General features: G+C 40.2%; 3 protein-coding genes across 5 annotated transcripts; 2 read left to right on the top strand and 1 right to left on the bottom strand.

Annotated features, from left to right (window-relative positions):
• The first annotated feature begins 9,279 nt into the window (after window positions 1–9,279).
• On the top strand, window positions 9,280–13,906 carry LOC122662636 (probable cinnamyl alcohol dehydrogenase 6). Its single transcript, XM_043858329.1, has 6 exons — window positions 9,280–9,439; window positions 9,546–9,659; window positions 9,767–9,994; window positions 13,041–13,329; window positions 13,410–13,563; window positions 13,658–13,906. The coding sequence occupies exons 1-6, from the start codon at window positions 9,345–9,347 to the stop codon at window positions 13,861–13,863; spliced, it is 1,086 nt and encodes a 361-aa protein (XP_043714264.1). The 5' UTR covers window positions 9,280–9,344; the 3' UTR covers window positions 13,864–13,906.
• Window positions 13,907–18,302: 4,396 nt separating this feature from the next.
• On the top strand, window positions 18,303–22,701 carry LOC122662830 (UPF0496 protein At1g20180-like; the record flags this gene model as incomplete). The annotated part of the gene is made up of 2 exons (XM_043858540.1): window positions 18,303–18,354; window positions 21,575–22,701. Coding segments are annotated over 2 exons (1,116 nt in total), but the record flags the coding sequence as incomplete, so codon positions are not given.
• Window positions 22,702–25,248: 2,547 nt separating this feature from the next.
• LOC122662635 (protein downstream neighbor of Son-like) lies at window positions 25,249–65,441 on the bottom strand. 3 transcript variants are annotated; one of them, XM_043858328.1, is made up of 15 exons: window positions 65,249–65,441; window positions 63,717–63,790; window positions 63,491–63,635; window positions 63,255–63,343; window positions 63,019–63,172; window positions 62,727–62,929; window positions 53,998–54,212; window positions 53,806–53,901; window positions 52,114–52,235; window positions 33,824–33,925; window positions 27,613–27,722; window positions 27,368–27,455; window positions 26,203–26,291; window positions 26,092–26,144; window positions 25,484–25,645 (listed from the first exon to the last, which is right to left on the bottom strand). In XM_043858328.1, the coding sequence occupies exons 1-15, from the start codon at window positions 65,363–65,365 to the stop codon at window positions 25,614–25,616; spliced, it is 1,689 nt and encodes a 562-aa protein (XP_043714263.1). In that variant the 5' UTR covers window positions 65,366–65,441; the 3' UTR covers window positions 25,484–25,613. The 3 variants fall into 3 exon arrangements, with proteins under 3 accessions (XP_043714261.1, XP_043714262.1, XP_043714263.1); XM_043858326.1 differs by having other exon boundaries at window positions 25,249–25,645; window positions 26,092–26,291; window positions 65,249–65,439; XM_043858327.1 differs by having other exon boundaries at window positions 25,249–25,645; window positions 26,092–26,291; window positions 63,491–63,605; window positions 65,249–65,439.
• Between the last annotated feature and the right edge of the window lie 6,648 nt (window positions 65,442–72,089).

The following is a 72,089-nucleotide window of genomic DNA, read 5'->3' as shown; positions in this document are numbered from 1 at the left end:
CACTCCATTTTTGGTCTGTCTCCAACCTTTTAAGTTTCAGATTCAACCAGCTCTGCCCACAAGAGATTGATTGAGAAGAGGATAATAATGATCAAGAAACCATAACACCTAATTAAAACCATTGGTTCTTGTTCCTTCCATAGCTCTGAATGAGATGAGATTATGGGAAGGGGAGAGGAGGGAACCAAAGGAATTGAGGAAACCAAATCCAGTCCGTTTGTTGGTATTATGATTACTGTGGTCCATTCAATTTCAGAGAAGAAACTCTCATGGAAAAAAAAATTCATAGAAGAAACAAATGATCTGAGTTGGAATTACATAAAATAGATGAAGGGCACTCTCAAATTAGCTACTGTGGAAGTTTACCAAATTGTTCCTGTTGACATTCCCTTTAGGCATAAAGGTGGATTGGGTTCTTTTACGGCGCAGGGGTGTGGCACACATCTTGTGGCACGGCACCACAGCTTACCACGTGGACGAGCTCCCCTTTGGACGGCCTAGATCGAGCTGGAAATCCTGATTTCAAAATCCAGAAATCCTTCTATACATTGCATGTGCATCACGCTCAGCTTTCCCAGCTTTCTGTTGTACGTTGTGACCCGACTCAATGGATCAGCTCGTTTGCATGAGTATTTATATGTTGGGAAGTAGTTCTCTGTCCGTGAGTGTGGTCTACGCCAGCACTCCCATGTGTCTATCTCTCTCCTCAAAACAAGGGGGCAGAGGTGTCTTTTCATATGGAGAGGAGAGAGATAGACTCATGGGAATGCTGGCATAGGCCACACTCCTGGATAGAGAACTTTCTCCCTTATATGTTTTACCTATATTGTTATAAAGACAGTGAAATTTGGGGATTATCGAGTTATGGTTTCTGGGTGCTTGAGGATTAGCAGCACCGTTTTGGGTGTTCTTGAGAGATCTCCATTATAACTTTCTTCCATTATGTAGTGAAACATTTCCAACTTCACCCGTGGACGTAACATATCGTATTGGTGTGTAAACCACGTTAAATCTCTGTGTCATCTTGTTCTGTTTATGTTTCTGTTTGTGCTGCTTTGGTGTTTGTTTTAACATAATATTCCCTCATCAAATTGAATTGTTATTTAAACTGTTGGTTTTGCTATGACGGGTTTCCTTGAGGAGTATTTCAGTCCTGATTGTGGGGGGTTTTGGGTAATTAGGATTTTTTTAATCTTTTGATTGTTAGTCAATCTCATAATCATGGTTAGAATAGTATCTATCAGTTCTTTTTCAGTTAGATTTTTCTTTTGATTAATAAATTTTACTAGTCTATCTTCACATTCTTAGAAATTTGGCCATTACAACGGAGTGAAATATAATATTGAGCATTTTGAAACCCCAAGTCCCCAATTAGGGGCATAATGGTTAAGAAAAGGATTTTTTTGTCAATTTTGAAAGTCCCAGTTTAACGATATAACAATTAAAAAGGGGATATCTTACAGAACTATTTTGGACATTTTGTTGGATGGACCATGGTGCAACGGTAAAGTTCCTCTATTGTGGCCAAGTGTGGTCATGGGTTCGAGTCTCTAGAAATAGCCTTTCCGCGAAGCGGGGGTAAAGCTGCGTACATTATGACCCTCCAGACCCCGCAGTGACGAGAGCCTCGTGCATGCACTGGTACGTCCTTTTTTTCTTCTTCTTCTTATTCTCCCTAATAACAATGTAGTTTATTCTAGTTCTAGTACACCGGCTGCGCCCCTGTTTTCAATCAAGCTCTTTGGTTGCGTGCTTTCTTCTAGAATATCTCCCGGAATACTAATCAAGGGTCAAATTTTGCATGTTAATTAGCTTTTTTATATCAACACAGATCTTCTATGGCGCGCTGCCCTGTCCTGCCTGTGCTGTGCAGACACAAGGTAGCGTGCATTGACTGCCTTACCCATGCTCGGGCAGGGGTAAGGCGGTCAATGCGCACCGCTTTGTGTCTACGCAACACGACAGGACGGGCAGCCTGCGCCGTAGAAGATCTGGATCCTTTTTATAATCTACTCTCCGGATTTATGACTTGTTCTACTAAGTATGAATCGTTGCACTACTAAATTTATAAACTACTCTATTTCTCTGATTTGGTGATCCAGGTTCTATTAGTTGGACATATAAAAAGAAAAGGTCCATATTGGCGTTACTATGCATGTGTTAGTCCATGTGATAGACGACCCCTCATACATCTCAATGACCAAAATTTAGTCCAAAGTAAGCAAGAAAAGTTGCTCAAACTCTAATGCTTGATTTGGTATGATTTCTACTTCAATTACAGAGGGTGATTTCTATTTCGGAAATTGTTTGATCTGAATTTTTACACCTTATTTCAATGAAATAGAAATCAAGTGGAATAGAAATTCTGAAATTGCTGAAGAGCCGTTTCAGAATTTCTATTTCATTTGATTTCACTCTTACTCTTAAATGAGAATATGGTAGAGTAGTGATTTCATGTTAAAGATAAAACATCACCCTTCTTCTCGTAATGATCCCACCACCACCATTGCTACCACCACCTCGCCACCACCACCGCCGCCACCACCCCACCACCGCCATCACCTTCCGCCACCCCTCCACCACTACCACCACCACCATTGCCATCACCGCCACCACCCCACCACCAGCACCACTAGTACCACCACCCTTCCCAAAGAAATATAAACAATCTATTCTCAAAAATTGAACTATCACATGGACTAATCCATGTATTGCCATATGGCAAATAGTGAAGCGTTATACTTCACTAAGCACACTAAGCATAGTAATGAGAAAGGAAATTTTTTTGTTTTTTTTCGGATATTATAATGCACACTATCATAGCTAAGCCCCAGTCTCCATGTGTGTGGGTGGGACTGTGGGAGTGTAGGACATAGTTTACATAACTAAAAGTCCAGAGGCCCAAGCTCGAAGGCCACCACATTGATCTACATTACAGGCAGAAACCTAGCTTCTCGGTTGGATAGCCCATAAGCCCATATGTATGGTCCAGCCCACTTACAACCCTACTTGCCCCAATCTGAATCTATTCTAGATCCAGAACTATGTGATAGAAACCATGCTTTTCGGTTTTTGATTCCTCTCTTAAACCACTGCTTGAGATCTGCGGGCAATCCATGAGATGTGAACCAACCAATGTTGCGTTTTCCATCAATTGGAGTCTTGAGACATTGCAAATCGAACATATGGAAAGCTGTCTTCTCTCCTTTGTCAATTTCATAAGGTTGGAATTTTGGTCACGCAAGATAGAGGGTGGTGAAGGGTAGTTTGATTGTAGGTGTTGCGTCTGGAAACCTTCGTCGTCCGGTCCGCTTACAGATGAGTTTGCAAAAATCGAATAAACACAAGAGAGCTGGTGTGATTCCAGCCGAGGACTCTCTGATGCCTAAATCAAGTCTCAAAAATAGCAGCAGTTTAACTTTGCAAAAAGTGGGCTTGTGTTTTAGCTTCATACCAGAGTATTTATATGGCAATAAAGGACGGTGGAGAAGAGTCCTCGTATGACAAGAGTCTTATTTTTGGTAGGAGTCTTCTAAGCGGAGTGATAGTAGGAGGATGACTCTACGTTTGGTAAGAGTCCTTATTTGAATGTGACACAATCTCGCTAACGGATAACGGTCTGATTCGGTTGACTCAGTTGATCCCGAGAATGTCGGGATGTGCTGACGTGGTTCCACGATTTAGGCGGGCTACGGTTATCGCTTTAGTTCATGGCTTAACTCGGTGTGTCCTCAGATGTCTCAGTGATCCTTCGGCGCGACTGTGGCTGGTGCCGTAGGATGGAGTTGTGAGGACTCACCTTTACTCCGAGTGTGAGGGGCCCACCCATACGTCTGAGCGTACACGACTCGACCAGACTGCCGACCGTAGTGGATTCGGCCAGGCTGCCGACCGTGGTGGGCTCGGCCATGCTACAGACCGTGGTGGGCTCGGCCTTGTTGCCGACCTTGACAGACTCGGCCTCTTGCCAACTCCGAAGGGCTCGTCTTTTTATTAGATTCACCGTCCGAGATGGGTCAGTGTCTGGTTCTTCCGCTCGGTTTCAGACCGGCCACATGTCACTCATTGATTGGTTGTTATTTTTATGGTCCATCAGTAGGAATCAAGGAAACAAAGGAAATGCCAGATCTATGTGGGAAGCATAACATCACTTGTGATGCAGACGTGATTAACCCAGATCAAATTAATGAGACCATGAACTGTTGGACAAGTGTGTGTCCATCAAACCCGGTTCGGTCCGGTTCAACCCGGTTCACCTTTGTATTGAACATTTATACATTTTAGTTTAATATTGTCACATGCGATATAAACTTTTTGAGCATTATGTGTCCGTAAAGTTATACTTAAAATGGTAGTCACGACTAGGGTTTGGGTGGGCACCCTTATCATATGGTCGTCGCATTGGGTATGCCTAGACATATGATGTCGGGTACGAATGCGAGTGCTCACATGTTTGATGTGTGCATTGGCGAAGAATCTATTTTGTCGATTCCCTCATGTATTCGCCGATGTAGGAAGGGATAGACATGTGTCACCGACACCTGACTGAGGGAACCACTGTCACCTGCAAAGTGTGATCGCATTCTTTGGTTCATCAATGACCGAGACTCAAGCGAGTCAAAGCCGTGTTCCGGGAATGCGTGAACACTTTGTGAGTGAAGGAGTTATCCAACACGGTCACCACGCCCGATTGGGGAACACCAAGATAGAGACTGCTGTACATGGTGGATCGAATCACGGATCCATCACGCTTTTGGAAATGGTTTTGCAAAATTTATTTTACATAAAATGATACATTATTTATAGTTATTTCAAATAAAGTGTTTTATCGAGTTTTGCGGGACCCGATCGGATGCACAGACGGTCTTATATGGACATGTACTATGGATTGGGGTTTGGCGTACATGTGTACATGCCCTAGATTCCATAATGATGGTGTTGATTAGTGGGGGGTTGTATATGATAAATTGTTATCATATAGGGAGTTATTTGGAATTTGCTAATTTAATTGGCTCTTTATTTAATTAATGGATTTGGTGCTAATTGTAATTATCCATTAATAATTAAATAAAGAATCTAATTAATACTTTCCCTATTAGATTCTCTTCTTTACCTGAGCACTTTGAGTTTAAACAGAATCGCAGAGTGAGAGAGAGAGTCGGACTCTACTAGGGCTCTATTAAATCTATCTAGGATTTAATTAAACCCTATTATTATAAATAGGGGACCAAAAATACGCAAGAAGAAGCTCTCCACGTTTTTGGAGCGGACACTCTCTCTCCTACGTTTTTGGTTTCTCTCTCTCCCTCTTGTGATCTCTCTTCTTCTTCTTGCTTCTCTCACTGTGTTTGAGAGTTAGGGTTTGTGAAACCCTAGATCTCGTTGAGGAGTTTGAGGGCATCCGGATTGGCGTGTAGAACCTTGGTAGCACCATTGGAGGTTCGACTGTTTGCTTGGAGCGCTCATTGGAGGAAGAACCACTTGTCTATTGGAGGAGCAACACTTGAGGCTCACCAGGTTAGCGATTCTTTATTAATTCCTTCATTGATTATTAATATTTATGGGATGCGAAAGAAACTCGAATCGATTATTTTTTGCTGCGCATTCGAGTATGGGATGGATCCCTCTTGCCATGTGATGGACTAGAGATGAGTTTCTCCGTCCTTATTGTGATAATTAATTTTATGGAATGCAATAGGGAAGGAGAAACCCTAATAGGGATGCACCAGGGTTCCCATGGGCGACCATGGGAAACCCTAAAATTAAAATGGGGCACCCATGGGACACCATGGGCTAACCCAGGGCGTGCAAAACCCTAAAGATAAATATCTTGGTCTCCCTAGAGAACCATGGTTTGATCCCTGGACCGTTGTTTGACCAACATGAACCGGCTCGCTCGTTTTTGAATCAACATCAGTGGTATGGGAAAGTCCTTACAGACTAAGGCTACATTTGGAATGTACTCTCAAAATGCATTCTAGGTCGATTTCGGATTCTCGGATGATAAACATAGTTGTTTTTATCACCCGAGAATGTGAAATCGACCTAGAATACCTTCCAAGAATGCATTCAAACTCACAGCCTAAGGCTACATATGGAATGCATTCTCAGAATACATTCTAGGTCAATGATGCATTCCAAGAAATCGTACCAAATGTATCCTCAGTTGGTCCATATAACTTGGTGGATTTTACCCTATCTTAATCAAAGAAATTACTAGTGTATTGAGTCTTATATTATCCTTAAACATAGGTCACTAGGAGTTGGCGCCCCAATTCAGGGAAGGACTATTAAGGCATGGTTTTTATATGTTTTTTTTTTTTTTTTAAGGTGGGGGAGTGGGGGGAATAACAAGATATATTCATCCGATGGAGGGAGAATTGAACATGCGACTTCTCCCTAGACTTAGACCAGTAGTTTACTGCACTCAACCACCATCACGCCAAGAGGCACTTATAGGTATTGGATCAGAAACTTCCAAAAGCAGAGTGGTTGATTGGTATTTTCAGACTACTAGAAGTAGTCGCTTGGATGTTATGTTATCTTTTTAAATGTGTCATCATATTGAGATTTTTATACTGGTTGAGAGAGAAAGTATAAGAATTAAGAGCAAAATGGTCCACATGAATGGCTAGGAGAGTTCATACCGGAAAATGGCTGGGAAATTGCCCAACAACCCCCACCTTGGAATCTATTAATAGGCGTTCAGATCAGAGTCTGAACACAACTTAGATGGGCTCTGCTTAGAATTGGCCTGGAACCTGTTGGAAACCTTCATTTGCCTAGTACAACATATAATATATATATATATATCACGCGGTTAACTAGGAGGATTCAAAGAAAAAAAAAAAATGTACCAAAAATAAAATAAATAAATAAAGAAAGAGAGAGAGACCGCTGCTTGGTCGTGTGGCCTCTGTCCCAGTGTGAGGACCAATGGGAGCACATGCCCAAACATCCAATATGGGGGGTAGGGTGGTCATTTCACCACCCATGTGTCTGGGCATACGAGGTGCGACTAAGCAATCTTTTTTTTCCCATAAAGAAAATAAAAGGTCCAAACAATTTCTCGAAGCATTAGTCATCTTTCTAGAAACGATTTAATTGGTGTTCAAATTTTGTAAACAAGTTGTCTACAATTTTTTTTAGGGGAAATTTCTTAGATCTACGAGATAAAAATAATAATTACAAGAGAAGTATATTTAAAATATGTTTTACATTCACAAATATAAATTTTGAAAAGATTTACCTAATCCCCAGATTAGTTAGTTTTCATCCCGCCCAACAAGAAAATAGAATCAAACTTCTTAAAATACCCTTTGATATCAAATTTTTTCATAATTTAAGCCTAAAGATAAGGATTATTAGTTCTTAATTTCTTCTTTCCCTATTCGTTGGATTGGGTTCCCTCCTCGTCGGGATCCCAACGAATAGCTGTTCTGAGATCAATGATGACCTGAAACAGAAAGTCCACAACAGTCCCGATCATCATTCATAATGGATTAAAACCTGTTTATAATCATTGTTTTAACTTGAATAAAAATGTATTACCAAAAAAACTTGAATTAAAATGTGAGACGATTATAAGGAACTTAACATTTTCTTCCACGATTAATGATTTTACAGACAAACAACACTCTTTCTAACTTTGAAGGTGACGCATGAATAGGGTGTCTTGCAACCGTTATGTTCTCTCTCCTCATTGGTCTCCCCTCCCATGGCTCACAGATCATACATGAATGTAGTCAAGAGTTTATATTTTAAGGGATTTTCCTGAGATTTCAATAAAAACAAGTGTAGTTATCTAGTATTAATTGTTGTTGTTGCTTATCTCATAGTGACTTTGCAAGAAATAGCAAAATCATTGGGGGAAGACAAATTGGGATTTCAGTATGGATCCATGTAGCGGCCAATCGAAATGGGTAACGTCTAATCTAATGAAAGGATCGGAGAATGCCATCACCTACAACTGAGGGAAAGAAGAAGGAATGAAGGAGAGATTGTGCAAGTAATATGAGTTTATCGGTTAAGTTAATAATCCTTATCTTTAGGCTTAAATTATGGAAAAAAAGTGATGTCAAAGGGTATTTTAAGAAATTTAATTCTATTTTCTAGTTGGGCGGGATAAAAACTAAATAATTTGGGGATTAGGTAAATCTATTCAAAATTTATATAAATTATGGAAAAAAATGATGTCAAAGGGTATTTTAAGAAATTTAATTCAATTTTCTAGTTGGGCAGGATGTAATTTGGGTATTAGGTAAATCTATTTAAAATTTATATAAATTATGGAAAAAAGTGATGTCAAAAGGTATTTTAAGAAATTTAATTCTATTTTCTAGTTGGGCGGGACGAAAACTAACTAATTTGGGGATTAGGTAAATTTCATTTATAGAAAAAAATAATGTCAAAGGGTATTTTAAGAAATTTAATTCTATTTTCTAGTTGGGCGGGACGAAAACTAACTAATTTGTGGATTAGGTAAATCTTTTCAAAATTTATATTTGTGGATGTAAAATAAATTTTAAATATACTTATCTAGTAATTATTATTTTTATCTCGTGGATCTAAGAAATTTCCCCCTTTTTTTTTTATTGGGCCCTTACCCAATCCTCCTCCTTAGGGGTTACACAAAGGGGAAGTTGGGTGATGACATGCATAGATACCTTAGAAATAGATGTTAAAAAAATAAAAAAAAAGACTTGAGTAGAGATGGTTCCATTGTTTAAAATGTCGGAAGAGAACACCACCCGGTCATGCAATGCACATCGCCCGTGTGCCCAGACAAGGGCATGCATAATGACCACCCCCCCAAAAAAAAAAAAAAAAAAAAAAAATTTCAATCCAATTTCTGTAATCCAAAATATCATAATAAAGTTTGGAATGAAATTTCTTGGATACTAATTTATAGTCAAACCAAAATGAAATTTCATCGTAATTTAAGACCAATGGACGAAAAAATCCTGAATATAAGGACGACGATTCATTAAATAAACAAATATTTGTCAACTATTAGTATTCCCTCAACTATCAGGATCCTCTGCAATACCGGCGGAGCGACAGTGCACATCCGATGGCACAGTAGAGGTCAGGTGACACACATGGCCAAAATGGCCTTTGCTGTGCCATCGGATGTGTACTGCCGCCTAACCGTTCAGACTACAGAGGATTTTTATCCAAGATTCCCACTCCCTTTTTTGTTTTTTTGGTAGAAAGCAGATTCCCACTTCCTACTTCGCCTATAAAACGTGTTATCGTGAACCAAAAAATTCAAAGAAGCCTAAACACCTCTCTGTCTCTCTCTCTCTCTTTCTCTTTCTGAGACTGGAAATTTTGGGCACGAGATGACACAGACAACTCCAAATCACACTCAGACCGTCGCCGGTTGGGCGGCCCACGACTCCTCCGGAAAGATCACCCCTTTTATCTTCAAAAGAAGGTAAAGTAGCTCTCCCTCTCTCTCTCTCTCTCTCTCTCTATCTGTAGATCTTAGGTTTAAGTATGTTCTAACTTCTAACAAATCTTAGTATCCATGGAAATGACAGAGAAAACGGGGAGAACGATGTGACAATAAAGATACTCTATTGTGGGATGTGCCACACCGATCTCCATTATATTAGAAACGACTGGGGAATCACCATGTACCCTGTTGTCCCTGGGTATATATATGAAACTTTCTCTCTCTCTCTCTCTTTAATTTTGTTCTGGTTTCCTAACAATATTAATTTTTTTTCTGTGTGGTTGTTCTGAAATTGGGGTGATCAAGGCATGAAATAACGGGAGTGATAACAGAGGTAGGAGAGAAAGTGAAAGGGTTCAAGATGGGAGACAGAGTTGGAGTGGGATGCCTTGCAGCTTCGTGTCTGGAATGCGAACTCTGCACTGATTCGCAGGAGAATTACTGCTCAAACCTTCAATTCACTTACAATGGCATCTTCTGGGACGGAAGCATTACCTACGGTGGCTACTCTCAAATACTCGTTGCTGACCACAGGTCTTATCTCTGATCATCCTCTCTCCCTTTCTACTTTCATATAAATAGTTGTCTTTATCTTCATTTGGTCCTTTGTCCCCACCTGACTGGACTCCTCCAGTCAGTCCTGAGTCATTCATTTATTATTGGGGCCACGCCCCCAATACAATGAATGGTTATCCTCTCGTGTTATAGGACGGTGCCGTAATGCATAACGCATCTTTCCGCTGTGCCACATGGCGTCGCACAATGAGTTACAGCACAGGAGAGGATAAAAATTCCCAATACAATACATGGATGGGACAGGGGCAGGGAAATTTTTTCCTCTCAGGTATGCTGTTTGATGCGGTTGTCTGGTTCCTCTCATAGGAGGTGGAAATGACCGACTTAACCTCACTCGCGCAATATGTTCAGGCACGGGTTAGGTCATCATTTCTAGCCCCCTGTGAGAGGAACCGTACTACTATACCAGGGAACCTGAGAAGATAATGATCTGAAGGGTGGGGTTTGGGTCATTTAGGGAGTTGGGTCGATCATTTTGCCCACCCCTATGTGTCTGACGCACTTTGAAAACTTTATCCCTTATTATTGTTAGGGAGAATCTTTTCTATGCGGGGGGCATAGGCTGTGCTCAGACACATGGAGGTGGACAAAATGGCCACCTTGCCCCCTAAATGACAAGCCCATGTGTCTGGGTGTAAGCTTGTGGCACAAAGAACATCAGTCCTTATTATTATTTCCTTTCCTATTCCTATTACGACTTGAAAGACCGAAAGACTAAGGGACTCATTGCTTTCTTTGTTGGTAGATCGGTCAAATGTCAATAGAAAGCATACTTCTTCTTCAAAACTAAGATTTTGTTTATCTTTCTAGATCTAAATCTGATTTGCCATGATTTAATTTTGAAAGATTGCATTTTCAAAGAAGGTAGGCCAAGATTTTTTGTTTTGGAAGGGAACAGAGATTTCATATTACATACGATTCCACCATAAATTACATCAGCCCAAATTATAGAAGATCCAGGTCAAACCAGTGGGGTATATAGCTGAAAATCTGAGTACTATGAATTGACAAATAAGTGGTTGGCAAGGTGTGAAAAAAAGAGTATTAGAATAATGGTGGTGGGATCGCCACGGTGTTAAGAGTGCAATTTCCCATTGATGAGCGAGATGAGAAATCAGATCCTCAAATAGAGAGTTTTAAAGAAGAAGAACAAAAAAAGTTTTGATCCGTAATTACGGTGAATTTTCGAGAACACACCTTGGTGCAATGGAAAGGTTGCTCCATTATGACCAAGTGGTCAAGACTTCGAATTTAGAAATAGTTTCTCTGTGAAAGCAGTGGTAAGGTTATGCCCTATTTTTTAATCAAGTTGAATTTTCGTTCCTTGATATAGTATGGAGTAGGGGTGTCAATCGGTCGGGTTCGATTGGTCTCGATCGGGTCTAGACGGGCCTCACCAATTTTATAGGCTGCACTGTGTCCAACCGTTTAGGTGTTCGGACTTGCATTGGGCGGACATGGTACTGTTTAATTTCGGTCGGTCGGTGTTCGGTCTTTAATCGGGGCAGCCGTATTCAAGGTAAACGGGTCTTAAACGGGCCTCGGTCAGACTAATGGCCTATTTAACTCTAAACGGACACTAAACGGGTACTAAACGGTGTGGACAGAATTTTTCAATTTCAAAGAAAGGATCGCAGTAATAATATCTGATTTTACTTTGTTATAACCACGAGTCCGTGAGTGAAAAAGTACCCAGGAAGCAAGTTTTGTATTTCTTACGAGATTTTATTAATCTGCAATGCTGTATTGCTGTGGACTGGCTTACCAAAAGCACCCCTCAAAAACGGAAAAACCCTTTAAAGAATTAGATAACCCCAAGCCAACCTGATTTATACTCTCTTATACAGATCATAGATGTAGGCACTAGGCAGTGGAGCACCTTGTGAAAAGCAAAACAGATAAAAGTATACAACCATGAGGGAGAGAGTCAGAGAGATGAAGATAAAAACAAATGCCAAAAAGTAAAACAACTAGATGACAAAACTATCTTATAAAATAATAGATTCATTATTAGTTTATTACCTTTCTCTGTTTTTCTTCTTCTTCTTCTTCTTCTCTCCCTTCTTTCCTTCTTATTCTTCTTCTCTCCCTTTGCCGTGTGACGGTGTGAGTCTCAGAGACTATCTTGACTTTGCGAGACTGAATACAAAAAAGAAAAAAAAAGATGGAATTTAGAAGGTAATTAGGGTTAATGGTTACTCAGTCATTTAGGAGGGTTAGGCCGTTAGGGAGTTGGAGCGTTTGGGCCTTTTGGAGTCTTTGGACATAGTCGCGCCTTGGGTTTGGGGGTAGAATAGGTAATATATGTCGGGCTTAGGGGGTCGGGCTCGGTCGGGGTTTTAATTGGGCGGGGTCGGTTGGGCACCCGACAGTGCCACCTCCGGCACCGGGAATGATCGTTTATAACCGGGCAGGCTAAAGCCCGACAAGTTTATTAATCGGGTCGATTCGATTCGGTCTTTAAACGATCGGGTACGATTGGGTCAACCGGTGCGGCCTGGCATTGACACCCCTAGTATGGAGTAATGTTTTTTTGTATGTAGGGGATATAAATGGTAATACAAATATTCATGTACAGTACAATGATGTCAGCATCATAACTATGTATGTGGGGAAAATAACCTTAAATGAAAATTATACTTATGTACCATATAATAATATTAGTATTATAATTATGTCTTGTCTTATATGATCTACAAAGGACAGTAATTTCTTTATCTAATAAAAAAAATATAAAAAAATATCAATACTCTCTATCAATAAATTAAAATTTTTCCTCCACCCATATACTATAAAAATATCTTTTTAACTGGTGCGATGTTCATGCGATTGAACTTTTGGATCATCATCATACTCTCATCTCTATTCGTGAAATTGAAAATACCCATTCTAACGCAATACAATGATATCAATAGGAATAGATGTAGAGGTTCCCTTCACATTCACAGTGTAGAGAAACTCATTCCCCGATGATTAGTTATCTATTGCTGACAAATTACAATAGGTATGTGGTGCACGTGCCGGACAACCTTCCGATGGACGCCGCAGCACCTCTATTGTGCGCAGGGATAACGGTGTTCAGTCCCATGAAGGAGCATAACTTGTTACAGTCCCCTGGGAAGAAACTCGGAGTGGTAGGCCTCGGTGGTCTTGGTCACGTGGCCGTTAAGTTCGGTAAGGCGTTTGGTCTCCACGTCACCGTCATCAGCACCTCCCCCTCTAAGGAGACTGAGGCTAAATTGCGCCTTGGTGCTGATGCCTTCCTCGTTAGCACTGATCCCATACAAATGCAGGTAAATAGTATACATACATACATACATACATACATATGGAAACGACTTTGGATCTAATGTCTCCAAATTGTTGAATTTAGAGTGGAGCGAGGACTTTGGATTTCATCATTAACACGGTAGCAGGGAAGCATTCACTCGGACCTATTTTAGAACTGCTAAAAGTGAAGGGAACTATGGTGCTCGTGGGTGCACCGGATAAGCCCCTGGACTTACCCTCATTCCCCTTAATATTTGGTGAGTTTATAAGTTGTGAAACTAATTTGATAATTAAGAAAAAATTATCATTAAAAAGATTTCTTAATGAGGGTTATTGATGCTGGATTTACAGGTAAAAGGGTAGTGAAGGGCAGCATAATTGGAGGCATGAAAGATACACAGGAGATGATGGATCTGTGTGGAAAGCATAACATCACATGCGATGTGGAGGTTATTAAGCCGGACTACATTGATCAGGCTCTCTCCCGTCTTGACAAGAACGACGTTCGCTACCGATTCGTCATCGACATTGCCGGAAAACTGTCCTCCAATCTCTAGCAGTACCTTAGACATTGTGGTCATGGGCTCTGGGCCCAATTTTTCTTCAGTGTTCTGCCAAGTCTGGTGTAGATTTTGTGGTAGGCCTTTTTGATGGGCTCACTTGGGTTCTGACCTTGAGTCATGACATAATAACTTAGTTGAATTACTTGCTCAATTAGGGTATTTGTTTCATCTTCACCTTTTCTTTTCTATTTTAAGATAATTGTTCTTGTTACAATGGTTTCCAACTTCTAAGCAAAGTTTTGAAAATCAGATCGGAATGGTAGAGTTAACTAATTCGATTTAGAATTGCCTAATTCGACTCATAATCGACTAATTAATGTCAATCCCATACACAATAGCACCCAAGAAAAACTATCGATTACATTCCAAGCTGATCCAATCAAATATTGTTGGGTTCATGTCAGATTGTGGTCCGAGAAAGGTGTTAGGCACCTTGGTCAATCGGTTTATACTAAGGTAGGAACATGCTATAAATTATGAAAATGCAACTATATATGTGAATATGACATATGGACATCTAAAACATAAAGGTTAATTACACATAAAACACATGTTGAAAGTATACAACTTGATATATAGGTTAAAAAACATGATAAAAATTATAATAAAAAAAAAAATTTTGAGAAATTTGTGCACATTCCACAAGAACAAGATACCCTCTAGGCATAAAAAAAAAAACTTAGGGAAGGAAAAAAATCAAGAAAACGGAGGGGGAAGACCCTATATAGAAAATAACTAGGAAAATATGATAAAACATTAACCCAAAAAAAAAAAAAAAAAACATGAAAGGTTTAAAAAATCAAATTGAATAGCTAAACAAAGAATATATAATATGAAATCTATCGGCATCGGGTGTGTGAGTGTGGTGTGTGTTGTGTATATCTGCTATTTTATGGTCCTAAAAGTCGGTTAACTTTTTGGGATTGGTGTGTGGTTTGTGTGATTACACTTTCATCAAAAAAAAAAAAATGAAATCTATCAACTATTCAGAGAAATTAAAATAACAATAGTAAAAGGTTTTAGAAAAAAAAAAAATCAAGGATAAAAGATGAGATTGATCTAAAAGATGATATAAGAATATATAAAAGAAACTAAGGGGGCATGTTCTGAAACATGATATGTTCGCACTGCCCTACTAGGGTAGTAGAGGATATTTAACCGTATAGTCAATAGAATTGAATGAAACCAAAAGGAAAAGAAAGAAAACTCACAGGTCTACAACCTTTGTGAAGGGTATGAAAAAGTATGCAATTGGAGCATTCTAGAATCATGTTTGGAGAAGCTCAAGATGGGAATACTCCAAAAGATTTTTAGAAAATCAAAATATCTCTCTTTCTATTTCTATCAGGATTCTTAAGGTAGTATATGAAAATGTTTTGTATCCTCAAAAACATGTGAGGGATCTCTTATTTATAACCTCTAGGGTGGTATCCACGTTCAAGGTAAAAATTTTTTATTGGAAAAATATCATCCCCTTCTCCTTCAAGTTTTCATAATATCAATCCATTCCCCAAGTTTTGAAAAATGATAATACTCTCCCCGACCTTTTAAAGATTCTATCAACCAGGTACTTTAACCGTTAAAAAACATCACTAAATGATGATGTGGCAAATATAAATTTTTAAAGCCCCAAAATACCCTTACTTGCCCTTTTACTTCTTCTCCCATCTCCTCTTCTTCCTCCGTACGATTTCTTCTTCTTCTTCACCACCAGCATCGTCACTGCTCTCACCGGTGATGTTGTCGTCTGGGATTTGGGTTTGAGTGGAAGAAAGCAGTAAATTGCAAATTACTTGGTGTTAAAATCCTATCTACTGTTATCGTTTTTTCTCTCGGAATCCATGTCTTCTCTTTTTCTTCTGTCTCTATATTCTATTAGATAATCTGGGGTTGTCCAACAGGACCCATCTGAGTAGTTAATTGACCCATATTAATGATTGCCAAAATGGGTTTCATAATTGTTATGGGAAGCAGGAACAGCACATGGCAGGATTGCCAAGTGTGGGCGTTGATTGCCTCTTCTCCGCTACCAACCAAAAAGAGATGAGGACTGAGTTGCAGAACTGATGGTTCTTCTCTGGCAGTAGCAGACCTGCAATAAGGCATTAAAACCCATGCCATGCTCACCAGTGGAGGAGGAGAATAGATCCTCAGGTCATTTCAGCTGTAATTCTCGTTCCTCAATCGGTGATAAGAATAGATTTCGTTTTAAGATCAGTGTTTCGAAAATACAAATTGGAATTTTTTGGGCGGGCGATCCTTTTCTAGCCGTTGGGTTTGGAATTTTTCTGGTAGGTAGTCCTCAAGCTCAACTACTCAAATCTGAATTGCTTTGGTGTTTCTTCTGTAACTGAAACCTGTCTATTAAATGAATGCCTGGTCATATTTGTATCCTCCATTCCTCCTTGCAGAAGATAAATAGAAAGAAACATGAAACATACAGACTAGTTTGACGTATTTGAATCTCTCATACAACTCTCTAAATGCTTTGGAGCAACCTCTCCTAAGAGGGGTTTCGGTGGTGGTGAGTGTTCTGAAGGTGGAAGAGGATCGGAGGCGGCAATGGGGGCGATGATAGTGGTGAGAAGAAGAAATGGGAGAAGAAGTAAAAGGGTAAGTAAAGGAGGGCAAAGTTGGAATAAAATGATATTAAGGGTATTTTGGAATTTTAAAATTTTATACATGCCATATCATCATTTAACGGTGTTTTTTAACAATTAGGGCACAGTTGATAGAATCTTCAAAAAATAGGGACGGGTATTATTATTTTTCAAAACTTGAAGATTAGGTTGATATTATGGAGACTTAGAGGGGAGGGATATGATATTTCTCCTTTTTTATTCAAACTCTTAGAGAACTCCATGGCTCTAAGGGGATTGACTGGTTTTTGGCTAGAGATGGATTCGAACTTGATCGAGCAACTTGGGCAAAGATTGTGGTAGATTCCAACACTCATAGAAAACTCTACCATATCTTCCAAGGTCTCCAAGAGTGTTTAGGTGAGTTTTAAGGTCGGCAAAAACAAGATATAGTTGATTTTGGAAATAGCCAAAATCTGGAACAAAAAGCTTTCTGGACGACAATCAATTAGGCATGGTTGGTGCTTATCTTAGTCAGATAAAAAACTGGCTGAGACTGGCACAAGGAGATGGGTTTGGTTCATGTCAAAATCTGAAGCAGAGGAGGTCTTGGTCTTTCATATTTAGGTTAGGTCTTTCTATGTGTGAGAAACCCTAAACCTTAACAAGGATTTGGAATGTTGCTATGGGCCAGGGAAACCTCGTGAGCTATAAATAATGGGTCCCATATTATCTCGAAACATATCAAATCATCATTGCTTAGACTATTCCACGGTGACTAAATGAGGAGTTTACACATGATCTTCAAAGTTGAGATTGATTTTGAGCTAATTTTCAAATTAAAGGAGGGATTTTTCTTTGAAAAGTCTATGGATTGAGTGACAAAAAGGGACGGATAAAAATGTCCTTCAAGAGCATGTTAGCAGAGCTGCCTTTTAAGAGCGTCATGTCTCGGACATGGACCTTTTTGTTTTGTGTTGGCAACGTTTTTGTTCAAATGCCCTTCACTAGCAGAGAAAGGTAAAGGGACATCAACGAAGGCTAAAGGGCTGGGGTTGTATAAGGAAGGGGATCACAGTGCGGAAGTGAGAGGGAGGCAGGGATGGGGTGGGGACAGGGACTGGCAAGCGCAGGGGTGGGGCGAGTGGGGGTGCGGGGGTGGACCGTGGATGTGCTGGGTTTTTTTAAAAAATAATTATTTTTACTGACGATAAAATAACCATTCCCAAAAGTAATTTTTCTTAAAAAATAAATATTTTAGTGGCAGAAAATAAACGGCCACTGCCCACGGATCTAGCTCTCCTCCGGCCATGGCGGGAGCTGGAGGGTCCAGTCCAGCAAAAACACTAAAAAATAGGCAGAGTTATGGTTATTTCATAGGGGGCCCATTTGGATCCCGCCTGTGAAGTGACTAAAGCCACCCTTGTTTTGCTGGGCTGGACCCTCCAGCTCTCGCCACGACTAGAGGAGAGCCAAATTGCATTGCCCACTAGATGCTATTCCTTTATAGAGTTTATTAATAAACACATTAGTGCCTTAGTGGTGATTAAAAACTAGGGGTGTCAAAAAAACCCGGCCATCCCAATCCGGCCCTAACCCACCCTGAGCCCGGACAGGGCTGGGCCGGGCCTGTGTTCTAGACAAGGTCGGGCTGGGTTTAGTATTTTGTTGGCCCTGGTAGGGCCAGGCCTTGGTTGAGGCCGTGGCCCTGGTAGGGCCAGCCTGACCCGTAGACACAATATATTATCTGTATAATGGACTTTGTTAAGTGGGTTGGGGCTATGTATTCATATATATTATATACACAATGGGCTTTGTGAAGTGGGCTGGGGTTATGTGTATACATAATATATATACGTTCACCTGTTGGTACGTGCAGAGAAACCGAACTCCATAACAGTAGCTTGTAGCAGTGGCACATCTAGTGGCTGATTTCCAGCGATTAAAAAATCGACCTTTTAGTGGCAGTAAAACTGCCGCTAAAGCCCTTATTTCTTGTATTGCATTTTATGAAATAATACTAATACATTGAACCTTACTTGATGGTTAAATTTTCTGTCCATATCAAATAATCAAGAATCATATTCACAAAAAATAAAAATAAAAATCAAAGAGGTAAATAGGTACCACATTCTAAACTCAGCTTTTGAAATATCCATTACATTATTAATTTGGGAACATGTTATCTATTCAGGAGCTATGCTCCTGTATCAACGTGGGAGCCAATAAAATTGCATGCAAAAGCATCAACAAGAGTAGAATTTCCACTTTTTATGAGGGCGGGATGGTCATTTTGCCCCATGGTGTGCCTGGGCGCATGAGCTATACTCCCGAATAATAAGAGTTTTTTTTTTTTTCTCTATACAATTTTAGCTGAAATACCTTGGATCGAGTTTTCCTCCACAAACCGTGGTGAATGGGCTCTCATTCACCGAGGGGCAGGAGAGGGTGGGCATGGGTATCAGAAGAGTATTTTGAAACATACTAACCCCAAGTGGGGTTTGTGAACCCTAAGATGGTGGGTGAACCGTCCTCTATGGATGGAGAAAAACTTGTCCAAATATTTAATACACAAATGAGTGTCTTTACTCTTTAGATATGCAGTTAGAGAGGGGGAAAAAAATCCTCTGCAGTGCCTTAATCTGGCGGTGCACTGCAGTGCGGACCTGAGAGCTCGACATATGGAAGATGCAACACCCAACAGTATCGAACTCGAGAAGAAAAAAAAGAAAAAAAGAAAAAAAACTGTCTTGCATCAAACTCGCATTGTTGGATGAAGCTTATTCCATCACGTGTCGAGCTCTCATGACTGCACTGTAGTACACCATTAGATGCCTGCACTGCAAAAGATTTTAATCCATTAGAGAGAGAGGGGGGTAGGTGGATGGGTGGATTCCTAGGTTGATTTGCTGGGCCCAAAACTATAATGTCCTTTATGCTTGTTTTTTTGGTAAACATGTCCTTTATGCTTGGCAATCAATAAAAGCATTAAAAGCTACTTGATTCGCCCGGAATATCTTCTTTGTCCTAATCTTGCTACGTTGCATTGGCCGTCATTGATCCATGCAAGCCAGTGACGTGGCTCCATGAGCTTATATAAATCGCATGGAAAATTGGAAAACCTTGAAATTGAAATCCAAATAAAAGCTTCATCTTTGTCCCCATCTCTAACCGTTACCGTGCACGCTTTTGCGCTAAATAGTAGCTATGCCCTCACGATTTACATTTCAAAGAAAGATGATACCCATTTTAACGTGTTAATCAAGCATACATTCTCGGATTAGGCTCCTCTGTGGCCTGGGGTTGTGCTGCCATCTTGCTACGCACAATTCACAAGTTGCCATCTCAGCATAGATGTCCGTTCAATGGTTGAACATCAAGCTTTTTAAAAATATCGTTCAAAATTCAAATTTGAATCCTGATTCATGTGTGTTGGGGGGTCCGAGTCTTGAGGGAATTAATCGGCCAAAGACCCAACACCTCCAATTCCAAAAAAAAAAAAAAAAATAAAAATTGAAACGAGCTCAATGTCCAATCATTAGATGGATATTTGTGCTGAGGTGGTGACTTAGGAATTGTTCGTAGCACGATGGCAACATCACCCGAGACCGCAGAGGATCCAAATTGTACATTTTATATCTTCTTTCTCCACCCTCCACCCTCCACCCTCCACGTGAGGCTCATGAACTAGACCAACATTCATTGAAAGATCATTTAGTTTTGGAAGTCTAAAGATCAAGGACGCCTCGTTGATAGGCCTTTTCTAGGGAGTTTGTTTGGATCCTCTAATCCAAATTCCACCCATTTAATCCTTTTTGACCTTTGTGTCAAATGGGATGGAGATTCCATTTCATTGGCCCTCACAGGGATATCACCTCTCATGAGTAGAGAATTCGAACTCTTTTTGGGGTTTCTGAGATAAACTTTTTTCGACACGACATGGACAGATAAGCTTTAGAAGACTTACAGGAGTCTCATCCCACAAGAAAACTCCAATGTGGGATTCCCGTGAAAGAATATGACGTGGCTGCAACATAGAAGAGCCACTTGGATTGGCTACCAACCACAATAGGTGGGACCCCATTTCACAAGGATATGAATAGTCCAATGCAATGCAATGCAATGCCAACTGTGTATGTTGAGTTCCCAAATTTCACGGAATAGATGGTCCATTGAATTTGATTTATGAGCTTCGAGTAAACTTCCACCCTTCAACTTCAAATGACCAATTTTGGACCGTTACTCGTGTTGTGAAGTTTATATATGTATATATATCTCGATTCCTCCTTTTTCTCTTCATTAGTTTTGATATTCTTTTTCTTTCTCCTTCATGTTCTTTTAAATGTCTCAGCACAGGAGTATGTGGACCAAGTTGAAATCTTCCGTAACAGGTACAGGTGAAATTTTGCTACAAATTTGTTTTGATTCCATCTTTCATTCCTTTCTAAGAGTTCTCATCTTGGTTTTCATATTTCTAGCTAGATATGATCCATTCTTTTAATCATAGAAGATCCTCATGGTTTCTTCTTCTTTTTCTATTTTCTTTAATTTGAATTTAAGGATAGCTTCTTGTGTTTTATCCTACTCTATCAGTGTTTCTTTGTCGGACGAAAGTTTGCTGTTAAACTTGTAGCAGGAATGTTCCTGCTACAAGGCTGGCAGCCGGACCTGGCTCTCCTCCAGCCATGGCGGGAGCTAGAGGATCTAGCGTAACAAAAAAACCGGAGGTTTTTGATCGTGTCATACGCACTTCTATTTTTGCTGGGCTGGATCCTCTAGCTCGTACCATGATTGGAGGAGAGCCGAATACCTAGCAACCAAGGAAATGGGATTTTAGAAAATACTAAAACCTAGAAGGGTATTTATGAACCCAAAAGGGATCGAAATGAATTATTCTATTTTCTTGACAGCCAACCTTGTAGCAGGAACATTTCTGCTACAAATGTAACAGCAAAAATTTTTCCCAAATAAAAGAGGAAGGTTGGTGCGTCAGGTTGGTGATGGGGCGCCAAAATAAAACCCTAGAGCCAAATCCTTGTAAATGGATTCTCTTTACGTAAATAGATTTTATCCATGAAAACTTTAGGGTTAAATTTTGTTATGGACTTATATATTTGTTTCCTCAGGTGGAAGTGGATCTTCCAAGGAACACAAGAGTAACGTGCACAGCAAGTTAAATGTAAATGAGGAATACATGGAAGCCTTTAGAACGAAGTCTTACGTAGAACTATGTAGCCAAGTTCAAGACCAGCTAAGAACAACATCAACATCTTCAATCTCTTCATTTCCTTCCTACACAAATCTTTGTGATCAACTGCTAGAACCACCACCACAAGAGATTCTAATCAACTTGATCGAAAGCTGCTCTACTGATCATCGCCTCCGCCGTCTCCTCATAGAATACTTCGAGTGCAGCTTGGAAGCATGCAAGATTTGTGGATTCCTTCTCCAAAATTTAGACCTAATAAGAGCACATTATTGCAAGCTTCACAGTTTCATCAATTTGTCAAGACTCACCGACGATCAATGTGATCTCATATTCCATGAGCTAGCTTCGTTTGCCAAGCTTGCCAATCCTTTCTCTGGTTCGATTTTGGGGCAATTCCATCTAATCCATGATAGGTATGAATTGTTGCTCTACAAATTAAGACAGACACGTAAAAAGATTGAGAAGAGAGCGAAATTGATTCGGTTGTGCAAGAAGGCTGCAAAAATTAGCCTCATTGTAACTTGCACTACGCTTGCGGTGGTGACCCTCATCTTGGTGGCGACTCACACTTTTGTTGGCATTGCAGTATCACCAGCTTTATTCAGTGCTTCATTAGGGTTTTTGAAGCGAAAAATCAAGTCCACTCGAATGGGGCTCAGTTCGAGTGTTCTTTCTAGAGTAAGAGCACAACTTGATGCAGCGGCGAAGGGGATTTTTATACTGAACAATGATTTCGACACGGTGGATCGATTGGTGATGAGGTTGCATGATGAGATAGAACATAGAAAGGATATTGCCAAGATGTGTGTGAGGAACCAGAATAAGGAGTTGTTGATGGAGGTTGTGAGGGAGTTTAAGACAAATGAGTCTTGTTTTATGGAGAAATTAGAGGAGTTGGAGGAGCATATCTATTTGTGTTTTCTTACCATTAAGAGAGCTAGAAGACTTGTTTTACAAGAAATAATGGTGGGAAATGCTTGATTCTTGCATTCTCACAAGGGAACAACAACAATAGTTTTGTTTTAATTTGTTTTATGCAACTAAATAAGGTGAACTCTTTCCCAATAGTGGATTGAGATTTTGGTGTTTTGGGATTGTAATTATGATTAATTTGGATGATATGATGTAGTTTAAAACATTAAATAATTTGTGTAGAAATATGTATTGAGAATAATTCTACATTGGAAAAAAATAAATTTGGGACCTTAGATGCATTAATCACATACCAGTTGGCTCCTCCACCTAGTAGGTTAAAGTATATTTATCTATGTATGTTCACCCAAATGAAGGGTCACACATCACTTATGCTGTCACCTAAAAGAGGAGCAATATGTGAGGGTGAGTGTTGAATAAACCCAAATTAGAATACTTTTGGGACCTTGGATGCCTTCATCTTAGTTAGGCTTCTTCATTTACTAACATAAGTTTTACTTTGAATGATACATTATGACCTACAAGGACATGGTTGACGATTGACTGAATTGTAGATGTCATAAACCATATCCAAGTAGTCATACCTGTCTAGGTCAACATATGAGTTTGGTTCCTCTGCACGTACCAATGGGTGAATGTACATGTGCGAACCAACCATTTGTCATATTTTTGCCATTTACAATGGGAGTATGGGTTTTTATGGAAACGAAATTAAAATGTGATTGGTTCTGAAATGTACGTTCCACCTGTTGGTATGTGTAGATGATCCATTCTCGATTTACATGTTCAAAACCACAGAACTCCATCCCAATCAATCTGATTAGAGATCCAATTGAAAAACTTCTACATTTATTTTTACCAACTCGATATTACTAATCTGAGAACAAGAAAAAACAGCAACCATATCTCCATATTCCACATGTGTGAGGTAAGCCTTCTTTAACACTCTTCAATGGCTGAAAAAAAAGAATCCTAGAGAAAGCTCAAGCACACAAGAAGAACCAACAATGCTATGATGATCAAAGTTCTTCAATATAACAGCATGAGTGCTCTTATATCATAAACTCATTTTTTTTAGGTAATCCTTCTAAGGTTTCAAAAGGAAGGAAGCAGTAGTTACCAAATTTGTTTCTAGGTTGAATGAGCTCAAAGTAATTGCAAAGGCAATGTATTTGCAAAGGTTGAATTAGTTCAGTGTGTCTTCCCTATAACAGAAAACTCCAATTTCATTATACAATCATGAAAGTATGCCTAACCTTGACATAAACTTAGCATTTTTTCTTCAATATGACATCATAAATTCAATTTTCAGAAGGTAATCGTTGGAGAAAGAGATTCAGTAAGAGGTGAAAACGTAAACTCTGGTATTCTCTTGTTTCAATAAAGGGTACAAACGTAAACTCACCTCTCCATTAGGGTATTTTCGTCATTAAAGAAATAAGTTCCATATGACATCATCACTTAACTGACAGGGGCTACTTGTAAGAATCTTTAAAATGTAAGGGAGGTTCTAGTTAAGTTTTGAATCTGATAGGAAGAGGATGCAATCGGGACAAAGTACAAGGGAGGGCTAACTAATTTACTCTAGATTGCACACCAATTTTCTTACCTAAAAAACAGGAAAATTATCAGCGCCATCCCCTAAGGTTTGTCAATATTTTAAGGCACCAACACTAAGTATCAAAATGCCAACCGTTACCCATTTTTAATTATATGGTATGATCAAGTTCATCCCATACATCACCCCCGTCACCAAGGGACCCCAGGATTCTCCAGATCCCACCAGCAAGGTGAGCTCGAAACCGCATCCGGAGGCCGCGGTACCCATAGATGGTAACTTTGATCCCTCCACGAGATGGGACGGCTTTGTTTTTATTTTTCAATCATTTTGTTTTGACAAATATGGATTTTGGCTTTTCAGTATATTCTCAAGAGGCAAAAGTCAAAGGATTGCAACAAGAAACACTAGACTTGGAATGGAAATTTTTGAAAGTTTTGACAAACGGTCAATATGTTGTTGATTGGATAAAGACCAAGGAACTCGGGCTAGTTAGCCTTGGAAGTGTTTACCAAAAAAAATATTTGGCCTTGGAAGTTGTTTTCTCTTCTTGAGTATCTATTATTATTGAAGAAGGATAGGTTATTGGTTTTGGTTGCCCATCCACTCGCCTCAAAAGATAGAACAGCGAAACTGGTAAAGTGGTAAAGTGGTAAACTGTCTGATGACATGCATACTATTCTTTTTCTTAGTTTCATGACACCTTCCTTTCCATCAGAAAAAACAAAAAAAAAAAGCATTTGTTGATATAATTTATAAATGTTTATATGAATTTATCAAAATATACATTTAATATATATACATTACACTGAAAAGTTAGAGAATGAAATTTCTGAACGAAATGCCCTATTTATCCAAAAAATAATAGACAAAATAACCACTGAAACAAAATATACAACAAAGGCTGTGTTTGGTATGCATTCAAGGTCGATTTCGCATTCTCAGAGGATAAAAACTACTTTTATCATCTGAGAATGCAAAATCGACCTAAAATGCATACCAAACACTGCCCTAGATTTTATTAGATAATAGTTTTACTTCCAAAATGTGAATGTCGTCACACTTTTCTTCGGTTATTCTGTGAACAAACCTTGGTAATATCATATGAAATCAATTGTTCAATGATTAATTTATTCTCTCAAACTTGTATTTTTACATTTAGAAAATTTAAATAAACCATTACAGTACCCTCTGTAGGAAATAGCAATTGAACAAGGCAACAAAATTTACCCCAATACAGCAGCTCAATACAACATCTGTGACACATGCTCTCTGAGAACAAGTCATATAGGTAAAAGAGAAGCAGTGTAAGATCCATCACTATACTTGAGGCCGCGTAATGAGGCAGAGTGCAAACAAGGATTAACCACTGCTTCTGGGACACCAAAAGCATTGGTGCATTCCAGCAAGCCTTCACCTTCTGTTTGAGGATCAGATTTGCAGGTAACAGATTCAAGAGCAACATTTAAGCCAATAGAGAGAGGTTCAGTTGTAAAGCTGCATGATCACAAGAAACAAAAATATATAAGCCACTGCAAATGAAAGCAGGTGGGAGACCAATATGAATGCATACTGATGCTTCTCAGACTTAAATAATAAATCCTGAACCACCTGGGAAATGACAGGTCAAAGCACCTCCAATCACACAATCCAATGTTACAACATGCTGCCATAAGCATTATAGTTTCTGGCTCTTACCGCACAAAGTATGAACCCAATGGATCGTTGGATAAGAGTTGGAACCAACGAGGACAATATACACTTTCCAGCAATTATTCTAGAAAGAATTCAAGCCTCCTTTCCCATAATCTTTAAACCACATCTATCCTTCTTGTTGTGACTACATAACAACTAAAAAAACTTCCCAATTTCTAAAGATTTATGTGATGTGATCTATACACATCAAATTCTACAATACCAGAAGGTAAGAGAATTTACAGTACCTTGCCTCAAAGCTTCTCCCTTCAGAACCCATAGCTGCACATACTCCACTGATAATCCATGGGGGAAGGAATGTATCTTTGATTTCAATACTATAGCTGATCCCAACTGATGAGCCTTGATTGGATTCACCATCATCAGTATGGGAAGCTCTTACAGGGAAAACAACAGTGTCGGCTCTCTTCATCTCCCGGCATTTCACCTACGAAACAAAGCTAATAATAGGCTATTCCAAGCAGGTCTATCAATGGAAATAGGAAGGAAAGAGTCTCAATTCATAAATCTAAAAGTTTTAACTTTTCTAAATCTCTAGGTAATTGCTCAAGTTAGTGGCACAACCGCAGGAGTTAACTAGGAACACTAACATTTTTTTTTTAGAAGGGAAAAAAAACAAGGGGCCCTTAAGAGGGGAATATACAGCAAGAAAGCAAAGCAAGGCTAGACCCTCAGGAGGAGGGAGGGGCCTGCAAAAGGGAGGAGGGAAGGTCCCAGGAGACAACAATATGGCCTGTTCCTTGGGATATCGATACAACGGGAGACAGGAAAATTTGTTCCTAATGTCAAAAGAGATGGTGTCCCAAATCTGCTGAAAGGATCTAGAGTTGGAAGACCATTTCCTGATATTTCGCTTCATCCAAATCTGGTTGATGGCAGCACTTTAACATTAAATATGCATCAAAGTTAAAAAAAAATAAAAATGAATGTTTTCTTCAGCCTGCAGCAATGTCTACATAACAGAAGTTTATATTGCAATTTGTACAGCACTAGCTGGATTAGTTATTTGAAGGAACAACAAATAGAACAAAGATAAAGGGTCTCCATTGAAATTGAGAGTAAAAGAATGTCTTTGAAGATATATTGCCCTTTTGCCAATTTCTGAAGCCTGCTGCTTCTCATAGTTTTTATAATCACTAAATCAATTCCAACCTACTAATGCCGCATTTAGATGAATTATTAATTACAGACAACACTAAGTTTCTCAAGCACCACTTTCCTTTTGCTTTCCCCTTTCATTTTTATTTTTTATTTCTTGGGAGGGAGCACCAGGGGGGGATAAGATCAATGAATCAACTCTTTCTCCTTGATGGGTAAAATAAATCAAACAACTTCATCAAGGTTGGTCCAACAGTTGCAGTCATAATTCATACAACCAAGAAGGGACCGATCAAATTGCTCATTACATTTGGCATAGTAGTGGTTTCAATTTTCAGAGGAAAAGGAAGAGAAAACAACCAGCTCATTTTTTCTACTTTAGCAACATATTAAAAATATACTAACCTCCGGAGCACAAAGTGATGCATTTTGGAATGGCACTGGTCCATACAGCAGCGGAACATCAATTCCAGTCAAAGAACTTACGATAGACCTGGTAACACCCACAGGTTTAGTAGATTGATATCTAATGGGGCAGGTCATTAAGATACACACGTCACACTTAGATAAATGGTATTTTCTCCACAGTCAACTACTAATAATGGAACAGATACCTGAGGTCCAAGTTCATTTTACGAACTGTCATTTACCTATAATTTAAAAGAAAATCATATAATCCCTGTACATTCTCATTTCCCCTGAAAGCCAAAAGAGACTGAGGACAATTATCCACGCCAGGCATGGAAACCAGGCGACCTATCTGCATTAAATGAGAAAGAAAAAAGTTAATGAATAGAAAAGATCCATTAGAACCAAAGAATGAACAATTTCCAATATCTTGGATACATCCGTCATTAAGATGAACAAATAACAAGCAAGAAATACCAAAGTCAGGTTTGGAGCATAAGCCTGGCTGTCCCAAAAATATGCATGCATTTAAGGGGAGAAGACAACAGTGCCTCAATGGAGAACACAAGGGTTATTCTATGTCAAATATTGACATAATCCAACTGAAACAGTTTTATGCTTCGCCCCCAATCTCTCAATGCTCATATGGCCATGAAAAGTTCCATGGTTAGTGTTAACAGCCTTGGGAATGAATGCTTAGATGATCTAGATCGATCACCCAGCCTCTTATTTATAATAAAATCAAATTACAGCTAAAGTATGAATCCCCCCCCCCCCCCAATCCTATTCCTATTAGGAATTCCCACTATAACTAGGAATCCCAAATAGAGATCGGATAGAAGGGAAAAACAGGAAAAAAACAATTAAAACATAAACTAAATAAAACAAATAACTAAAACCAACAAGGACTAAGTTACCCCTATCGGGTAAAGTAGCCAATCTCAACACTCCCCCTCAAGTTGGAGCAAAGATGTCGATCATGCCCAACTTGACTAGATTGGGATGAAACAACTTCCCGGACAATCCCTTGGTGAAGATATCTGCAAGTTGATCAGTAGATGTCACAAAGGGAATGCAAATCAGCCCTTCTTCTAACTTCTCTTTGATGAAATGTCTATCCACCTCAACATGCTTGGTACGATCATGTTGTACAAGGTTGTGTGTTATGCTGATTGCAGCCTTGTTGTCACAGTACAACATCATAGGAAGACGAATAGGAACACCAAGATCTTGTAGCAACCCTTTAAGCCAGAGTAACTCACAAATACCCTGTGCCATAGCTCGAAACTCAGCTTCGGCACTAGAACGAGCAACAACATTTTGCTTCTTGCTACGTCAAGTGACAAGATTTCCACCTACAAAAGAGCAATACCTAGAAATAGACTTGCGATCTGCAGAACCAGCCCAATCAGCATCAGTGTATGTTTCTATCCGTAGATGACCATGCGTAAACAAAATAATTCCTTTTCCAGGAGCTGACTTCAAATAGTGCAAGATACGAAGAACAGCCTCCATATGAGAAGAGTAGGGATCATGCATAAACTGGCTCACAATACTCACGGCGACAGCAATGTCAGGACGAGTTTGTGAAAGATAAATCAGCTTCCCTACAAGCCTTTGGTACCAGTCTTTATCAACAGGCTCACCCTCTTTCTCCTTGAGTCGAACAGTAGGGTCCATAGGAGTATCTGAAGGACGACAGCCTAGTAACCCGGTCTCAGCCAATAAGTCTAGGACATACTTCCTCTGGGAGAGAAAAATGCCTTTAGAAGATCTGGCTACTTCAATCCCAAGAAAGTATCGCAGTTTCCCTAGATCTTTAATCTCAAATTCTTGTCCAAGGAAGGTCTTCAGCCGTCTGATCTCATCATCATCACTGCCAGTAACCACTATATCATCAACGTAGACTATAAGAACAGTGAGTTTTTCACCAGCCCTCTTTATAAAGAGTGTGTGATCAGCATTACTCTGCTTATAGCCCACAAAAATCATGGCCTTGTGAAACCGGCCAAACCATGCTCGAGGTGACTGCTTCAGCCCATAAAGTGCACGCTTCAGTCTACACACTTTTCCTTGGTTTTTGTCACAAGAGAACCCTGGTGGAATGTCCATATACACCTCCTCATCCAGTGTTTCATTTAGGAATGCATTTTTTACATCTAGCTGTTGCAAATCCCATCCAAGGTTAACTGCACAAGATAATAACACACGAACAGTATTTAACTTTGCAACAGGTGCAAAAGTTTCCTGGTAATCAATGTCGTATGTTTGAGTGAACCCCTTGGCCACGAGTCGTGCCTTATACCTATCCACAGTGCCATCCACCTTCTGTTTCACCACAAACACCCATTTACATCCAACGGTTTTCTTCCCAGGTGGAAGAACCACAAGCTCCCATGTGTTATTTTTCTTTAAAGCTTCCATTTCTTCCATCATAGCTGCCTTCCACTTTCCGTCTGATAAAGTTTCCTGCCAATTGTTAGGAATACGAACAGAAGAAAGAGAGGAAACAAAGGCACGAAAGGATTGGGAAAGGGAATCATAAGAAACAACATGAGATATGGGATGCTGAGTGCAAGTTCTGACACCTTTGCGAAGAGCAATAGGTAAGTCAGGAATTTACCAAGTGGAGAGACAGGTTCTGGATCCGGGTTCGGCAATTGGATGGGTACTGGAGCAACAGTTGATTGAACCTGCTTATGTTTCCTTGCATAGGTCTTCACATTACTGTCATCAATCCTCTTCTGAAATTCACTAATAGTCCTCTGGATAGGAGTCTGGACCGGGGTAGATTGCTCCCCCTAAATAGAAATGGTCTCCCCCTGACTCAGGGGGAGTACTAGGGGCAGGCCGAACTGGTTCAGACTCGTGGTAAACAGACTGAAGTGGGGGTGGAGAGTCATTAGTTAGCACATCTTCACTAACACTCTCCCCCTGAAGAGGTGGGGACACATAATAAGGAACACTTTCGTGAAAGACAACATCCATGCTGACAAAAGTCCTACGGGATGGGGGTAATAACATTTGTACCCCTTCTGCGTTGCAGAGTAACCCAAGAAAATGCAACGGAGACTATGTGGGTTAAGTTTACCAGGGGACCTTGTATCCCTGGCATAACAAACGCAGCCAAACACCTTAGGTGGAACGATTAAGGAAGAAGAGCCAAGTAATAGCTCATTAGGAGCTTTGGAAAGAAGAACCCGACTGGGCAGCCTTTTAATTAAATAGGTTGCAGTAAGGACAGCATCCCCCCCAATAAAGGGAAGGGACATTGTGAGCAAACATAAGAGCCCTAGCCACCTCCAAGAGGTGGCGTTTTTTCTCTCAGCCACACCATTTTGGGCTGGAGTGTCGACACAGCTGGTCTGATGGAGGATTCCATGGGCAGTAAGGTATTTTTGAAACTGACCTTCCATATACTCTTTCCCATTGTCACTCCTCAAAATTTTAAGAGTGGCAGTAAATTGGGTCTTAATCAATTGATGAAAGTGCCGAAAACATGAAAAAACTTCATTTTTTGTGTGCATAAGGTATACCCAAGTGAACCTAGAATAGCAGTCAATGAAAGTGACATACCACCGATGGCCAGTCAGGGAAGCTTTCCTACTAGGCCCCCATACATCAGTATGAACAATATGAAATAAGGAAGAGGATCTTTTATTCGAAATAGGATAAGTTGAACGTATCTGTTTAGCCAAGACACAAGGCTCACAAAAAAAGTCTTCCTTATTACAATTTTTAACTAATGCTGGAAATAAATTTGATAAAGTACCTAAGAGAAGATGGCCTAGTCTAGAGTGCCATTTATGTATTTCAGAAGAGAAAGATGCCGCAAGTAAAGCCTGAGTAGGTGTAGGATCGCCATCAAGCAGGTACAATCCGCCATGCACCTTACCCGAGCCAATCGTCTTCCCCGAGTCCAGTTCCTGAAAAACACAGTGAGTGGGAAAAAAGGTCACTTTACAATTCAGGGATTTAGTGATATTGCTAATGGAAAGAAGGTTAGTTGTAAATTTGGGAATATACAACACAGATGACAGTGTAAGGGAAGGAGAACAACCAATGGATCCTTTCCCTGAGATGGAGGAGAGGGACCCATCAACAATTTTGACTTTATCCTTACCAGAAGTAGGAGAATATGTATTAAAAAAACTAGAAGAACTTGTCATGTGATCAGTAGCACCGGAGTCTATGATCCATGGAGTGGATACTACTGATGCACAATGACCAGCAAAAGAAATACCTATACGGGCAAAGAAGGAACCTGAATTGGCAGCAGACGTAGTAGAGGCAGCAGATGTGTTCAACATATGACGCAAAGCCTGGAGTTATTCCTGGGAGAAACCAATGTCAGCAGTGGGAGTTGGAGCTACACTTTCAGTGTGATTGGCTTTGTTTTTAGACTTAGCACGACCACGTTTGGCCTCAAAATCAGCCGACTTCCCAAGTAATTTCCAACACTGAGCCTTAGTGTGATATGGTTTGTGACAATGCTCACACTTAACAGGCTCTTTGGTAGTAGTAGTAGAAGCAGCAACACTGTCAGGAGAAGCAACAGGAGTGAGGCCAGCAGTCTGTAAGGCTGATCTCTCAACTTTGAGAGTAATCATCATGGCAGCCCTTCGTGTCTCTTCACTGTGAACATAAGAAAAGGTCTCCTCTAGAGTGGGGAAAGGAACCCGACCAAGGACTTGCACTCGAATAGGGTCATAGTCATCATTGAGGCCGGCCAGGAAATCATAGACACGGAATTGGTCTACATAGGTGTGATAGGCAGTAATATCAACAGTAATAGTAGGCTGAAACCGAGCATAGTGATCCAATTGCTGCCATAAATACTTGAGGGCAGCATAGTATTTGGAGACAGACATCTCCTTCTGAGTAGTGGTTTGGAGTGTCTTCCTGATTTCATAAACCTGAGCACCACTACCTGCACGACCATAAGTGCCCTTGACAGCTGTCCATATTTGTTTAGCAGTGTCAAGGAGAAGATACTGACTAGAGAGGTCAGTGGTCATAGAGTTCAGAACAAAGGACATTACCATTGCATCATTGGCAGCCCATTTAGTACGAGCAACACCTTCTTCAGTAGGCTGTTTGGTGGTGCCAGTAAGATGGCCAGTGAGTCCCCTACCAACCACTGTTAGGGATAATGATCTGACCCAAATTAAGTAGTTTGTACCATCAAGCTCAATGGCAGCAGCATAGGGAAGAAAATCAGACCTAGTTTGATCTCCTCCAGAAGTAGCAGTAGTCATCTCTGAGTCACCCATGATTCAGCCAGGCAGCAAAAATCAGATCTTCAAAAAGAACCTAATTCGAATGTGACTGATGGGTTTTGAAATTGCAGAATTTTCAACCGTCAGAATGGGCGGAAACCTTTGTCGAGTTTCCTTCTAATAGTAGGGAAGATAGCTTCCAAAAATTAGCTCTTTCTGATGAGCCAATAAAAAGTCCTAAATTTTGACAAATTTAGGAAGAAAATCTGATCGCAGAAACCTGATTGCAGAACTTGATTGCAGAAAAAATTGCAGGACTGGTTCTAAACCAATGCTGCAGTCTTCAAACAAGGACTGGTGTAGACCAATAAGAGCAGGAACCAATCTACATAAGTGCAGAAATCAAACTTCAGTTGAAAGAATAGCTCGATCTCCAAGGATGGAAAATCCTGCCGGCAGATTTAGGTCACACCACTGTTCTTCGATCTTCAATGAGGTGACATTGAGGGCAGCAACTGAATTTGCATTAGATCACCTCATAGTTGCTGCCCTGATGGAGAGAAAGAGGCCAAGAGTGGTGGAGAGAAAAGAAAAAAGAAAAAAACAGAAACCGAGAAGGGGGAAGACCAGAAAACAGAGAAAACTGAGAAAGGAGAGAGGGGAGAGAACCAGAAATCGAGAAAAGCTGTTCTTAGATCAGAGTTGGCTCTGATACCATGTTAACAGCCTTGGGAATGAATGCTTAGATGGTCTAGATCGATCACCCAGCCTCTTATTTATAATAAAATCAAATTACAGCTAAAGTATGAATCCCCCCCCTAATCCTATTCCTATTAGGAATTCCCACTATAACTAGGAATCCAAAATAGAGATCGGATAGAAGGGAAAAACAGGAAAAAAACAATTAAAACATAAACTAAATAAAACAAATAACTGAAACCAACAAGGACTAAGTTACCCCTATCGGGTAAAGTAGCCAATCTCAACAGTTAGAATCAGCACAAAGGTCAACCCTTAGAAGATAGGGCCTCCTAGCTGGGAACAAGGATGACAAGTCCCTGACAAACCTGGATGTGCCACATAAACGGCAGTCATGCAGGGAGGTTGGATTCGTCCAGTTCTACTGTCCTAGTATTATTAAAATGTCAATTGAACTGCAATATGGACGACCAATGCCACCTCCCCTAGTGCCATATTGCAAAATTTTGTAGGGTTGAAGAATATAAAATTTAACCTGGCCTTGGCTGTGTTTCTCAATCTCAGAAAGCTCAACTAGGTCTTCAGCATCAACTTGTTCCATTTCAGAGTGTCGCAGAGGCATGGTAAAACAAACATCCTGATTTTCATAATTAACAAAAGAAAGGCAACATTAGAAAAAGATGTAAAGGTACTCATAAAAGAGAATAGAGCTAACAGACGTGATGCAATAGAACAGAATATATCACTTTTAAAGAAAAAAAATTATCACTTGGAACAGTGTGAATCAAGTCCAGAACTGAGAGGAAACTGCATGCACAAGAACCATCTATTTAACCCAATTCAATTTTTTTTTTGAACTTTGTACTACTACGTAAGTATGTCTAACATAAACAAAGTTATATGTTGGTCAGTCAATCAGAACATGAGGATAGCTGCCACTTCATCAAATGAATCAAGCTGTAAGAAACACACAAGAAACTACTAATAAATTATATTATGATTGCAGCGAAACCAAGTCTACTCAGGGAGTGGTTTTTCTGGACAGTCATCCACTATGATATCTATGGACAAACAACTAATTCCGCCCATAGCAGGCCAGATGGGCCTAAAATTGTGGACAGGTAGACCACAAAGTCCCCTGCTCACATAATGTTTCAGCCCAAACGGATCTGTCCAAGTGGCATGATAAAGCACTGAAAAATCCTGGACTACCAAAATGATGCATGCAGCGCACCAACACCTGGATTACCGGAGGGTGCTTGCCAATACATGGGAGGGTATATGATTGAATTTGACCCTGAAATTTGACACATGGCCAACTCAAAGTCCAAACCATTCCCTATAATATCCAATTGTCAGAATGGCTACATCACCCATCCATTTGACCCAACTAGGTATGTGGCCCATTGATTCCATAGTGGACTGTGAAGTGAATAAAAGGGAATTAACCAAGTTTAACCAAATACACAAAAATAAATAAATTTAAAGACCACTACCATTTCCTACTCTTTATATTTGCATCGTATTGAAACCATACTATAGTAAGGGACAGTTTACTAATCAACGATAAATGAAATGTTCCGTGGTCATCAACTTTCTCATGATACAATAGTCTTGACATGATAGTTAACATTATTTAGAACTGCTACAAAGATTTATAGTAACATGAGAATAGGTTTCCAACATGCCTTTACCAGGAAGCCTTTCGCTTAGCCACATGAACTGATGAATTGGCAATCTGACCTTCAGATGTATATAAATATCCTGATGTAACAATCATTATAACATAATTTAGAGGAGAATACTAAGATGGGCTATCTGTCAAATTGGATGGTCTCTAAGTAAAAGATCTGCCTTGAGAGAGGCTTTCTTCCTAGGATTTTCAACAGTCCCTGTTCACAAATTCATGGGGTTAAATGTTTCATGGTTCTTCATGGGTTCGATGTTTCAGTTTCAGGATTCATAGTTTATGGGTTTTAGGGCACATGGTTTCTAATTCAAGGTTCAAGGGTTCCATGTTTCAGTTTCAGGATTCATAGTTTATGGGTTTTAGGGCACATGGTTTCTAATTCAAGGTTCAAGTTTCAGACATTAGCTGGGTTGAATTTGAAATTTCATGGTTGCAAGCACCTACCACCTTAATGGTGCTTTCTGGACCCCACCCCCTCTTCTTCTCCCTGTCTGAGTTTTTCTGGCCATTACCTATCAGCATAGGAGAATGGGTTCTAGGCAATGGCAGTGTAGAACCCTTTTATATTATTGATTATCTTTGAAAAAAGATTAAACTTCTATACATAGTTGTCACGGCGTCACGGCAATCCAAGTCGGTGGAGGGGTGTCTGATCGATATATCGACACGTCGCCCGCCATGGCGATCATGTCAACCATGGCAGAATTGTAATTAAATCCAAAGTTGAATGGCAAAGTTGAAGGGCAAACTAGTAGATAAATCAAGATTTATAAGAGCAATGGTAGAATTGTAATTAAATCCAAAGTTGAATGGCAAACTATTAGATAAATCAAGATTTATAAGAGCAATGGCAGAATTGTAATTAATCTGAAGTTGTAAAGGACTGGCAGAACTGTAATTTAATGGAGTTAAAGAGAAAAGTGACTGGGCTAAACAGAATAGCAATAGAGAATATAGAGGGTTTTATATAAATAATATAAGTTGTCCTTACTTGCAATTTTAAAGACTTAATGTCTTCCTCAACCTTGCAATAACACGATAGAAAGAGAGGCAGAGAGGCGGTAAACTGGAGTAGTTCCAGCAGAGGAAACTCCTTATGAAGACGATTCTCCCTGCAATTTCTGGAACAAAATTGCAGCACCAAGGTCTGCTGATCCCAACAAGAAAAAGCCCCAAAATTCTGCTAGCAACCGAATGGTGAGATCTGAAATCAGATCTGGTGGATGTCTTAGTTGCAGGTTACTTCGAAAAATTGAATCTCACAGAAAGAGAGACTTCTGGATATGAAACTTCCAGGTATGGATCGCCCAAGAGAAAAGAACTTATGGATCAAATCTCAGAACCAGTCGATGTTTGTGTAAGGAAACCTATGATGTTTTTCCAGAATCTGGTAGTACCGCCCAGAAAGAAAAAATTCAGAAACCAAGGCTAAAATAGGAGATTAGAGGAAACAGGGAGTGGGTCTAAGGTTGAAGAAGAAACAAAAAATTAAAGAAGAAGAAATCGAAGAGGGAAAGAGAGACAGGACGCCATGGCGTAGGTCGATATGCACATTTCTCCAGCGCCAGGACGCCATGGCGACGCCATGACAACTATGATTCTATATACCCCCCCCCCAATGGCATGGTACTGGTGTCAGATATGTGCTAGAGTTCCAAATCCATGCCCCTAATCCCATTTTTGGAATATGTGTCAATATCTGGGTGTGCTCAAGATTGATATACAATGACAGATTATAACTTTCTTCCCAAACTATTGCGCTCTTGTTCTTAATGACATGTAGCCAAGTTCATAATTCCACACGTTTGCTGTTAAAGTGTTTTCATTTTTTATATCTAAAATGAAATGCACAAACCAAGATATCAACTACTCTGCTCACCTGGGAGCTGCATATAATTTCTTAGCTGTGATATGCACATGTTACCCTACCCAGATGGCACATTCAGAGTTCACAATAGGCAAGTCCACGTATCCTTAGATTCCATAGCAAGATGTATCTGGATCCTAGACACATACCTGCACTTGACAATGACACCCAAACCCATCCAATAAGCAACTTTTTATTGGTTGCCATTCTTTCCGCAACAAGCTGTACTGCATTTCAATATTATAGGTATTCAGAAAGATGATTTCAGGCTTGAATGTGGAGGTTGCCGTTTCCCATCACCTTTTATTCATCTAACTATTTTCAGTCCTCAACTCACAAACCAGTTAGTCCTGCTGACCCCAGACCAGGCTTTTAAGTTCTTTGACCTTATTCCTGATTTGGGCATGTATAGATCCAGTTTAATAAAGGAAAACAAAGACAAAACAATACATGATTAATAACAAACTCCAATAATCATCTGAAGGAAAAAAACCAGGGATAAATGTGGGTGAGAGGAGAGGGAGAGAGGAGCCCAGGATTCATTGAGACCTTAAAATTAGGTGGCCAGTGGATAAAACTATTCCTATGGACAGGACACCAAGTTCATTTCCCCCCAATCGAGAACTCAAAATGTTCCATTTTCTAGGGTGAATTCACCAAGAAAGAACAGATCTGCAACTTAGGCTCTTCATCCTTCTTCACTAGGCAACCCTCATGCCTCAAAGTAGAAACCATTTTAGGTAGCAATTAAATAAAAAGAACATAAATTTTCATAACTTTGCAGGTTCAGATTACAGAACCAAACATTCTGCTTTTTAGACATACACACTTGGAATTTCTTCAGCTCATTAATCACAATGTTTGGTTAATCTAAAGCTTCTCTTTTAGTTATATTAACGCGTGATTTAAAATCTGCATCACAAAGTTTTCACAACAAAATCAAAGCCTTTGATAGCATTATAAAGTGCCACCCACAATTACCTTAGCTACAACTTAGTGGCACCACAAGACAAAGCTATTAAACAGAAATTAGTTGTTTCGAAGCAATTTAAGGAAAAATAAATCTAATTTAGGATTATAAGACCAGCATCAAATATATATATATATATATATATATATGTATGTGTGTGTGCATGTATGATCGATACAGTACGATCCAGTCAATACTTAAGAGACAGCATCAATACTTCACTACAGAACTCAAACAGAGCCAGGCAGTGGTAGAACTCAAAACCAAGGCACTCTATCACCCTGTAATACCTGATTTTTTCAAAGATTTGCATTGGGACTTTAAACCATATATCAAAAACAATTCTAACCCAGCAATCACGTTTCTGTTTCGATCACTGAAGCACCATCAATCTTGGATTTAAGGCTATACAATGCACAAGTGAGGAAACTTCAGGATCAATACAATAAAAGGAAAAAAAATTAAATAACTAAAACTCTTTTTTCTATTGCTATTTTCTGTTTACATATGAAGAACATCAAAGGATACGAAAGAAGAAGAAAGGGATATAGAAGGGGGGATAGGATCAGTTATCTCAGCCCATCATCCTCTCACCCAGGGCTTCTCACTCACGGTATCTCACCGTTGTCGCATCTCACAGCTTCATCAATAGCTCTTTTCTCTTCAATCTCTGTCTCTTTTTCTGTTCAGCTACATACATGTATTTATAATAAAACAACCTAATCCTAAAGTAAGAAACTAATTAATAAAACCTATAAAATAGAAACTCGACTCTAACTAGGATTCCCAATTAGAATTACAACTCAAATAGGAAACTAAATAAGTGTCTAATAATAAAAATAACACAAAAAATAAACTCCCTAAGCCAGCAGTCCATATCAGTCCCTAAATCACTGGTCTCGTGAACAGTAACTTTTTTTTCCCTCTTTGGTCTTCTTCATGTTTCAATCTATATCACATTCCAATGGCTGAATATAGCTGGGTAGGCATTTGAAGGGAAGAAGAAGAGAACTAGGGTTTCAATTCCAGACTTATTGAAGGTAAGAACTTGATATCAGACTTCTAGGGCAGTAGAACAGTCAGCAGTAGATGACGTGGAGAACAATCAACACGAACCACCCGGGCTTCCCACCACAAGGTGTCAATCCGCTGAAACACCGATTTCGTCGAACCCTGATCAGACACAAGGTTTTCTTCATGAAGAAGAAAAGTTGCAGAGCTGCAGCTTCAAGTTTCTTTTTCTAAAATTCGGTGAGGTAAAGAGGAGCTCCACAAATTGCTTTATTTATAAGGCATAAAGGCCAAGATTACAAATCAGAATAGGAGACTGAGAAGTCCACCTAGCTGCACCAAAATTAGAAACACCAACTCCTTTATGCGTGGAGAATAGCTGGACCCAATTTTTAAAACATAAAAACTAAACAAATCAGTTAAATTGAACCATTGGTTGGACCAACTTGGACCCGGTTCAATTTAAAAACAAAAGTGTTAGCTGAACCGAGAATGAGAGAATGGCTTGAGTGAATTGTTCTTTCACTCACAGCCCCTTCATTTATATCTTTTACTTATGAGCATAATTACAATACTGCCCCTATATAGCCGACTATGCTCATATCAGGGGAATAAACAAAGAAAAAAGGACAAAACACCCAAAATACCCTTATCGGGTTACATAACTCAACACTCCCCCTCAAGTTGGTGCATAAATATCATACATGCCCAACTTGACTAGACTAGGGTGAAATAACTATCCACTTAATCCTTTAGTGAATACATCTGCAAGTTGATCGTCGGATTTCACAAAAGGTATACAAATCTGCCCACTTTCTAACTTCACCTTGATGAAGTGTCTGTCGATCTCCACATGCTTGGTACGGTCATGTTGCACTAGATTGTGAGCAATGCTGATTGCTGCTTTGTTGTCACAATACAACATCATCGGACGATGAACAGAACAACCAATATCCTAGAGTAAACTCTGAAGCCACAATAGTTCACATATGCCCTGGGCCATGGCACGGAATTCCGCTTCAGTGCTAGACCTAGCCACCACATTTTGCTTTTTACTTCGCCATGTGACAAGGTTACCTCCTACAAAGGTACAATAGCCTGAAGTGGATTTTCTGTCTGGGTTACCATCCCAGTCAGCATCTGTGTACGCCTCAATGCGAAGGTGATCATGTGGAGACAGGAGAATCCCTTTCCTTGGAGCTGACTTCAAATAGTGGAGAATACAAAGAACAGCAACCATTTGGGTGGAGTAGGGATCATGTATGAACTGACTGACCAGACTAACAGCAAATGAATGTCTAATCTGGTGTGAGAGAGATAGATTAGTTTTTCCACCAACCTTTGATAGCGCCCCTTATCAACAGGATCACCATCCTTCTCTTGTAGACGAGTAGTAGCCTCCAAAGGGATGTCACATGGGTGACATCCTAACAAACCAGTCTCTGAAAGTAAATCTAGAACATATTTCCTTTGGGAGAGAAAGATGCCTTTGGGAGAACGAGCAACTTCAATCCCAAGAAAATACCAGAGCTGTCCTAGATCTTTGATTCCAAATTCTCGTCCCAAGAAAGTCTTTAGGTGAGAGACTTCATCTACATCATTGCCAGTCACCACTATGTCGTTGACATAGACTATGAGAAGAGTAACCTTATCTCCATTCCGCTTAATGAACAAGGTGTGATCAACATTGTTCTGTTTGTACCCCACAGAGATCATTGCCTTATGGAACCTGCCAAACCAAGCCCGAGGAGATTGCTTCAGCCCATATAAAAAAACCTGGAGGGATCTCCATATAGACTTCCTCCTCCAGCTCTCCATGAAGGAAAGCATTTTTAACATCCAATTGCCGCAAATCCAGCCAAGATTGACAACATATGATAGCAAGACCCGAACGGGGTTCAACTTTGCCACCGGGGCAAATGTTTCCTGATAATCAATCCCATAGGTCTGGGTAAATCCCTTAGCCACCAGTCTAGCCTTATATCTGTCCACCGTTCCATCAGGCTTTTGCTTGACAACAAACACCCATTTGTAGCCCACTGTTTTCTTGCCTGAAGGAAGAGCTACCAGTTCCCATGTCTCATTCTTGGATTTCCACTTTGGATCTTCCATTGCCTCCTACCATTTCTGAGGAATAGAAACAGAGGAAAGAGAGGACACAAATGCACGATAGGAGGGAGACAAAGCATCATAAGAAACAAAATTGGTAATGGGATGTTGGGTGCAAGATCTAATGCCTTTATGGACGGCAATAGGTAAATCAAGAGAGGGATCCTTACCAAGTAACGTAGCGGAATTTGAATCTGGATCAAGTTCTGACGACTGAAGAGGTGGTACAGTAGTGGTAGTCTCAACCTGCTCTTTGTGCTTCCTGGTGTAGATTTGATCAATAGGAATTTGACTCACAGGTCTACGCTTCCCCTGAGTAGGAAGTGACCGAGAGGCTGAAGTTGGCTTATCCTGAATAGGAGCCGGAAGGGTAGAAGAAGGCTCCCCCTGAATAGAAGTTGGTAAAAGATCAGGTAAAAGATCAGGCACATCTTCAAATACTAGGTCATGCTACCCCTGAAGAGGTAGCTAAGAGTAGTATGCCAGGGATTCATGGAAGACAACATCCATGGTAACAAAATGTACGCCGAGAAGGTGGATAATAACATTTGTATCCTTTCTAGGTAGGAGAGTAGCCCAAAAAGATACATTGAATGCTCCGAGGATCAAGCTTACCATGAAGATGATGATTACGAGCATAACGAACACAACCAAAGATTTTTGGGGGAACCACAAAAGAGGAAGAACTTTGAAGGAGGTCAACAGGGATACGACCATCAAGGACAAGGGTAAGCATACGGTTGATGAGGTAGGCAGCAATGAGAATAGCATCACTCCAATATTGAGGAGGAACCTGCCGGGCAAACATACTGGCCCAAGCCACTTCTAAAAGGTGCTGATTTTTTCTTTTGGCGACTCCATTCTGGGTAGGGGTGTCCACAAAGCTGGTTTGATGGAGGATGTCATTCTCAACCAGATAGGACTGGAACTGACCTTCCATGTATTCTTTGCCATTATCACTCCGTAGTATTTTTAATGTGGTATTGAATTGGGTCCGAATCATACGATGGAAGAGCTGGAAACATCGAAACACCTCACTTTTGTGTTGCATCATGTACACCTAAGTGGTCCTAGTAAAGCAATCAATGAAGGAAAAAAACCATCTATGACTAGAAATAGAAACACAACGGGCGGGGGCCCACACATCAGTATGAACTAAAGCAAGAGGAGAAGTGCTTCTTTTATTAATTGAAGAGTAAGTAGAACGAGTCTGCTTAGCCAAGACACAAGCTTCACATAAAAACTCATCCTTGTTACAACTTTGAACTATTTAAGGAAACAAGAAAGCTAAAGTTCGAAGAGGAGTGACCAAGCCGACAATGCCATAGATGGAGATCCGTAGAGGTTACTGAATGTAACTGATAAGCCGGAGAGGAAGCTGATGGTGGAGTAGGCGGACTCGTGTCGAGCATGTAGAGACCACCATGTACCTTACCACCCCCAATTGTGTGGCCTTACACAAGATCCTGTATGACACAATGAGAGGGAAAAAAAGTTATTTTGCAGTTCAAATCTCAAGTTAAACTACTAATGGAAAGAAGATTAGTAGGAAATGAAGGAACATGCAAAACAGAATTTAGGGTAATGGTAGGAGTGAATGGAACCCTTTCCATGAATGCGAGAAAATGAACCATAGGCTGCTCGAACAGTATCTTTTCCAGAGCAAGGGAAATAATGATGAAATACATGAGAGGAACCAGTCATGTGGTCAGTGGCACCGGAGTCGATTATCCAAGGACTAGAGACAACCAATGCACACTAACTACCGACTGGAATACCTAAGGCAACGTAAGAACCAGATGATGCAGCAAGCGTAGGTGCAGTAGAAGGTGCAGCGGAAGATGGTTGGAGCATGCGACGGAGGGCTAGTAGCTCATCCTGAGTAAAACCAGTGTCAGCAGAGGGGATTGTAGCAGTAGAAGCAGCAGCTTTAGTCAGGTTTGCCTTAGGTTTGGGCTTCCCCCGGCCTCGTTTCACCTCAAAATCAGCAGGTTTCCCATGTAACTTCCAACACTGAGCCTTAATGTGATAGGGCTTATGGCAATGCTCACACTTGACAAGCTCTTTGGAGGTAGCATTATCACTGTCAGTAGTAGCAATAGAAGCAGGGTTGGAAGTGGTCTGTAGGGCAGACCTAGTAACAGTAGGAGCATGCTCAGTATGAATCATGGCAAAGGCCTGCTCCAATGTAGGAAAGGGAGACTGGTTCAACACTTGCATACGAATAGGATCATACTCCACATTCAGACCAACCAGGAAATCGTACACACAGATACTGTTGACCTGTGTACGGTAGGTAGCAACATCAGTAGATGTAGAGGGCTGATAAGTGGAGTAATGATCCAATAGCTGCCACAAGCTTTTGAGGGCAGCATAGTATGTAGAAACAGACAAGTCCTTCTGAGTGAGATCATGAGCCTTCTTGTGAATCTCATACACTTGGGCAGCATTCCTAACACGCCCATAAGTCTCCTTGGTGGCACTCCAAATCTGATGGGCTTGTTAGAGTTGTTAGAATATCTTGTATAGGGGTAGTTCTGTCATTGTCTAGTTATAAGACATGACTAAGTTGTATTTTTATTTTATTGTCTTATATCTCCTTACCTCCCTAGGGAGGCTTGTGTAATTTGGAAGACTTAATGAATGAAGCTAATATGTGTGTTGAGAATCACTCTCAACACACATAATCGATTCTCCCATTCTCTTCTCTTCTTCTTATCTCTTCTCTCCTTCTTCTTCTTCTTCTTCTTCTTCTTGTAAACTTCTTCTCTTACCGATTCGATCTACCTTTGAGTTTCAACTTGGTATCGAGCCAACATCTCTGGTTTGAGAGTCGGTGAGCTCGATCCTCATCTTCTCCTCTCTTTGGAACCCTATAAATGTAAAGGGGTTCCATTGGAGGCTGTATATGTGAAACCTATACTCCTTACAGTCTTGGGAGTGGTATTCCCTAAGTTGGAGAGAGTTTCGAGCTGCTGAAGGTGACTTGAAGCTATGGAGGAAGGCGGCAAGTTACCGCTGACTTGTGAAGCTTCTTCTTGGTTCTCCTTCTCTTCTCCACATCTTGGCATGAGACCTATTGGAGTTGCATCGCCTAGGGGTGTTGTTTCAGACCCCAAAGCTCTTGTTTGTTGAAAAGAAATGCTGCCTTTTGCTAGATGTTTTGAAGACTTGAAACGAGGCTCTGTTTTCCGCCCGACCTAGGAGTGTCTCGGTTTGATTACGCCTTTGGCAGCTTGGATGACCTTGGAACTTGTCCCATTTGTGTCGTATGGGAGTGCTTTTTGAAGCCCTAAGAGCCTGCCCTTGAAGGTGGAGAGTCCGAGGACTGCTACTCTTTTTTTTCTCTTGCTACGGGGTATCGGCTACTCTGTTTTTGTCTTCTCGAGGTCTGCTTGTATTGGATGGCTGAATGTGATAGTATTACATCTTGATACACTTATTGGGTGTTATGGACTAAAGGTTCTTGGCTACTAGCAGAATTTGGTTTGAGTTATACAAGTTTTTGCTCTTCATATGCTTGCTGTTTTTTAGGCTTGGCCTCAGCCTTGTGGTTTGGTTGATTTGGGACCTTCTTTTTTTTTTGTATTGGTCTGTCTCCTTGTTTTGGGTTGAGTATACTCCCCACTTGCGCAAACAATTTATATTGATTGTTAAAGTATTTGCCTATTATGTCCACTTGTGTCGGACATGATTAAGAGTCGATGGACCATTACGCCCGGCAGCCCAGTGGTGGTTTCCCAACCATGGCTTCCTTTGATAACCCCAACACCCAGGATCTCGGTTGTGAAGTTGGACAATACCAACTATTTGGATTGGTCCCGTTCGTGAAGTTGTCCCTACGTAGTAGGGGAAGTTGGGGTACATTCGGGTCTATCACGCTCCTGCTACTGCTAGATGCGAGGCTATCTCAAGTGGGAGGCCGAAAACTCCTTGTCATGACTTGGCTGATCTTTTCCATGAAACTGAGATAGGTCGGAGATTTATGAGTAAGGAGACTGCTAAAGATATTTGGGACGGTGTATCCAGAATTTTTGATAGAGTTGGAGATTCCACGAAAGTGTATCAAAATTCTCCAAAAATCATTCATATGAAACAGGGTGATAGGAGTATATCCGAGTACTACAACTCTGTTATTAGCTTGTGGGAGGAGTATGATCATTATACCAATCTCCAGTTGTCCAATGCTGAGGATCGAGGCAAAAGTCTACAGGAGCCAAGAAAAGGAAAGGATCCTTATTTTGCTTGGTGGTCTTAACTCTGAATATGAACCCCTTCGCCTGCAAATCTTAGGGAGGTCTCCATTTCCATCTCGGATGATGTGTGCGATTATTTGCAAAGTGAGGAAACCCGGAGGACCACTATGGATATTGTACCATCAATAGAAGTGCTCTTGTTTCCAGTTCCCAAAAAGACTGGAAAAGTGGGGGGAAAGGCCGTGAGAGATACAAATGTGACCATTGTGGCAAGCTTGGACATACCAAGGACCGGTGCTGGGATCTTCATGGGCAGCCCCCTGGGATGCGTGGTAGTTCATCTCATGCCCGTGGAGGCAAGCGAGGGGGAGCTAAGGCTCATTCTGTGACATCTGAGTCCGAGCCACCTGGACCGCAGCCTGCTCCTGATTCCCTCTCACAGGAAGATATTGCAGCCCTACGTCGGTTGATGTCTCACCTTGGAGGGTCAGCTACTGGTTCTAGCTCTGGAGGGTTGACTACTTCTGCCTCAGCTCTGCAGGTCTCATCTGCTACCCCTACTGCATCCACTTGGATCATTGACTCTGGAGCCTCCGATCACATGACTGGTATGTCCCAGTACTATGATTCCTATTCCATTTGTTCTGGCCGGGACAAGGTAAGGGTTGCTGATGGTTCCCTTTCCTCTGTCTCTGGTAAGGGTAATGTGCGGGTTACTCCTTCTATTTCCCTTGAGTCTGTCCTTCATGTTCCCGACTTTGCTACTAACCTATTATCAGTGAGTCACCTAACCAAATCCTTACATTGTTGTGTCACTTTCTTTCCTTCTTATTGTGTCTTTCAGGATTTGGAGACAAAGAGGGTTATTGGCAGTGGGACTGAGAAAGGAGGACTCTATCTTCTTGAGCCACAGTCACCTGCTCAATCTACTGCTGCAGCTTATGTTTGTGGTCGGCATGACCGGAGTGCTTTGGAGTCTGTTATGCTTTGGCATCAACGTTTGGGTCATCCCTCTTTTGTTGTTATGAGGAGACACTTACCCCACTTGTTTACTTCCTTTCCTGCATCTTATGTTTTTCAGTGTGAATCTTGTATTTTTGCTAAACATTGTCGCACATCTTATCCTTATCGTGGTAATAGATCTACTGCACCTTTTTCCCTTGTTCATACTGATGTTTGGGGACCTTCTCCTACTACTTCCTTATCTGGTTTTCGTTATTTTGTTTCATTTGTGGATGACTATTCTCGGTCTACTTGGACTGTTTTGTTAAAACAAAAGAGTGATGTTTGTGATGCTTTTAAGGAGTTTTATCACTTTATCAGTACTCAATTTGGTACTCACATCAAAATTGTTAGATCTGATAAGGGGGGTGAGTACATGTATGGGGGGCTCCAACATTTCTTTTCTGATAAGGGCATCATCCATCAACTGGCTTGTGTTGACACCCCACAGCAAAATGGGGTGGCTGAAGCAAAAACCGCCATTTGCTTGGAAATCACCAGAGTCTTCTCTTTGGTATGCACGTGCAAGACCTTCGTCGATGCCCTTCTTACCGCTGCCTTTCTTATTAACCGGATGCCAAGTCCACTCCTTGGCTCCAAATCCCCTGCTCTTCTTTCTCTTCAATCCTCGTTTTTTCCTTGTCTCCACGCGTCTTTGGTTGTGTTTGTTATGTACATGTCAACAAATCAGCCCGCACCAAGCTTGATCCCAAAGCTCTCAAGTGCATCTTCTTAGGCTACTCTGATTCCACTAAAGGGTATAAGTGCTACCATCCTTCTTCCCGAAGGCGATTTCTCTCCAAAGATGTCACCTTCTTTGAGTCTATTCCTTTTTTTTCTTCTTCCCCTCGCCATTCTGTTCAGGGGGAGAGTATTAGCAGTGAACAGAATGCGGATGTCATTCCCTTCCTATCCCCTTTGCCTACCTCTACTTCCCCATTTCTATTTGATATTGGAAAGTACAAAGAAGTGGATGTTGTGGATGATGTTGATGTTGATGGTATTGGTGATGGTGATGCTAGCAGACAAAAGGAATACAAGGGGATAAGATTCAAAGAAGATGGTGTATTCACAAGAGGTGAATGCTTGTTGAAGGAAAAAGGGAAGCAACCATGGTATAAGCGACCCTGCCAAAACCCCTCTTTGGATCCACATCCTCAGCCTCATCCTCTTCAGTCAGGTAATCCCTCTCCTTCTGAATTAGATCTTCCCATTGCTATTAGAAAGGGGAAGAGAACCTGTACTAATCCCATAGCCCAGTTTGTTTCCTATGACTCCATTTCTCCTACAGGTGTTGCTTTTTCCACTGCCCTTGAGTCTTCTTCTATTCCCAAAAATGTCACAGAGGCCTTATCCAATCCAAAATGGATGCAAGCAATGACTGAGGAAATGGTGGCTCTAGAGAAGAACAATACTTGGACACTTGTTGATCTTCCCAGGGGGAGAACTCCAGTTGGATGTAGATGGGTTTATACAATCAAGTATAGATCCGATGGTACAGTGGAAAGGTACAAAGCTCGGTTGGTTGCAAAAGGGTATAGTCAGGTGTATGGCATTGACTACCAGGAGACTTTTGCCCCTGTAGCCAAGCATAACTCCATCAGGGTTCTTCTTTCAGTAGCAGCCAATAAAGATTGGCTTGTGTACCAATTAGATGTGAAGAATGCATTTCTTCATGGAGATTTAGCAGAAGTTGTGTACATGCAGCCTCCACCTGGTTTTAAGTGTCCCTCAGCTGAAGGGAAAGTGTGTTTGTTGAAGAAAGCTCTTTATGGCCTAAAGCAGTCTCCTAAGGCCTGGTTTGAGAGATTTAGACAAGCCATTCTGAAGAATGGGTATTCCCAGAGTCACGCTGACCACACCTTGTTTATCAGGAGAGGTAATGGTACAGTTACAGCTCTCATTGTCTATGTTGATGACATTGTGGTGACTGGGAATGATGTTGCTGAGATAGATAGATTGAAGTCTTATCTGGCTAAACAGTTTGAGATCAAAGACCTTGGAATCTTAAAATACTTCTTGGGTATTGAGGTATCTAGATCAAGGAAAGGGATCAACATTTGCCAAAGGAAATTTGTCTTGGATCTTCTGAAAGAGACAGGGATGATGGGGTGCAAACCAGCCACTTCCCCCATTGATCCGAATCATAAACTTGGTGATGAATGTGGTTCTTCTCTTATAGATGCAAGCAAGTACCAGAGGTTAGTTGGGAAACTAATCTATCTCTCCCTAACTCGACCAGACATATCTTATGCAGTTGGAGTGGTGAGTCAATTCATGCATGCTCCCAGGGGTGGACATCAGGATGCAGATATCGCATCATCAAATACTTGAAATCCTGTCCAGGAAAGGGCCTTCTATTTGCCAGGCATGACCATTTGCAGATTGAAGGCTACACAGATGCTGATTGGGCTGGTTCAGTCTCTGACAGGAGATCTACTTCTGGGTATTGTACCTTCTTGGGTGGTAATCTAGTTACCTGGAGGAGCAAGAAACAACCAGTTGTTGCTCGATCTAGTGCTGAGGCCGAGTTTAGGGCCATGGCCCATGGAGTATGTGAGCTTATATGGCTAAAACGACTTCTTCACGATTTGAGCTTTGAAACTGAAGGGCCAATGAGACTTTATTGTGACAACAAAGTTGCCATAAGCATTGCCCATAATCCGGTTCAACATGATCGAACCAAGCATATTGAGGTCGATCGTCACTTCATCAAAGAAAAGTTGGATTAAGGTGCATTTGTACTCCCTTTGTGAAAACAGTGATCAAGTAGCAGATATCTTCACCAAGGGTCTCTCTTCTAGTCTATTTAGTACTCTATTGTACAAGCTGGGAATGTATGACATTTATTCTCCAGCTTGAGGGGGAGTGTTAGAGTTGTTAGAATATCTTGTATAGGGGTAGTTCTGTCATTGTCTAGTTATAAGACATGACTAAGTTGTATTTTTATTTTATTGTCTTATTTCTCCTTACCTCCCTAGGGAGGCTTGTGTAATTTGGAAGACTTAATGAATGAAGCTAATATGTGTGTTGAGAATCACTCTCAACACACATAATCGATTCTCCCATTCTCTTCTCTTCTTCTTATCTCTTCTCTCCTTCTTCTTCTTCTTCTTCTTCTTGCTGTAAACTTCTTCTCTTACCAGATTCGATCTACCTTTGAGTTTCAACTGGGCTGTCTCCAGAAGCATGAAATTGTCGAATAGATCTGGTCGTATAGATTGCAACAAGACATGACCATGGCATCATTGGACAGCCACTTCTCTTGTGGACGAGGCCCAATTGTAGTTGGCATGGGGATAGTCCAAAGTATGAGACCAGTCAGTTGGAGCCATCGAGCTTGATTGAAGCTGAAAGTGGAAGAAGGTCTGTCCGGGGCTGTCCATCTTGCCCAGAGGGCGCAAAAGATGCATCTGAGTCTGGCATTGGAGCAGTCCAACAAGGAAGGAAGACCCTATGCAATCAGCCAAGAGAAACCAGAAACCTTAAGATTGATAAGAGAGACAATCGATCTCAAGAGAGGGAAAAGGGAATCTCCAATAAAACTCAGAATCTGAGGCTGAAACTATTGTCGAAGGAGACTCTTGATGGTAGAAATCAACTCTGAAAATATCAACACCAATCTAAGAAGGAGAGCTATAAGAGGCAATTTATCAAACACCTGTTGGGCACTCTTGTATGCTGAAATTGATTTAGAGAAGGGAAATCTGAAAGAGACTCAAACAAAAGGTTGGTAGAAATGGAGACTGATTCTCTATGGTAAAACACACTCCTCCAAAAAGAAAACCAGCAGCTGAAAGGAAGAAAGAAACCTCCCAAACCAGAAAATTGATAAGTTTCAGGTTTTTAGAAAACCCTGAAATAAAGAGATCAATTGGACTAAGAAGCTGTTCAGAGGAGTTCAATCTCAAGAAAGATGCTGCAAAGGAGGTACAGGTGAAGTTCCGAAAAAGGGAAGAAGGGCCTACAAGAAAAAAGGGCTAAATCTTCAAGAATCTAGAAGTCTTCAATATCGCAGGGAAGGAGCAGCATCTATTGAGCAGAAAAAATTTTCAAATCATAAGAAAGAAGGAAGGTAGGATAGAGGGCAGCAACTAGATTGAAAGATCACCTCATTAGTGCTGCCCTAAGGTGAAGAAGAGAAACCAAGAGAAGAAGGAGAGAAGAGGTCGAAGGTAGAAGAAAGAGAAAGGAGAAGAGATGCAGGTTGTGGAAGCTAGGATCAGAATAGGGTTAGCTCTAGCTCTGATACCATGTTAGCTGAACCGAGAATGAGAGAATGGCTTGATTGAATTATTCCTTCGCTCACAGCCCCTTCATTATCTTTTACTTATGAGCATAATTACAATACTGCCCCTGTATAGCCGACTATGCTCATATCAGGGGAATAAACAAAGGAAAAAAAAAAAAAAAAAGGGGACAAAACACCCAAAATACCCTTATCGGGTTACATAACTCAACAAAAACACATCAAAATAAAACTAAGTATTGAATTATTCCTTCACTCACAGCCCCTTCATTATCTTTTACTTATGAGCATAATTACAATACTGCCCCTGTATAGCCGACTATGCTCATATCAGGGGAATAAACAAAGAAAGAAAAAAAAAAAAAAAGGGGACAAAAACACTCAAAATACCCTTATCGGGTTACATAACTCAACAAAAACACATCAAAATAAAACTAAGTATGGAAGCTAAAACAGTAAACTAAAAGACTAAACAGCAACTACTTGGACTTCTTCTTCTTCCCACAGATGTAGTCTTCAGATCTGCATCACAACCACATCCTGGATGAAGAAGATCCAGTTAGAGCATGGATAGAGGACATTGATAAGGTGTTGGTGATGGAACAATTGACTGAGGACCGCCAAACAACCGTACCTGATCCAGTTGTAGAGAATGTCATTAGACAAATGGATGAAGATGAAACACAAGCGCAAGACCCAGATGACACTAGCTCTAATGATGATGCTAGGAGGACGTGGTCTAGTGCTCAGCATGGAGGAACACAAGTGAATAGTAATGATTATGATGATGATGGTGGTGACAATGATGATGATGGCGATGGTGGTGGTGATGGTAGTAGTGACAGTGTTAGTGGTGGGGCTTCACAGTCTTATGTTGGGTTGCAATTCACATATGAGGAAGGATAAACTCATAAAGCCCAAGATGAGGATCATGGTGCTTGCCCAAAGCCACAAGCTTAAAGTAGTAAGGAAAAGCATGGCCTCGATCCACATGACAGTTATGTGCTTATGCGGGGCATGAATTTGCTGAGCATGAGTTTGGATCATGTTGGTGCTTCTTCAAGCTATAGACATGGGGCTTCTTTGAGGTACTGAAGTTATGGATATGGCAAGGCACAACCACAATTGAATATTGTACTGATATTGGCCAATCCAGAGCAGTACCTGCGATTCCACTATGAGTGGAAGTCGCATTACCATCACTATTTTGACTGGGATCAGTATTGCGGGCATGTTCAGTCTGTACACAACATCATCTTATTTACTCCATTACCTAAAAACACTTCCACCTCTTAGATTGAACTAGCACGAAACTCCTTATAATATTAGACTATTAGTACATGTAAGAAACCTCATCGATTATACATAATCAAGTGAATGCACTTATCTCATCGTACTTTGTTATCCGTTGTAGTTTTTTATACATGATGTACTTTATGTATTGCTTATTTATAGTGTTTTATGCTTCACAAGTGTATTCTACAAGTATCCTTAGCATTTCTTTAGCATTTCTTACGTCTCTCTGATGCGATACAATATGTCGCTTAAAATCAACCCTTTGATACAATACCCTATACTGATACCCAAAAACTTGTTACTGTCCATACAGTGGAAACAGCACATGCAAAAGAAACACCCCATAAATCCTATTTAAAACAGAACATAACCAGCTGCAAATCAAGCACTAGTACCAGACAAAATGCTCTAAAGAAAGGAACAGCATTATCTTACGTGCTCTCTCAGCAACGACCGTAAGCCTCTTGTTGATTGGGAAACATAAGCATTGCACAAACGCATTTTCTTCCCCAAGCATTTGCCACCAATGAACATCACAACAAACTGTGAAGTACAAACTACAGAATTGACAAGGAAAACCATAAATTAATGTCTTGGATCGTATATACAAATCAAACAAGAACAAATGCAAAGAAAAATTTACAAATCCATGTAACAGAGACTTGAATCCATTTGTCCCCCTATCCATTACGACCAGCAATTCAACAGATTATTTATTCATGTCATACAGAAGATTGATACCATAGAGCACAAGTGCAACAGAGCCATCATCTAATTGCAGACCTAGGAATCTGCCTATGGTCTATTACTACTTGCACGATAAAGAATGGCTTATAAATGACCTGAACAGCCAAGCACAAAGATAAATTATGTGAAGATATTTTTCATAGGTCCAGAAATTACAAAGTCAAAACCATCACTAAGTAGGAAGTTTCATTAATACACCAAGTCAGGTGCATCCTAATCAATACATAATACCTTGTTGCATGGGGCTTTGTGTGTGTGTAGGTTTTTTTTTTGGTTGCGGGGGTGGGGGGGGGGGGGGGGTTGGAAAATAAACTTTAATCTAATTTATTATACTTACGCCACACAGTTGCCCCAGTACCAAAAATCAGTGCCAGACAGCACAATTAAAGAGAATCAGTTTTTTCACCAAAAAAATAAAAAAGAAACTCATCCCAACCATTTTTTCCCGTTTTGCCTTTCCAGGAAAGCCTTACCCAACTACTTGGATTAATAAGGTATCCTTTTTACAATCAAGAAGCATTTTTTTGCTCCAAGCTCCCTATGCAAACTTGGTTGCCAGACTCGCCACAGACCGATCCATAGTTCCAGGATCTTTTGTCTCTTTTAGAACTCCTAATTGGAGATACAGCTCTCTTGTCCGTTTCACCCTTATCTAGTCAATGCCATTCTGAGTATTAATGAAAATATACAAAGACCTAAACCCAAAGGGCACAGATTGTCTTCCAGAAGCATTTGTTGTTCCATCTGACTTCCTAACTAGAGATACAGGTTTCTTATCTGTTTCTTCTTTATCGAAATTAATAGCATTCAAGGATCTAATGGCAATACACAAATACCAAACCACAAAATCCACAGATCATCTTCTTTTAAAAAGTGTCAAGGAAAAGAAGGGAAGAGATTAGGAGTTGATTTCCACCTAGTTTGTCTCCAATGCCATTTAGAGAAACCAGGTTATATTTTTAGTGATAAAAGCTCTGTCGATGAAAAAACCTGATTATATTTGTCAAAGAGAACCTAGATTGATGCAATTGCAAGCAAATGGAATGTTTATTTTGAGCATTCAGCTCCTGTCATTTTCTCTTAAAGGTCACAGAGGAAGGACAGATGTTCCTTTCTTCCTCTGTTATAGCTGGCTGCAATTATGAAAAAATGACGGGACAATGCCATGGAAATCCAGAGAAAAAGAAACCTTCTCATAAAGATCCCATTGGTTTATTTTTAGCCAAATGGGATTAGTTTTGGTACCATAGTTGTCAAGCCGACACCTAGGCATCCAGGTGCCTTGGACACCTAGGCATCCAGGTTTATTTTTATCCAAATGGTCCACCTGCTTTTATGGTTTTGCAAAGAAAATGCTAAGCAGTAAGTAAAGGTAATTACCATAGAAAATGTCACAAATGTTCTTTCTAAGCATGTAATAAAGATTCTGAAATGAAACCTCCCAGGCAAGCTGTCTTTTTAATAAGAAATCAGTATCTGCTTAAAAAGAAAACCAGTCAGTAAAACAAAATGTGTAACTGACTAGGAAATACATAAATTCTACACTATTATTGAACAGGTTATAAAACAAACCTCCCTGAGCAGTAGCCAATGTCAATGCTGATATGACAGAAGGTGGTAGAGAAGACTGAGGATAAACCCATGAACATAAGGATTTTGCATACATGACCTCGCATGTGGAAGTACGACCTAACAAGTGGGAAACATTTTGATCCCTAGAACCATGCACTTGGGAAATGAATTGGACCATAGTGCTGGGAGTACCACTCACAGCCAACCTATGACACCTAGAAATTGCAAATAAGATGAGATTAATTAGCTAACTCTATCACCACCCAACAGAAGCAAAACAATAAAATGACAAACATAAACTACAGCAGCTAACATAAAATACACCCATGGTTATGTGAGGACCCAACTGTCATCATTATTGTTAAACAGTTAACATATCACAAGAGCATAGAAAGAGGATTTGGACAGAAAAAAAGGTTGCCTGATCAATGACTTCACAGAGCTGTAATTCATTTTCTGTTTTTTAAATGTTTTTTTTTAATTTTCTAAACAAAATTTATTTTCTTGCAACAAAACTATGAAAAAAATAGGGTTAATACCATAGCACAAAAACTCATTAAAACTAGATCGAGATTTCGAGAATCTCGAGTATCTCGGTCTAACCGAAACGAAACACCACTTCGAAATGAAAAAATACAATAACTCGGTTGAGATTTTGGTCATTTCACTAAATTTTGGTACTTTGTAACATTTCGCCGAAATATCGGCAAGATGTTACAAACCCAAATTATAAAATGTCAAAATCTCGTGAGTCTCGGTTGAAATTTCGACCAATAGGTCACAAGGCTTGCTTTTTTCATTTTCTTCCTCCTTCACTTCTCTTTGGTGATTTTTGAACTGGCCTTCGAATCTTCGCCGCATCTAGGGACGTAGTGGATCGTCTTTTGAGGATGACATCTTCTCCTACCCAACCTACCAGCCTTACTGTATATGCTCCCAGAGCTATCATATCACAGTGGAATAGTGGGTAGTCGTGGTTCTTCACACTTTGGTGACCCATATCCTAGGATAGGTTACCTTCAGCTTGTTGATGATGCTATTTACATGGTAACTGTGGATGACTACACTCGTTTCTTCTCCCAGACTATGACGTGGCATTCATATGTCCTACAGCCGGAGAACAATGCACGTCAGCTCCATCAGACTATGAGTGGGGACGATCCTGGACAGCGGAGTAATTATTATTAGTAGACATTTGAGTCACTTGATGACTACTTGACTTTTATTGGGAATTTGGGATATTGACGTTATTAACTTAGTGTACTTAAGATTATGACTTATGAGCATAGTTGTCACGGCGTCACGGTGATCCAAGTCGGTGGAGGGGTGTCACGTCGATATATCGACATGTCGCCCGCCATGGGGTTGCCATGGCGAGCATGTCGACCATGTTTTATTTTTTATTTTCTCTATTTTTAATGTGTTAATAGATGTATACTCAAGCCATGTTTTATTTTTTCTCTATTGTTTCTCAAGTTTTAAGAAGAAAATTCAGAAATCGTAGAAGAAATCGAAGAGGGAAAGAAGACAGGAAGAAGAAATCGAAGAGGGAAAGAAGAAATCGAAAGAAATTGAAGAGGGAAAGAAGAAATCGAAGAGGGAAGAAGAAATCGAAGACAGGAAGAAGAAATCGAAGAGGGAAAGAGAGACAGGAAGAACCCGTCGCCATGGCGACGCCATGACAACTATGCTTATGAGACATTGAATTTATGTTTCCAAGTGAATTTACTAAGTTATACATTAGGATTCGACCGTATACTGCCAATCAATGGTGCAAATCCAAAACACCACTTTGGGTGACTATTTTTGCAATTTGAACATTTACGTGTGTTTATATAGCCTAAAATAGGGTTTCCATGAAGTTTCAGACTTTAACTTGGCCTAAAACCCATCGAAATGACCATTCGCAACCTTGCACAAAAAATATAATATTTCGACCGAAATACCGAATCGAAACGAGATTTTAAAGATTGGTTATACTTAATGTTTGGAGGTCACTTTCATATATATTGGACAATGGACACCGTTGGCCGATCTACGACCTCACAGAGTCAATTTTTTCTGTCCAAAAATTAATTATTTTAATTTCTGGAATTTAAAATTTACTTTAAAATTTTACAGAAAAAAAAAAAAACAAAACATGGGAACTAATTCTGTTTTGGTTTGAAACTTCTTTGAATTGATGAAAATATCGTTGTATTTACAACTGAAAATGATGCTTCATGTCTCATTCCATTATTATTTTTGATAACTGATGGTATTATTATTTTTTTTATTATAAATTTTTTTTTTAAATAAGAACAAATATAAGAATTAGGGGGAAAGTAGGAAATAGGTGTATGACTGTTTTCGGAGTCTTAAATGTAGTACAACTAATAATGAATGCATTTTTTATGTAACAGTGTAAGAACTAAGTAGATTGCACAATGACTGACAGTGGCAGTGGAGATATAATATAGAAGCATGGAGTACATACTTAGTTAGGATGCTATGAATGAAATGTTGGAAGAGTACATACTTAACACTGCAGGGAAGGCTAGGAGTAAAGGGGCCCACTCCATATGAATTGATGAAAATCTATTTGCCCCATCAAAAGGAGGAACTGGAAGAGCACATTGATACATTGAAGAGGACATGGGAGAACTATGGAGTGACTATGATGTGTGATGATTGGACTGGACCCACTAGACAGTCTGTCATCAACTTCATAGCCTATTGTGATGGTAGGATTGTCTTCTTGAAGTCTGTGGATGCATCCAAAGAGAAGAAGGATGCAAAGTATATCTACAAGTTGTTGAAGGATGGTGGGAGTACAGAACGTTGTCCAAATGGTGATGGACAACGGGAGCAACTTTACAAAGGTTTGTGAGAGATTGATGAATAGCAACAAGAACCACCTCTTTTGGACACCATGTGCAACCCACTACATTGACCTCATGCTTAAGGACATGGGGAAGAGATCCATGGTAACGGGTGTGGTCAAGCAGACAAGACAAGTGACAACATTTGTCTACAACCATGGATACGCTTTACAGTTATCAAGGGAAAAGTGCGGTGGAGATTTGATGAGGCCTGGTATTACTCAATTTGGCACCAACTCTATTGACTTGAAGAGCTTAGAGTCTAAGATGGTTGGTCTGAGGTCCATCTTTGCTTCAAAAGATTGGTTTAGTTGGAGGGAGTCGGGTTCACCATAAGGTAGGGTACTAGGGCAACACAGGCGACCATTTCTAGTGACTAGTTAGGGCATGACCTAAAGAAGGTCATCCTTATACTAGAATCAGTGGTAAAGGTATTGAGGATGGTCGGTTCTGAGAAGAAGCTAACCTTGCCACACCTGTATGCTGCCATGGAGATGATGAAGGAACCGTGAGAGAAGTGCTATGATGCAAATAAATCACCAACAGAGGCTTATTTAATGGGAATAAGTCTAGGGTTGAGTTATATACATGTTGGACCTTTGATCCCATGGGTTTCCAATGTAATAGATCACTTTTATGGACCTAAAGTATAGGTAATAGCGTTGCATACGGGATTAGCTGTTTTAATTCCTTACTTAGTTTTATTTTTAGGTAATTAGTGGTCATGTGAATCCTTAAGTGATCATGTGGCTTGGTTAAGTGGTCATGTGACAACTTAAGCGGTCATGTGACTATTTAATTGTTATGTAGGTTGGGCTGGATTAGGACTCTATAAGTCCAGCCATGTTTTGAGTCTATTTCCTTCAGTATTTCAGTTTCCTAGTTAGTTTACGTTACCTAATAGGTTAAGGATTGAGTTAGGCCTTTCCTTTTTAGTGTAGGAGTCTATTTTTGAGTCTTTTATATAAGATTGTAAGGGGGCAATCATTGAACACGAATTTTGATTAATGAAAAGCTTTTTGATGCTCTTCTTCTCCATTGAAGATTTTTGTCTTGTGTTTGATAAAGGCTGGTGGGATTGGTGTTTGATCCAATTGACACCTTGCGATGTGAGGCCCGGGTGGTTTGTTCAAGCTCTCTATGTTCTCCATTGCTGATACATTCAAGTTCTGGTTTTCTTCAAGGATCTTCATTCAAGCAAGCTGCTGTCCAAGAAATTCTTCAACAACAGTGAGTTTGAATCATCCCAAACCCCATCCATTCTTCTTCTAATCCTCTAAATATCCCAAACCCTAAATTGCCCTTTATTTTTCTTGTCCCAGCCCATTCCAGCTATAGAAACCACCCCAAATTTGGATCAAAATCTCCTCTGACCCCTTAGAGAACTCGATCCAAACCTGGTCCCTTTCTGACCACTCCAAACCCTAGAAATCCCAAATCTCCCTCTTTACAAAACCCAAACCCTAACCACATTCCTTTGCTGCAGATTCATTCCAGCACCCTTCCATCCATTAATTCTTAACATAACCATCACTGGAAGACTCCCCAACATCAACTTGACCTAACCCTACCATCAAACCTTAACCCTAATTTGCAGAAAATCGCCTATTTTGACCTAGCCGAATAACTGATCAGATCAGATCCCAGTTATTGGCTTGTAGTGTGACTTTTCAAACCTAGACTGCATTATGCTACCTCGTGGTGGAAGGGTGTACCTAAAGATTGTTGAGAACTGTTGGGAGAAGCACTTGATGCATGCATTGCATAGGTCTGGTGAGTTTTATATTTTTATTTTATGGTACTTATCTTAATTTACATTCCTTTACATATTCACAAGCATTGATAAGTTCTTTATATCATTTCCAGCATATTATCTCAATCCCAACCCCCAAGTACTAATACAAGCATCAACTTGGGATGGATGAATCGTCGTTGATAGATGCAGTGAAAGATGCGGTGGCCAAGTTGGAGCCAAACTCAAATACACATGCAAAGTGTAATAAAGAGGTGAGAGTTGTAAACCTGTAGTTTGTTAAGTATTTATAAGTAAAATTATTATTTGATTTCGTATTGATGCGAACATTACCAATTTTTGAAATGAGTATTGAAAAAAAAATACAAGGATGCTCTTGGGACTTTCAATCAGGTAGCTGCAAAGTCTGGTCAAGAAAGTACAGATCCTGGTAGGCCCACTGCATTATTTGTCATTTTGTCTCAATTCAATTACTATACATATGTACCGAGGTTAATCTCTAATATAGGTGAATGGTAGGTGCTCTATGGGAGTGATGCACCTAACTTGAGAAACATAGCAATAAAGATGCTCTCCTAGACATGTTCCGCCTCCAAATGCAAGTGCAACTGGAGTACATTCTCACTCATCCACTCCAAGAGGCTAAACCGATTGGGTACGCATGGTTGGAGCATTTAATGTATATGCATTATAACATGAGATTGAAGATGCAACACATACACATGTGCATGGAGGGTGATAAAGATCCAATCAAGCTTGCCACAGTTCCCAATTGACTCAGATGAGGAGGAGGAGGATACCTATATGAGTGGATGAAGGAGCAAAGTAAGCCAGTCATGGATCAGGCTGAAGGTAGGCCTGACCCCAAGATAGGTAGTCAGATGGATGTTGATGTTGACAAGTTTATGGCACCTAGAAAGGTTGTGTTGATTCACAGACACCCGAACCTTTCGAGTCTCAGGCTGCCGGGGATGATGTTGAGGATGTCGATTGGTCGCATTCTAGTGCCCACACTCGCACACCATCCTCATCCGATGATGGTAATGATGATAATGATGTGATGGGGTGATAGCTTGAAGGGCTGCGCGAGAGGTACTAGGAGCCGAAGCCGATGTGCTTCACAAGCGAGACTCAATTAGATCATACCACACAGGATGAGGACCACATGCACGTACCCCCACACGTGCAGGATACTCGAGAGGGCCACGTCACTGATCCATACCACCACCTGAGGAGGAGGATGATACCATGGAGTCCATGGAAGTCGATGTTACAAGCTTGACTAACACTCTTGGAAGCCTGAGTATGGATGAGAGTGATATGAATGGAGAGCAATGGCGTGCACCATCATATGCCACAGGGATCACCGGTTCCGACTGTACTGGGTATTGTCTATTTGGGCAGTTGATGCAGATACATCACCAAAAGGGGCTTCTTTTAATGGAAATAAGCCTTGAGTTGGGTTGTATACATGTTAGGCCTTTGATCCCATGGATTTTCAATGTAATATGCCACTTTTATGGGCCTAAAATATGAGTAATAAGATTGCATACGGGATTAGTTAGTCTGTTTATTTTTTAAGTTGTTTTGGGTTAATTCAATTGAACCGGTTCTATATGGTTCAATTTAAGTTGCAAGTAATTATTATCAAGTGTTTTAGTTGGGCTGGATTAGGATTCTATAAATCCAACCATGTTTTGAGTTTATTTCCTTTAGTATTTCAGTGTCCTAGTCAGTTTAGGTTACCTTATTAGTTAAGGATTGGTTTAGGCCTTTCCCTTTCAGTAAAGGAATCTATTTTTGAGTCTTCTATATAAGTTTGTAAGGGGGCCTAGCATTGGAGGCGAATTTGATTAATGAAATTGCTGTTGTTGCAGCTCCTCTTCTCCAACGAAGAATCTCGTGTTTGATCAAGAAATCCCTTATGTTTGATCAAGGTTTAAGTTGGTTTTTGATCCAACCGAACCACCTTACAGTGTAAAGCTAGGGTGTTATTTTCTGTTGTTCTTATTATTCCATCATCTTCTTCAGGCATTAACAAATAAGTTTATTCTTATATTTCTGCAACTAGAACATTCGATTCTAAACTTCCATATACAAGGCTTTTTTTGAGATTAAGCAAACCAGCCATCTGATTTGACTGAAACTTTAACTGATTCTTAAGAACCCTAACTTGAGAACTCGACACAATATTTAGAGGGCCTAACATAGGGTGTTTCTACGACCTAATTTGGCCATTTAGCCTTCGAAACCAATCGTCAAAACTTGAAAAAAAAAGAATGTAGTTTCGATTTTAAGCCTGGTCGAAACCAGACTCAAAACCAAAACCAAGTACCTTGCTCTTAGTGCTGCAGGGCCATCGGCAGCCCCTGCCAAGCCCAGCCAAGCACCCCACGATGTACCATCTTAGGCCCAGGCCTAGGCCTCCTTGGCCCCCTGACTAAGCCCGCAGCCCAGGAGAACCAGACCAAGCCCAAACCTTGCGTGGTTTGGCCAAGCCTAGCCTGCATGGGATATTTTTGTAAAGGCCAATGTGGGCCCAATTTTATTTAGTCCTTGTCTTCTTAAATTCCTAGGCAGCATTAAGTGTTTTTAGTTAGGTGTCTTTTCATGTTCCTAGGCAGTTCTTTAATTATTCATGTTTTTAGTTCCTATGTCTTGGGAACATTTTTCTATTTCTTGGTTTTAGTTTCTAGGTCTAGGTCTTATTTTCTATGCATTGGTTTTTGTTTTCTAGATGTGGAAATTCCATCTAGCTTGAGAATTCCAACAGTCCATATATTATTGGGTGCATGTAACCAAGAGTTCAGTTGAACCTTTTGAAAAAAAAAAAAAGGGCGTACCCAGTGCACAAGGCTCCCGCCACTACGGAATCTGAAGAGGGTCATAATGTAGGCAGCCTTACCCCTGCTTTCGCAGAGAGGCTGTTTCTAGACTCGAACCTGTGACCACTTGGTCACAATGGGGCAACCTTTACCGTTGCACCAAGGCCCGCCCTCTCAGTTGAACCTTTTCCTCCCCTATAAATGTAAATCGTGGAGGCTGCCTAGCCACACCAGAATTTTAACCCAAAAAAAAATTTCTTTCTTTGAAAGACTATATCTTGTGGATCTCTGGTAGACTATGGACTCAGCAAATTACATCCAGGGTGGATCTCCTTGGTGGTGGCATTGGTGGATCTCCAAGAGCCAGGGCACTACTGGATCTCTAGTTGCCACATACCTATCCTCATCATCTCCATTAGCTCTTCTTAACTTTTTTTTTAAGTTGATCTTTTCTGCCCATCAACATCAATCGAAATTTTCAAGTAAGTCAGCCTACGAATTATCCATCTCACTTCTCAACTTCTCTTTCATCCTCTCTCTCTCTCTTTGGCAGCCTAAATTTCCATAAACTCCCCTCATTCGTGGTCCTTTTCTGTACTCTCCAAGTCTTCATTGAACCAAATTCGATCTTGGCAGCAGCCTCATAGGTCTGCACCAAGTGCCTTAAGTGCAAGGCACACAGTACGGAACACATGACTAAAGAAAGGCACAATATTTATCAAATTAACATAATAAAAACCAAAATGAAAAGAAATATTATATGATACACATAAATCATAAAAATAGTGTGATAATTAATGCAGAATGATAAAAACATTAGGAAACCTACGAAACTACAAGTAATCAGTAACAAGTGCATCAACTATGAGAAACAATAACGAAGATTACGGTAGCAAAAAACTAATGGGAAAGATAACAAAGCATAGACTCGATAGTTAAACCACTGTGAAACATAAAAGAGTAGGCTATGTTTGCCCAACCAAAGGACACTCCAAGCCTTCAACGGTTGAACCAATAGAGGCTTAGGCTGTATTTCAGTTAGAGCAGTCAAAGATAAAAGCAAATAAAGGCACACTACTTTGTGGTGGGCACCAAGTGAGGAGATGCCTGGAATGCACCTCGAGCATAAGGAGCAAGGTGCACATCTATGGCGCTTGCCTAAATAAATTGCTATGGCTAGCAGTTCTTTCAAGCTTTTAAGCAAGGACAGCATTCTCAACCACAAAATATGAGAAACAGATTATACTAGAACTAGAAGTAAACCTTAATGTTTATGTTCAATGCACTCACCAATTGACCGAGGAAGAGGAGACCAACCGCATTGAAGTTTTCAATGTAAAATCAAGAGGAGTCTTCTGACCAGGAATGTGGAATTCAGAAACAAAAGTCCCAGAATGGATAGATGGAATGTCACCAAACTTTTCATTAGATTCACCAGTTGGATGTGAAACAGCAGAGGGTTCACGAGAAAGTAGTCCTTTCAATGCTATATCCTACAAATAGCATTAAAATCCTATTATCTAAATAGAAAAATTAATTTACTGCCAACTGAAGCAAAGGTATCTGTGGAGGGGGAAAATACCATATCAACAGTGCCCAGGCCTGATAACCTTTCATTGCCAGAAGAAAGCTCTGCAACAGTGCGAAATGTGTTTTGTCTATACATTTCAGTTGTCTGATGGGCTTGAGTCCTGCTATCCTTGGCAGATACACCTGAAGCTTCAAAACTGCTCGAGCTGCCATGGTTGATGGAGAAAAGAATTAGAACTACAAGTACCAATCTAACAATTATCAGCACTTTGGATCAAGAAAGAATACCATGGAAGTTGTGGTTGGCTAGTGGAAGCCAAATTTGAAGTAATAACAGGCTTCTCCAAACTGGTAGTCTTGTCACTTGAAAATTTATCCTGCAGGCATTGAGATAAATGTAATTTCATTAACTCACTATTGATTGGATAATTACAAGCTGCAATTAAAGACCAGAAATAGAAAAGCTGCACTAAGAAATACTAGAATACTAAACTTTATACAAATATGGGAGGACCAGAACAGACCTTAGCTTTTTCTTTTCCATAAAGTACTCTAAATCTGTCACTAGATTTTCTGACAGGAAATACTTCATTAACACGTGTATCAATGTATCTTGGAATCTTTGCTGAATCTGTTTTCCTGAACCCACCAACTGTTTTATTACTGTTCCTGAAAGCACAGGTACTAGCACTCAATAAAATGTAAATTAACTACAAAAGAGTGATAAATAGAGCAGGTTTAATAGCTTACCTTTCATGACCAAACAAAGGAACTGCAGATTCATCTACATGCTCTGTGCAACTCCTTCGATTTAACTGCTCCCCCTGTAGTATATAAACACATGAAAGAACCATGAGGAAAGTCCCTTATAATGCACGTCAGTAGTCGAACATGCTGAACGACTCTGAGTTATAAAACAGGAAAAGCAAAAGCACTGTTTTTGTCCCTCTTGCAAATGAAAAAAAGAAAATTCTTAGCATTGGTAAATCTTAAAAATGAAAAATCTCACTGGACTATAAAGTCATCTAAGTATAATAAATTAACACCATTATCAATATCCCCTAAGCCCTTCATCCAATAATTTTAGATTATTAGATCTCTCCTTGAATACTCCACAAAATTAGATTCCGTTTGTAGCAATTTATATACACTGGAAGTGGAAAAAACAGATGCAAGAAAGTAAACCTTTCAGCAGTGCTTCAAATTACTGAAACATTTTGAACAGAAGAATGACCAGAAAATTCCAAATGTTATCTCTGTTTAATCAAAGCTTCTTGTAGATTTCTACTGATGCGACAAAAAAAAAAGTTTTGGTACAAGATAAACCCAAATTGTAAGAAAAAATAATTTAATTCCCAACATAGTAGTAGAATTTATGGGCCAACAAATTCACATCAAGCGCAATATTGTTTGAGATAGAAACAAGATTCACCAAAAAATAAATAAATACCAACAGTCAAACATATCATACTCATCTGTTAATCACAAAATTTTCATTCAGAACAAATAAGTGATAAAAACTTGAAATCAGTAGGCCAAATTTCATTTTATAGCTTCTACAATCAGGTCAACCGAACCTGGCAGAAACGCTTTGCAACTGCTAATTTAAACTCCTCAAACAAAATAACTAATTACATAGCTATACTTCCAGTTTGCAATATCTTCATGAATTTAAAGATATCCCATATCCAGTTTTCTCTGTATACTGCCAGCACAGATGGAAAACTTTTAAGCAAAAAGGAACAAAACAAATCAGAAAAAAAATCCATTGAAAATAAGGAGATTATTTTGAAGTGAAGACTTATATATACAACTAAAAAGACTTGTTTGGAAAGCATCAGTAGTTGGGCAGCAAGTGTTCACAAACATCAGATATGAATGCATGAATAGATTAGCTTGATAATAAGAATGGCAAATCAATGAGATTAAATGAAAAGAAACAGCGTGATGGCATAAAAATAATTGCTGAGTACACTTTCAGGAAATAGTCATACCACTATTATATCACTTAATAATCATTCATAAATTAATAAACTATTAAATAGAGAAATGAATCATACTTGCACGCTGCAGGCATCGAACCAACTCCCTACCAGGTCACCAACACCCCCCCCCCCACCCCAATAAAGGGGAGAGAGAGAGAGAGTTAAGAGCAGGTATTCTATCAAGAGAGCAATGCATGTAAAGGTACATCCTTCAACAATAGATATTGCATGCCAAAGACCAGACACTATGTCTAGAAAACAAAAGGCAGGAAAGAGAACATGGGTTGAAAATTTTACTCTCAATTCCAAGGGTGTCTTCCTTTTCATTGTGGTATCAGGTTTCAGCTTTGAAGCATCTCTTTCAAAAGAAAGGGAATTAGATGACAAAGAACCAGGAACTGCAACCTTCGCCATACTTGTAATCTAAAACTGCATTCTCCTTGTATGCTCAATTCTTTTCCTGTAACCATTGGAAGCACATAACATAAACCAACAATTGGCATTTTTTTTTGGGTGAAAAAAAATTCATCACCAAAAGAGGGGAAAGAAGAGAGGGGGGAGCAAACAAAATATTAACTAATTACATGATCCCGCCTATACAAAGAGGAACGCAAGGGCCTGAAGAAACAAAAGGGAAAAACCCGACAAACTTACAGACCAAAGAAAGCCAAACACAATTGGGCAAAAACCCAACCAGAGAGCACAAAAACTGGCAAGAAGAAACCGCGAAGCGCCGCTAGTTACCTCCGCAGAGGACGTGATCGCAGATATCCCTACTCAAACGAGCGAGGGAGCTAATGTTGCGCCGGTGGCAGACACAAGGGAAGCAGCGGGGGTCTGGATGGCCTGAGGGGTCGGAGTGTCGGACTAATGTTCAAAATACAGGGAGCGGTCTCTGGATTGGTCGAGGACGATACCGATCCGGATCGGCATAAATCGGTCCGGATCGATCCAAAATACCCAAAAAATCGTATTTTAATAGATCGGCTTATGTATCGGCCAGGCTCAGTAGGTGTTGTGATATCAAATTGGATCGGCCAAAATTATCTAGATCGGATCAGTAACGATCCAAGCTGGTTAACCGATCTAGACACTGCTCCACCAAACCTAGACAGGGTCAGCAATATCACGGGATCGGTGATGGTCGATATCAATCCGATCTGGCCGATATCGACCGATTCAATCCAAGACTACGAACCATGGTCGGACAGAGGGAGGAAGAAGAATTCGGCTGGAAAAGAGGGGAGGCAAGGGACAAGGGAGGGGAAAGGGTAGAAGCATGACTAGGTTTAGTGGGGTGGGGTTGGATGGGCCACTCGATGGGCTAGGCCCTATAAGGTTAGGAACAGGGGGAGGGCCATAAGCAAGGGGGATGAAGAAATGAGTTCGAAGGGTGGTGGGACCCAGAGGGACTAGGTTGGGAGAGGGCACGAACATGTAAGGGTGTCAATTCGGTACTGAAACCGTTTATACTGAATCGATATCATACCATACCAAATACAATTCGATATGGTATTGGTATATAGACATGTCAGTAGCAGGGGTGGCAGGCGGAAGGGCTGTCAGCGACTCAGAGAGGAGGACAAAGGAGTCACCATCATTGCATAGACCAACGAACTGAAGGGTATCAAATCGGCTTTAACCAGCGGTAGCCGAGAGGGGGACCGACAGTCTGGAGGGAGGATGACCTAGGGGAGAATCAAAGGCCGGGATCTCCTTGTGATGGGGGCCGCGGTGCCTACTTCTTCTCTTGCCATGGCTAGGGCCACCGGGAACCAAAGGCTGCCAAAATGGAAGGAGGCGACGGGTAGATAGAGGAACCAGAGCCATTTGCCATAGAGGGTCGATTATGCACATAGGTAGGGTCGACTTCGCACATATCAATAGCAGGGGACTTAGGAGTAGGTTCGTATTCGCACACAACAATAGTAGGAGACATGGGAGTACAGGCTCGAGTGAGATGGCCAAAGGCCTTGCAAACGAGACATTGGGTGTAGACACCCCATTTTGTTGCCCCGAAGTGGCCCGAAGGATGATGAGTTGGAATTCCTCTGAAACGTAAAATGATCATCTAGTCATGCCCAAGAATGTTCCCACTTGCCCTAGGTAGTGTTCTAAGTTTCCATATTGGTTTAGGAGGTAATAAAATTGGTAAAATGTATTCAAAATCATGGTTAATTGGCTTTGTCATACTTAGGTTGGACCCAACCTAAACCCCAAGAACCAGGACCAAATCTCGCTTGGATTTTTGATATGTTTTCCAGGTCTTGGGAGGTTCCTCGAGATGCATCGACATTCATCCGTGTCCTGTTGTCGTCATTGTCGGGGGGGGTAGCAAACTATAGCATCTACATCAAACGAAACCGCAAAGGGGAGAAAAATTTTCTCTGTCGTAAATGGGTTCAGCCACTATCACGGTTACATGAAGGCAACTTCGACTCTCCCTTTCTCAGTGAGCTACATTCATCATCCAGAGAACTAAATACTGGAATTGTAACACTGATTTGAGAAGAGAAAATCCCAATACAATAACCCGATTATGAGAGAAGTTTAAAGTTGTTGCTATTTAGAAATCACCCAAATGGGCTATGGCTTTGATCATAGTGGTCTGTAATGGTGAAGTTTTTTTTTTTAATAACATATATACGGGAGGTTGAAGACAACCACCCGTTGAGATTGCAATGCCCCGACAAGCAGAGACGATTCTGCGGGTACTGTGACCATTGACTATGTAGTTCAAACTAGCTACCTGTGGCTACGTTACAGTTGCACACATGGCTGCGATGGTTGGTTCACGGTTCTGCAAGTAAAACGACTAGAAAAGAGAATGGACAGAGGCTTCAACCTCCAGGCTTTGTTAACAAAAGGAAGGAAACTTAAATGGAGAGAATGTGGACTTACCTCTCTGTGAAGGATCGAAGGTTTTCCTGAAATTCAATTCTAGCTTTGTTCTTCTTCTCTGGCAACGATGAACTATGGACGGCGGTGATGCCTACAGATTAGGGACTTTTGACTTTTTGGTTTATGAATCGATTGCGCTGATGGTGAGTTGCACGTATTCATCCAAGGTTAGAGACCTAATCATCCTGAGTACCCTTATGGATAAACCCTCCCATCAAGGTGGTTATCCCAATGGTTTGTAACCACCTCCCCACACCTTAATGCTGACATGGCACATTGGCCACATTAGCTTACATTATAAACTATCTTCCTCATGCTTCTTTAAGGAATGGTTTGTCTTTGGGTCGAATCATATTGAATTGAAAACAATTAGGGTTCTCGGGTTTTGTCCCACTATGGACTCTTTGTAGTTTATAGAGTCAAAACTCTCAAAATCTCCTACCTTTGAAGAGCAAATTTAAAGGAGCACAAGTGTGTGTTTCAGATCAGAGGGCTTTGGATGATTTGACTCCCATAGGCACTTCAAAGTTCTCTTTTCAATGTATGGGCTTCTACTTCTTCTTCTTCTTCTATATTTTTCTTTACTAATTAGATGGGGAATTGGAGGGGTGGGGGGAGAAACAAATTTGAGAGAGCCCTCTATGTCTCTAGCTCTCAATTACGGTGTCTATGGGGATTGGGGATTTTCTGGTCGGAATAGATTTGAGAGGGCCCTCTTTGTCACTGGTTCTCTCCATCATAGCATCAAAATCTCGTCAATCAGACCTGATTTTGTTTTGATCAGATAATTCAAAACTATCGTGAAAGCTAAAAAATGCCTTCAGGGTTTAACCGTAACTTGGCAACTTCTTCCTCACACAGTTTAACCGAGAGTTTAACAATTTTGCTCTCATGACTTAACTGAGAATTTTGGCAACTCTATTCTGAAGGTTTAACTGAAAACTTGGCATTTCTACCCTCAAAGGTTTAATTACGAAAGTTGACAATTCTGACACCATGATTTAACTAAAAATTTTGGCAATTCTACCTGAAGGTTTACCAAAAGAATTTAACAATTCTGCACCCATGATTTAACAAAAAAATTTAACAATTGTGCCCCCAATTCCTTGTAAAATTTTTCCCAACCTTGCTTAAGCTAATGCATCCCTCCTTTTCTCTCTCTCTCGCTTCTTCTTCTTTTTTTTTTTTGAATTCTCCCTTTTTTTTTAAACTCTTCCCTTTTGAATACTCTCACTTTTTTCTTTTTTTTAAAATCGTTCCTAGTTTGGGTTATTGAATCTTCCTTGATCTACGAAACTTGTCATTATCCTCTCTTCTCGCTCTATCAGATTTATCACCTTCTATATTTTTTTAGGGAGAAAGAACACTATCCAGTGTTGTGTCTGGCGTGTACCTGCGCCCAGACACAACCCAGCGTGAAAAGACCGGTGCTTCCCCTCGAAAGGCGGAAAGGACTAGGGGTAGTGCCTGTCTTTTTGCCTTAGACTGTGTCTAAGCACAGGTACACGCCCAAACATAACAACGGTTAGCGTTCCTTTTCTTTCTTTTTTTCTTAAAAATTTTTCAGTGTCTTCTTTTCTTTTTTATTTCTCCCCCCCCCCCTTTTCTTATTGATTTCTTTTCTGTCCATTTCTATCCAACCAAACACAGCTTAAAACCGCAAAACCCCCAAATCCTTTGTGTCCCCACCCCCTCTTCTTTCCGATTTCACACTTCCATTCTGGCAATCGTTGTTGTGGCAAGTACCAGCGTTGTGATTGCAGCGTCCCCATGCAAGTATCTCTCTTTCTCTCTCTCCCATTACCAGCCATGTAAGTTACAGGAGGAAAATAATGCTAATGCACTTTCCATAAGTCTTGGGTCTCTTCAAAAAAATGCAAAGTTAGGCAGTTTTCCTTTCTTTTTTGTATTGAACCATTTCGCTAGAATATTTTAACCAGTGGTAGAGAGAGATATGGTCAGTTAAGTAAGCCATTGTTCAACAAGTCTAAGATCTTAAAAAACGTAAAAAAAAAAAAAAAGGGAAACGTGTTATAAATGTGCATTAATTATTAAACGCATTTAAAACGGGAATGCTTGCCATTTGAAGTTTTTTCCTATATGTTTGGAAAACAAACGGTAAACGCTTTTAAAACAGTAAAAAATGGAAACGTGTTTAAACGGAGCTTTAAACGCGTTTTTGCTAACTAGGGTTCATACCTTATGTTTGTTTCATTACCAATTTATAGATATGACGGGGTGATGTCTTGTTGTCTTAAATCCTATCGATTTTTTTTTTCGAAGTCTCTTCATAAAGTCAGTCAGCGAAAGCGATTCACTCAAGGTTGGGGTTGGTTATCCATAGGGAAGCAATTCCCTATCTCTTTTGTTGCATGAAAATTGTTAACTGCACAGTCAACAAAAGGACCCCCTACCCAAGGTTTTAAAAATCGGGAATCCAATTGGTGAATTGGTAGATTCGAATTGGAATCCATCGTAATCGATTCTGGTTTTCCCCGATTCAACATGGTCAATTCACATCCAACAATCCTAGAAATTCATTGTTTTTGGATATGAGGACCGATTCTAGGGTTCTTTAGCACTGATTTGGGCTGATTTTGATCCGATCTGGATTGAAATCGCCAATTACTGACTCCATCCCGATTCCATGTTTTAAAACCCTGACCCTATCCTTATTGTGGAAAAACACTACTAGTAAGTAGTCTTGTTGCAAAAGCAAATTTGTCTCTTAGATATATTTAAAATCTCTTCATAAAATAGGTGAAGGGACCTACGTGTGATTATTTTTCTACACGGAGGCGATTCACTATCTATTTTGTATCGATAACATAGTAAAAAAAATAAATAAAAAGAAAAAAGCAACAACAAAAAAGTGATAAAAAATATATATATAACTGTTAGTCAATAAAGACAAGAGAAGATGACATAGTAGACTAGGACTTTCATGTACCATGGGTCAAGAAACCCAGTGCACGTGGCTCCCGCCGCTGTAGGGTGTGTGTCACACCCCGGCCCGATTATTAAGGGCCAAGTGTGGCCGGATGTCTCTGACATCCAATCAATCCCCAAGGATCACAAGTGCAGTACCCTATTCATAATCATTACTCACAGATACAGTAATCAGAGGTAGCGGAAATAATTTAATTAATAGAGATAACATCATTAGAAGAGAAATCTAAATGATATTTCATTTATATAAATGATAAGGTTTGTGATACAACTATACAGTTCTCAAAGGTAGCACAGAGTAAAAGTATACAAGAAACTAGTCTATAACTATATAAAGCATTTATAAAGCATAAAAGAGTGGGGAGGTAGTCTGGACTATCAAGCCAAGATCAGGAGGTTGCCCAATCATCACGTGCGCATGAAATATCGTGCACTTCAAACTCCAGCATCGCAAATCCAATATTAGCAGTAACTAAATCACCTGAAAAATAAGGATATCCACAGGGGTGAGCTCTCAACTGAGCCCAGTAAGAGGGGTACAAGCATACAAACACAATAAATCCATGATGCATGTGCTAAACTAACATGTTCCTAGCATAGATACTAAGTCTCATTGGGTATAAGTACTACTACTAGTGGTAGATGCTAACCTCGGTCCCGAAACTAACCCTTCGGTCACCCGAGCAAAACTATTCTACCACGATGAGGACCCGCCAGTTCCGGAACTAGCACATCGGACCCCGACAGACCCCCAAATGACCAACCCTGTCTGTTTATTCCCACAGCGAAATTAGGGACCCGCTAACATGGGACAGAAGATGGCATCCCGGAACTAACACATCGGTCTCTGCCACGGGTTGTCCAACACCTTTTCCCTAGTTGGTAAGGGTCGCAGTACTGGGTAATGAATATCAACCTAGCCTAGTGCAGTCTAAACATGATGAGACAAGCATGATCTGAGTTATAAATTACCGAATTCCATCATCATAAATTCACATCATACAAATAATCAATGCAAATGCAATGCAGTATGTCTTTGTGCAACCTATTTTATATGCAGTCTAATGCATTAAATAAAAGCTAGAAAACTACATGCTCCAGGTATAGAGGTAATGATGCATGAGCATAGCATTCAGCATAAAGTTGAAATTAATGTGATAAACACGCAGGAAATTAAGGTCGAATCTCCTTACCTGTAGTTGTAGCTAGCCTAGGTGAATAAACTCCAATAGGCAAGCAAGAACAGACCAAGACAGTCCTAAATATGAGACAAGAATATTATAGATTA

This window comes from Telopea speciosissima, chromosome 5 (genome assembly GCF_018873765.1).
Source record: "Telopea speciosissima isolate NSW1024214 ecotype Mountain lineage chromosome 5, Tspe_v1, whole genome shotgun sequence".
Classification (NCBI taxonomy): Eukaryota; Viridiplantae; Streptophyta; class Magnoliopsida; order Proteales; family Proteaceae; genus Telopea; species Telopea speciosissima.
This window is presented reverse-complemented; position numbering and strand designations above follow the sequence as displayed.

Coding starts and splice junctions, on each gene's coding strand:
- LOC122662636 (XM_043858329.1), top strand. CDS start 9,345: ATGACACAGACAACTCCAAATCACACTCAGACCGTCGCCGGTTGGGCG. Junction 9,440..9,545: donor CCTTTTATCTTCAAAAGAAG/GTAAAGTAGCTC, acceptor TGGAAATGACAG/AGAAAACGGGGAGAACGATG. Junction 13,564..13,657: donor CTCATTCCCCTTAATATTTG/GTGAGTTTATAA, acceptor CTGGATTTACAG/GTAAAAGGGTAGTGAAGGGC.
- LOC122662635 (XM_043858326.1), bottom strand. CDS start 65,365: ATGGCGAAGGTTGCAGTTCCTGGTTCTTTGTCATCTAATTCCCTTTCT. Junction 62,930..63,018: donor GCCTGGGCACTGTTGATATG/GTATTTTCCCCC, acceptor TGCTATTTGTAG/GATATAGCATTGAAAGGACT. Junction 33,926..52,113: donor GGTCGTTGCTGAGAGAGCAC/GTAAGATAATGC, acceptor TATGAAAATCAG/GATGTTTGTTTTACCATGCC.